Consider the following 71,304-nt stretch of genomic DNA (forward strand, 5'->3'; position numbering starts at 1 on the left):
TGTGTGTATGTGATCCTGTCTTTGAAATCCAGGCTAAAGTCTCATAATCTAAATATGATATGAGGAGCATTAAAGTTTGATTTTACTTTAATGTCAATTTGACATGGACATACTTAATATAATATTTAAAATATAAAATGTTTTTCAAGTTATGTTGGATGATTTTATGTAAATCACAAATGAAAATAAGAAAAAATCACAAAAAAATGACTTTAGCTGGGTTTTCGCAGGGTCATTTAGGAAGGTCATTTATAACTTACCCATGAGATTCAGATAAAATACATAATTTCATCCCACTATATATGTCCGCTTCCTAAAAAGTATTTCACATTAATTACTAACAGTAAAGTATGCATTTGATTGTTTTCGTTAATCTGACCAAATCTTAATCCAGAGCAAAAGCTGCTCATCAGATTACAAAAATTTATACCAGGCTTTTCGGAGGCTAATCGGTCATGTGGTGGCCCATTTGTTTCCTTCTTAAGAAAATTGCTTCATAATTCTGGCATAGTTGAGAGAAAACATGTGAAGCAAATGGACTTTGTGCTATAATCAATAGAAATATCCCAAGCTTGTGTATTTCCTGGAAGGCTTCACTTGTATTTATCACTTGTAAACTAGCCTAGGTCCTTTCTGTAAATTTGGCATTCAATTTTTACAGATGCCTTAAACAAAGATTGCTTTTGTTAGAAATTATAAGCAGTATTTTACAGCAATTGATACATCACCAACTGTTTTTACCCCATCTATGAGTGATGAGCTGACAGGCAGTAAAGAGATTTTTTAGGAACCTGTCATGTGACACCACACCGAATGAGCAGCATACAAATACTCAGTTTGTGATCAGTAAACATGAGTGACAGCAACATCAAATTTATGCATTTGGCAGATGCAACTTTCGGTGCAGTCAATCCATACACTTGTTTATCAGCATGTGATCTCATTCTGATGGACCTGACTTGACACATAGGGACTTGGTTCTGCATGTGACAATCAGGGTGGTGCAACCTGTAAGTGCTGTCATCTTGTCAACACATTTAGACTTTAGACTAAACATTTTTGATTTGGGCTGTTCAATTTGAGAAATAGATTTGAAAATACATTTTCAAATGAGTTCCCTTAAGAGCAAATGCAAAAACAACAGATTTAGATGTCACATAGATTGGAAAGGGAAATGATTTGCTGTACCATGACTAATACAACATCTGTTCATGTAAGTGATGAACAATAATTAACAGCTTTTGTTTACAATTTATCTGTCACCTGATCTGAGAATAACATCTGTTAAAATCAGATTTATCACAGCAAATACTGTATGTAGCATATATGATCTCACATCCATTGACATCCTTCATCCATTGCCCTTGATAGTGCAATATATCATTATTAATCATTAAAAAATTAAGAAAATACAATACAATAGTTTATTTTTCATGCTTGTCCACTTACCTAACAGGGAGCCGATCAGAATGAAAGCTTGAATGGTAATGGTGAAATGTTTGTATGCTGTCTCCTGCGCGTGCAGGATCTCCTCCAGTCGTGTCACCTCTTTATCCTGAGCATCACCCCACGGACCCACGGCGGGTGACGCGTTTAGGAAACCCAGGTTCGAGGCATTCAAATGTGCGCTTCCGTTTTCAGAGAGAGAAACCCAGCTCTCGTTGTCTGCCTCCATCATCTTTCATTTCTAAGGCACCGCTGGAAATCTCCGGTTTGGCGCTATCGCGGCGCGCGAGTTATGGGTAAATGAAGAGCCCGTGCGTTAAGATGGTGCGTCGATCATTATTAACACTCGACTTTCTCGAGTTTCCCCCAGTTGCTCATAATTACTAAAAGCGCGAAACGATGAGGGAAAGCGCAAAACGCAGAGCTACCCGTATGTCCCAAATGTGATATTGCAGGGTTTTTATATTTCCATCGCGTTTTCTTCTTGGAACCAAACACTTGGCTTTCCAAAATCGTGTAAAAATATCATAAACGATAAGAAAATAGTCGTTTTCAGAGCGTGGATCACGTCGCAAGAGGCATGTCATTGATGCTGATGGAGCGATATGACAACGACTGGTGCTTTAACGATATCGAGCAATACTCGCGCGCCAATGTTCAAACTTATCCATAGTGCTGCGAAACGAAATACGTATATAAACAAACATGATATAAAAATTACGCGTCATTTATTCAATATTACAAAAGAAATCGGTTACTACAAGATGATCCTGCATGCCAATACTGTGCAAAGACAGTGCTCGAGAGTATAATAGAGAAATGATCGACATACCCGTATGAAACCATTTTCTGTCGATGATTATAGTCAAATTCGCTTGCATAAAGAATACAGAATTGAACAGACAAGGCTATCTGACTGAAATTTTGGTAAACGTTGCATTCTCATCATCGTGTCAATGTGTGTCGACCTCAGGCACCTGACTGGGTTTTAGCGACTAGCCTATGGCTTCATTGTTAGGGGCAATTTCTATAAATGAAAGGTGGGCGCTTAAAATAAGACGTCACTGGGAGATTTTGAAGCATTGATTTGTAATGAGTCTTTTCTTTGGGTTGCAAGATTTTCTAAGGTTCATTGAGTCATACCATTTTGTTGTTTTTGATCATTTTTGCATTAAATATAAAATAAATCTGGATTAATTTAAACTATCAGCTGGGTTTTTGAGCCAAGGCTGTTTTGAAAAGAATCCAGCGCGTAAAATGGGTCTGTTAAGGTTAAAGCCCACATGAAATTAAAATTAAACTTTTCTCCTTTTAGTATTTATACGTTAGGCTTAAGAATACATTTAAACTGGTGTCCAAAACACTGACAAAATTCTTATGCAGAAGATACAAGCATGCAAAATGTGTGCTAAAAAAGTCTAGAATTTTTATGACATCACCCTACAATCCAGCTTCTCATAAAATTTTCTGTCCAATCAAACGCTCTTTAGATGCTGAAGCAACCCACCCTTTAAGTTTTGTTACAGTATGTCTTTGCTGGACTGTAACATAAATGAAACACTATTGGTTGTTTTAAAAAAGTGGGAGGATCTTCTCGATAGTTCTGTTCTGAGTTTTTGGCTTTGTTCGAAACCGCCTACTTTTATACTATATAGTACGCAAAAAGCAGCAGGTGAGGCAAATAGTATGTCCAAATTTATATTCGTAGGTGAATTGAAAGCCGTGTGATACCCAGGAGAGGAGTTATCCAACAAAGAAGAAGAACAATGGGTGTGTTTTATTCAAAATTGCCTGAAAGCAGTAATGTGGCTCTATTCAAATGTAAATACATATTAAACAGCTGTCCCTTGTGTTTAAATTGCGCTTGTTTAAAGTCATTCCAGTTAACGACTTGTTTAGACGTCGAATGTAACGTGATGTATCAACATGGCGGATATAGTATGTCCGAATTCATTCATACCATCCATATTTATGCTATAGTGCACATTCCAAGGCATTTCAGTGGGACTTTAAAGGAAAATCTTTTTTTTCCCAATAATTTAAAATGTTCTTACCTTAACTTAGACAAATGAATACATACCTATCTTTTTTCAATGTGTGCACTTTTAATCATCTAAGTTGAGGTAAGTTGAGGTAAGAACATAGTAAAATATTTAAAAATGTTGGGAGTTTTCCTTTAATAACTCAATGCATGCACTATAAAACTGCTGTTGAAGCCAATTTAATACAGTTTTCAAATCTGTGATGTTCTCGTTTTAAGGAGCATTTCACTGGTAGAAACATTAATCTATATTGAAAGTGCATCATATTTGTAGTCGAAATGTAACATACATTTAGAATTTGGTGCCTATTTGATTGAGAAAAGGGGTGTTTGTAGTCTCATTCCCTCAACAAAGATATTGGACTTCCTGCTTTCAATAATGCAAAATGATTATTTTTACATCATTGAAAGAAGGAAGTGCAACACTGAAATCTGTATTGACCATTCAAAATTGGCATGACCATTCAAAAACATGACTGGGGTTCTAACTATACATAGCTTAATGCAAATGGGTGAAGTGTCCCTTTAAATAAAACACCTTGTATGGCCAACTGTTAAGATGGATATATTGTTTACACTAAATCCACACTTTTAAATATTCTTTACATTCTCTGCTTTACATTATGTCTACTAAGAATGCGTAACACGTGCAAACCTTAAAAACAGCAATGGTTGCTACACCCAGCAGTCTTGCATTCAATAAGCCTTGCTTTTGTTTGCTTCTTTTCTTATGGAGCGATCTCTATGGTAAGAGGAGAATTTAGACAACCCATGAGGAATCTCTACAGTTTGTGTGAGTTCAGTGTTAACACACCACATAAGGCACAATTTTACACAGACATTCATAGGATAAAAATGTTCAAGCACAATGTTACAGTACAATAGAGTATCTGCAAAACAGTAGGTCGTAGTAAGCATTTTAATTTTTTAGTAAGCATTTTCGATTGTAGCATTGGCCTGACTCTAATATTAATATTTGTAAAAATAACTTGGACTACTCTTATTGTTGGCTCCTTTAATAAAATGTTAAATGCTCTCTCATTTCTAAGTCTGAATAAATGTAAATGTAGAACTAATCTGTTTAAGTTAGGCTTCATTGTATGTGACATAATTGTCAAGCTTTTTGGCAAGCTTCTGCTTAATCTTTAGTCTGCTTTAAATTCAGAATAAAATCTGATTTTTCATTGGAAACTGCATACGCTCACAGCTATAGCATATTCTGCTGTTTACCAAGAGTCTTTCCTCACAATAATACATTCTGGCAAGTGAACGTCATTGGCCAGTGGGAATAGAGTTCATACATTTGAAGACAGACCTCTGTTGCTTACATAAAGCTATAGTCTCTGTAAAAATACAACCAACCATCACATATTTTTCCCATTTTAACACTTTATCTTTGTTGTACAGGACATATTGCCTTATTAATTTTCTTAGGATAAACAAATACGGTGGAATTCATTGGGTACGTCAACTGTGTGAGTACAATCATTTTACGTGGTTAGTCTGTGTTATACTGTGGGGATTGTAAAAGACAAACCAAGACTTTATAAATCTCACCATTTCTACTCCAAACAACCAACAAACCCTTTACAAACAACTGCCTTCTTTAAAGGGATTCGTTTTTGAAAACCTGTTAAGGCCAACCCTTTGAATTTTCTCCCATCAAGAGTAAAAGCCTAGATTTAGGTAGGTAGTTTTCTTCATCTACACGAGTGTGCTTGAATGAATGAATGCAATAATCAATTATCGGGATTGACACTGCAGGTTTTTTAACAGTCCCTATATAAATAATAAATATATTCCAGTTAATCAACAGGAACCTTTAAGAGCCTCCTCTAACAGTACAGGTTAACAGCAATGGTTCTTGATATGTGTTGAATGGAGTGCTTTAGTAACACTGAGGGTATGCTGAAAGAGGATCTCAGCCTTCATGTAGAAGAGATGTGCTGATGAATCAAAAGGACACCAGTAACAACACATTTTTACTCTTAAGATTGAAGAGGTTCTCAAGACTGCTGTGAAAAAAAACAAGGCTGTGCAATAAAAAAGACTTTGAGTGAGAGAATGCAAGGACTGGAAGGAAGATTTTTTTATTAACAAATGTATAAATGCAAATTTTGTTTAATATACATATAGACATTTATATAGGCTATATATACATAGTATGTTGGCAGTATGTGTGATATCCCTAGGTAACACACATATTCATTGGTTGCTTGACTATTTGAAAAATTGCCATACATTGTATGAAAAACAAACATATCAGTGGGATTAGAAGCAAATCACACTTAATCAGACAGTGGCTTGATCTTAATGGCTTGATTAACTAGAAACATATGGGTAACTAGAAATCTATTAATAGAACAAGCATGCAGATCTTGAATCCTTCCTCCAGTTTCATGTAGATCACATTTTAAAGCATTGATTTGTAGTTGCAATCAGCAGCACCCAAGTGTTTTTTGAAAAAAGTCAAAATCTTTGACCATGCATCCAACTGCGCCTCTGAATGGGCCTTGGGCTCCCCACCAAAATAAACCACTTGGCCTGCTGCGGCATGATAGTTTGCGAGACAAAATGGCATATAGGGCACCTCAATAAAGTGACCTGCCTTTTCATACGCCACCAGCTCGTAGTTATTTTTCCCATGCGCTTTGAGTCTATCGCATGCTAATCTTGCATAATAGGCACTTTTCCAATTTCTGTCAGCTTCTGACATTATAAACATGAAGCTACCCGTAGCACGCTCAATTGGTATAACACATGGGAGGTTTTCTTTAGACATGGGGTCATGCATAACATCCCCAACATCGGAAATGCCTGATGGTGTCATTTTTATTTTACCAGTATCCCAAAGCAGGGGTGGAAGGCAAATGTCTTTGTAGTGGATAGGCAGCAGTGTATTTGCATTACATCCATTGATACAAACCGTTGCCGATATGCCAGACAGGAAAGATGCCATTGACAAAGCAAGATCCCCACTTTTTGAGATAGAAATTAGGCCTATTTTTTGACCTTTGACCTATGAATAAAGGTAAGAAATGCTGGAAATGACTGATGTAGAATACTGATATTCAAAATTACATTTGTGATACTTTTGAGAGATTTTGTGCAACTGCTTAAAATGCTACAATAACAAGGAAGGGATGTGTGTGTATACTGACCTCAGGCTGCTGTCGCAGAAATGTTATACTCTCTTCAAAAAACTCCAAATCAATTTTTTCTGCCTTTTTGGGTAAATCCTGGTAACCGTGAGAGGCCAAGGCTAACACAGCAAACCCTCGCTTTGCCAGCAGAGCTGCCCTCAACTCAAAAGGACCTCCTCTTAATACATATGTATCCAAAATCCCAGGAAATGGTCCTGTTCCTGAATAAAAAATACACTCGGCATAAAGACCTTTTTTTTTTGCTTTGACAAATTTCAATCTAAGTCTGACCTAAAATCTATTAGGAGTATTATATTGCACCCTTCCCTTTTCACCACAGAGGGGTGCTGTAAGACACAGAATATGTCATGTCTGTTTATAAATATAAAAATAAATGTGGTGCATTTAACTGACCAGGTGGCATGAAAAGAACTCCTCTAATTCTGCCTTCGGTTAAAGGAACTCTCCGGACACCTTCAGCCATGCAGTGTCTCTCATTTGTCGCTTTAGCAATGACTTTATCATTGCTTAACACCTCAATGTCAACAAGAGCAGGACGCGTCACATCTGTTTTTGCAAACTTGCGGATTTGCTCATCAGCTTTCAGTGACCAGAATAAGCCCATTGGTTCAATACCGGTGAAGCTGCCACCAAGCGATGGGTGGCGGCTAAGGTCAACTTGACCACTGTCGTCTGCTTTGTAGGTGGCCGAAGCCTTGAAGACAAGACCATTATCATCCGTTATCTGTGAGCGCAGATCCACACGTTGTTGGGGATTTAAACCACTTACGGTCACGTGCACTGGGTCTTCAAATGAGCATTTGTAACTGGGCGACAAACCAATGTTGACCCCTGTGGTATATTGCATTTTTGCGAGAGTTTTTCTTGCGAATGGTCGAAACACGAACTTGACCACCAATAACATTTCAGCTGCTGGATGGACAATGACCAGGATGACGATGGTGCCCTCTAGAGTTCGGAGGATACGGAAGTTTGGATAGTTATTTATTTTTTTACATTTTTTTTTGTCTAAAACAGACAAGTATGATACCTAAACGAAGATGAAAAATATTACACCTAATAAAATATTATTGACAGTTCAAATTAAATAAAAGTATTTAATAAAAATTTATAATAGGCTATAACAATAGTATCAAGTATCATCATGTGAAGGAAAATGCAGTTGTTCAAGTATCCGTTGACATAGCTGAAACAGGACCATCTGTGTTGTATTGCACAGCCTCTTACAAGTTTTTTCTGAATAAAATCTGATGTAATATGCTTACATATTATTCATTGGAAACTGCATACACTCACAGCTATAGCATATTCTGCTGTTTACCAAGAGTCTTTCCTCACAATAATACATTCTGGCAAGTGAACGTCATTGGCCAGTGGGAATAGAGTTCATACATTTAAAGACAGACCTCTGTAGCTTACATAAAGCTATAGTCTCTGTAAAAATAAAAACCTTCACATATTTTTACAATTTAAATACTTTATCTTTGTTGTACAGGACATATTGCCTTATTAATTTTTTAGGATAAACAAATACGATGCAATTCATTGGGTACTTCAACTGTGTGATTACTATCATCAAAATATCTTCTTTATTATTTATCAGAATACTTCCATAATATTAATTTTCCTACTATGGAAGTCAATGGTTACAATTAGCTGTGTGCTTGCCATCATTTCTCAAAATATCTTCTTTTGTGTTCATCAGAAAAAAAAGAATGCATACAGGTTTAGAACAACAGGAGGATGAGAAATTTATGACACAATTTTCATTTTTGGGCGAACTATCCCTTTAATATGCGCTTTTGAATTATGCTTAGTCATTCAAAATGATACATTAGAAATAGGTTAAGATTAATTATAATCCAGTGCTCAAGAAATAAAAATAATCATGTTTAAAGACACAAAAGATAAAATATTTAAACTTTATTCGGAGGTGCTCATCATGAATATCTCAAAACAGCATTTCTCCATATGCAAACAATAAAGCATTTCAAGCACTGTATTATTTTCAGTAACAAAATTATCTATTTAAAGATGATTTTTTAAAATATAAGCAGTGAAAAATAATCTATCCTATATAAATACAAATGTGAAAGACTGTGGTGACTGTAAAAGATGAACCAAGACTTTATAAATCCCGCTATTTCTATTCCAAACAACCAACAAACCCATTACGAACAACCACCTTCTTTAAAGGGATTTGTATTTGAAAACCTGTTAAGGCCAACCCTTTGAATTCCCTGCCATCAAGAGTAAAAGCCCAGATTTAGGTAGGCAGTTTTCTTCATCTACACGAGTGTGCTTGAATGAGTGAATGCAATAATCAATTTTTGGGATTGACACTGCAGGTTTTTTAACAGTCCCTATATAAATAATAAATATATTCCAGTTAATCAACAGGAACCTTTAAGAGCCTCCTCTAACAGTACAGGTTAACAGCAATGGTTCTTGATATGTGTTGAATGGAGTGCTTTAGTAACACTGAGGGTATGCTGAAAGAGGATCTCAGCCTTCATGTAGAAGAGATGTGCTGATGAATCAAAAGGACACCAGTAACAACACATTTTTACTCTTAAGATTGAAGAGGTCCTCAAGACTGCTGTGAAAAAAACAAGGCTGTGCAATAAAAAAGACCTTGAGTGAGAGAATGCAAGGACTGGAAGGAAGATTTTTATTTTATTAACAAATACTTTGTATGAAAAACAAACATATCAGTGGGATTAGAAGCAAATCACACTTAATCAAACAGTGGCTTGATCTTAATGGCTTGATTAACTAGAAACATATGGGTAACTAGAAGTCTATTAATATAACGAGGATGCAGTTCTTGAATCCTTCCTCCAGTTTCATGTAGATCACATTTTAAAGCATTGATTTGTAGTTGTAATCAGCAGCACCCAAGTGTTTTTTGAAAAAAGTCAAAATCTTTGACCATGCATCCAACTGCGCCTCTGAATGGGCCTTGGGCTCCCCACCAAAATAAACCACTTGGCCTGCTGCGGCATGATAGTTTGCGAGACAAAATGGCATATAGGGCACCTCAATAAAGTGACCTGCCTTTTCATATGCCACCAGCTCGTAGTTATTTTTCCCATGCGCTTTGAGTCTATCGCATGCTAATCTTGCATAATAGGCACTTTGCCAATTTCTGTCAGCTTCTGACATTATAAACATAAAGCTACCCGTAGCACGCTCAATGGGTATAACACATGGGTGGTTTTCTTCAGACATGGGGTCATTCATAACATCCCCAATATCTAACATGCCTGATGGTGTAAAATTTATTCTACCAGTGTCCCAAAGCAGGGGTGGAAGGCAAATGTCTTTGTAGTGGATAGGCACCAGTGTATTTGCATTACATCCATTGATCCAAACTGTAGCCGATATGCCAGACAGGAAAGATGCCATTGACAAAGCGAGATCTCCACTTTTTGAGATAGAAATTAGGCCTATTTTTTGGCCTTTGACCTATGAATAAAGGTAAGAAATGCTGGAAATGACTGATGTAGATTACCAATATTCAAAATTACATTTGTGATACTTTTGAGAGATTTTGCTGTGTTTTGTGCAACTGCTTAAAATGCTTTAATAACAAGGAAGGGATGTGTGTGTATACTGACCTCAGGCTGCTGTCGCAGAAATGTTATACCCTCTTCAAAATACTCCAAATCAAATTTTTCGGCTTTTTTGGGTAAATCTTGATAACCCTGAAAGGCCAAGGCTAACACAGCAAACCCTTGCTTTGCCAGCAGAGCTGCCCTCAACTCAAAAGGACCTCCTCTGAATACATATGTATCCAAAATCCCAGGAAATGGTCCTGTTCCTGAATAACAAATACACTTAGCATTAAGACCTTTTTTTTGTGCTTTAACAAATTTCAATCTGAGTCTGACCTAAAATCTATTAGGAGTATTAGACGGCATCTGTCCATTTTCACCACTGAGGGGTGCTGTAAGACACAGAATATGTCATGTCAGTTCATAAATATAAAAATAAAAGTGGGATTTAACTTACCAGGTGGCATGAAAAGAACTCCTCTGATTCTGCCTTCGGTTAAAGGAACTCTCCGGACACCTTCAGCCATGCAGTGTCTCTCATTTGTCGCTTTAGCAATGACTTTATCATTGCTTAACACCTCAATGTCAACAAGAGCAGGACGCGTCACATCTGTTTTTGCAAACTTGCAGATTTGCTCATCAGCTTTCAGTGACCAGAATAAGCCCATTGGTTCAATACCGGTGTAGCTGCCACCAAGCGAGGGGTGTCCGCTAAGGTCAACTTGACCACTGTCGTCTGCTTTGTATGTGGCTGAAGCTTTAAAGACAAAACCATTATCATCCGTAATCTGTGAGCGCAGATCCACGCGTTGTTGCGGATTTAAACCCCTTACGGTCACGTGCACTGGGTCTTCAAATGAGCATTTGTAACTGGGCGACAAACCAATGTTGACCCCTGTGGTATATTGCATTTTTGCAAGAGTTTTTCTTGCGAATGGTCGAAACACGAAGTTGACTGCCGACAACATTTCAGCCGTTGGACAATGACCAGGATGACGATGGTGCCCTCTAGAGTTCGGAGGATACGGAAGTTTGGATAGTTATTTCTTTGAAGTTTGTTTTTCTGTCTAAAACAGACAAGTATGATACCTATACGTATAAGATGAAAAATATTACACCTAAATAACACATTATGGACAATTCAAATTAAATAAAAGTATTTAATAAAAGTATTTAATAAACATTTATAATGTAACAATAGTATCAAGTATCATGTGAAGGAAAATGCCGTTATTCAAGTATCTGTTGACAGCTGAAACAGGACCGTCTGTGTTGTATTGCCCAGCTTCTTAAAAGTTTTTAGACAATACTATAGACAAAAACCTGTCAATTAGAAACGAATAGAACTTGCATAACTCTCAAAACATTTGATACAATTATGAAATATATAGAAGGAATATATATATTTGTATTTATATATGTTTGTTTTTCTATTATATGTATATTTTTTACACAGTTTCCAAATATTATTTTTCTATACCTGCATTTCACTTAAAAACTGAAAGGAATGTGGGTGTTCATATATTTAGCTTTTAGTATAAATAATCTCGCAAGAATTACTATATGATTTATAAAAAATAATAGCACTGCTTATTCCAAGTTACAGCTGATTTCTCATGAACTAGCATATCTCCTAAACTCCGCCCCTTTCTCGTACAGTTCGGCCTGGTCGTCATGGAGACGGTGTGAGAGCGAGGCCACTGGTGGAGCTCTGAGCGCTATGCTTGGGAGGTACTTCGATCTGGCTCCGCTGCTGGCTGCTCTCAAAGCTTCCCCGTAGACGGATGATCAGATCAAGAAGAAGAGCCGTCAAAATCTCCAAAGATATTTATACTGACGACGATTGTTATAATCCTGGTATTTTCATTCATTTAAAGCAGCTCCATGGTAACCCGATACTGACTGTTGAAGAGGAGGGCATTCACTGGTAAGATCTTTTCTTTGCGCTGTGAAGGTTAACGTTAGTTAGCTGAGCTAACAAGGTTAGCCACGCAGAGTGTTTATGATCAGAACCAGTGGTTAGCGTAAATGCTAACATTTACCGATAGCCAAACGATTAATTCTTTACACTAAAATACAGAAACAAGAGTAGTTTGGTGAGTTACGGACTTTAATATTTACGGACACGACTATCCTAGCTCGCTAGTAAATCGCAATCTTATCCAAAGCACTGTTTCGATCACACTGTATCACAAAGTGTATGTATTATTAATAATCCCGATTATTTTAAAAACACGTACACCCCACGCTCCTTAAGATTTAAATTAACGAGTTTTATGTAGAAAACATGATGTGTAATTAAAGTGTCATAACGCGATTACAAAAGTCGCCGGTCGGGCGATGCGGACAAAGCCTGTTGTTAGCTTGCTATTACCTATAAGCTGCCATTTTACTAAGCTGTTAAATATTTTGGTTTTCATTAGTCAACGTATATTTCCGTGTTCGTTAATGTTTTGCTTAGTCGTGTATTTTTAAAATCTGTTAAGCTATTACCTATGTATGTGGGGCGCCGACAAAGATATCAAATATCTGTGTAGGGTTTTGGTTTTTTGCGTCAGCCACCTACTAACTACTTACTATGACAGTGTTACCGTGTTCATGTCGTGTTTTCTTTTGATAATATGTATTTATAATATTCGTTTTATTTTACTGTGATGCAAATAGGCCGAAGCGCATAAAGTGAAAGCAAACACATACGCACTGTGCCGTAAACAGTGTACACATAGCATTGGGGGACTTTAAAAACTAGTTTTCTTAAAGTTCAAACAAATCTTTCTTTTAAGAAGAAAGCCTAACCATTCGCTATAATGGTCCATCTTTTCCTATCCTTTCTTATTTTTGTGTATTTGTATTGTGTTCATACTGTATCCACAGTAGTTTGACGGCAGTACTTACAGTCTGTTCTCTTTGTTGTACTCGAGCTCGGAACAGTTGCACGTGTCGGCGCGTGTGACTTTAAACCCGAGAATACTGGGGCTTATTTCTGATTTATACAAATAACTACAATATCCTTCAACACACATACACACTTAAGTAATCGGGTTATGTCCTGCTCTAAATAGCTGTCAACTTTTGAACTTAAGGTTAAGGTGTATAAACGTTTTGTTTATTTCAGAGTGGGTTGAATGCCTATCGAGTCGGGGAGGTGAAAATGTCATTGCCATTTCTCGTCGTAAAAACAAGATTAGTGTTATCATCTGCCTACGACTAAATTGCGTTATAATGTGTTGGTTATTCTTATTACAATCAGCATACAACTTTATTAACTATTTCAGTCGCAATCTTGGACTATCGGAGCTTTTAACTTTTACATTTATACATTTGCTAGACGTCACTTACTTTATGCATTTGACAGAGAGACTTCCATTCAGGTTCTACATTTTCTCAGTATTTTCTCAGTTCCCGGAATCAAACCCACACCCTTTGAGTTGCTAGTACATTGCTCAACATTTCTTAAAATGTTATTTAAAAGTTCAAATATTGAAATATGGATATTTTGTGCTTATTGTTGGATAATTAAGCTGTTTGTATAGTGTTTACAGAATTAACCTATAAGGGAAATGCAGCTATGGCTTGAACACTTGACATCTTTTAACCACAAACCCCTGTGGACCACCTCTTTCTGTGTGTGTAAAGATGTAGATAAAGAAACGGTGTGAGCATAATACCCTGAACAAGAGACTCTTTCTTAACTGTCTTTGACTCATGCCTGGTTCAGGCTATGCATTTTTTGTATGTTGTGATGTCACTGTGTCAGGTTATGCGATTTTGACTCCTGAGGTCTTGTTGTGTTGTGGATAAAAACTAAACGTTGCATCTCGACGGATAATCGCTTACTGTCCTTAACGGTGTGAATGATGTCATCAAAGAGGCGGAACTAGCAACCAATAATCATGAAAATCAAATCATTAATGAATTATTTGCTATAAAGGTAAGGGTATTGTTGTCGTTAGTCAATATAACAGATGTGGGGAAGCTGTTATCCACGACCAAATAAAAAAAAATTAAACATGCTAGTGTTTCTGTCAGGAAATCGTGAATACGTGCTATATGATATAAAACAATCGAGTATTTCATTCTGACACCCACTGTCGTTTACAAATCACCCTACGACAAATGGATCATTCTAAAATTAAGACAAAATCGTATGGTTTAAAGTGAACCGAGCATAAGCGTCACCGTTCCCAGATATAAATTTTCCTCAAACCTGTTTTCCTCTCTTTCTCTTTAGATGTGCTGAACGGTTTTGCATTTGCCTGTTTCTTGCCTTTTCGTTAGAACCCAAAGGCATCTTTGGTATGATAAAATGGAACATGATGGCAGGAACCACGTTGACGCATTTCTTTTGGCGTCTGGCCTGGTTATGGCAGTATTTCCTACTTCAAAAGAATTGACTGGTGTGACAAGATTATGGCTTTATTTGTTTTTCCATAAGATTCCGTTTAAATCCTAAATAAATCTGGTTAAACCCTTTGAAGTTATTTGGTACTCATGGTTAACTACCTCGAACAAATCTTTAATTCATTTCAATAAAAAAGAAAAACTTTCCAGCAGCTGTGTTATTGCTGGTAATTTATGTAGCATAACAGCCCTGTATTCTTGCTGTGGTCCTGCCATCTGTACAACACCTAAGTGATCAGTCACTTTACCAAATGCAGCCTTATTTGCTGCTCTCCCATTCTGGGATTCTGTTGGCACTGAGCAGTTTGTTGCAGAATGTTCTTCTGCGGCAGTCTGTTTAGTACATGAGGCAGCAGGAGGGCTCCTCTTTGCCAGTGTGATGTACGTCACACTCCTTGTGCTTTGGTGCCAACCTGGTGCTTCTCTGTAGTGAGGAAAGGTGTGGTGATGGCAGATTGGCATCACATAGGGGCCATGGATGTATAAGCAGCATCCTGCTTGTTCTGGGGACCTGAGTGCCCTGTGACTGGGTGTCTTAAAGCTTGTTCTGCTTTCTTCACCTCTTGTCATATCGTCGCTGCCCAATGAATCTCACGTATGTCCAAAATGGTTACTTTTCAGGAAGTGACAAAAACACTGTATTTCAAAAGCAGTTGAATGTAGCGTTGTCATACTTGGTACAGCATTTTTACATGTAACCATATTCTTGCCAGTGTAATGATATAATCCACATTTGACCAAAATTTAGTTTAAATGGACATACGTGCATATTTTACAGTAACGGTGGTCGATACGCGTTCTTCCGATCATTTATTAGAATGGCCAAGTCGCGTTTCATATTGACAGATGAATACGCTCAGTTTATTAAATAGCCTACGTCTTAGTTTATTAAATACACTTAGTTTATTTAATATTAATTATAAATGTATTAAATGTCTCATGCAAACTATGAAGGGACAATGAATCAATACACTGACATGGTAATGCTAGACAGATACTTTGTTTGCACAGTCCTACTGTAATTTTGTCACTCAGACGTACGTCTGGCGTCAGGGGGGAAACGTTTACCTCGATGAAGGAAAGTCATTGTCTCACGAGGCTATGTTTATTCGTCTATCCAGTGCTGAGCTTCGATGATACTTTACGAGACCGGCGAGATGCTTCCACAGGGCGGGAGATACGCGGCGTGATTGACAGCTTTGACACCAAATGGATATACGTGAAAATCAGATGACATGATTTCACAACTTTTCATTGGCCATTTAGATATGTGAAGCATACTGTATACAGAAATGAACCTGGACATTCAATCCGTCGAAAAATCTCAAAATCGGCAAAATGGGCATACGTGGTTTTCATCAGACAGTGACGATAAATAACTTAGGCTTGGCCAACACACACATGTATGTCTTCTGGAGGAATGTTGACAACTGGCTAGTTCTTACTTAGCAGAGCCATCTTGCACCTGCTTTCAGTTGTATAATGATCGTGGCGTCGTTTTTTCTCTTGAGTGCAACCTAATCTGATTCTGACTCTCAGTTGTGTCAGTTTGCTGATAGTTTTTATACAAAATGTAAACAACAAGCCATATGCCACATAGATACTTTACAGCTACAGCATCTGTACTTTGTTTGTCATTAAAAGCCAGCGTGTGAAATCTAGCGTGACTGCAGTTTAGTTTCTCTGTTCTCATATCTTCTGTTTGTTTTCGGTAAAAACCCTGTTGAAAATAAAAGGATTATTTGCATGAAACATCCATTGCATTGTTGGCTTTTACTGCACTGGAACTTCGGACTGATTGTAAGAATTACAGGATTTACAGTAACAGTACAGTTAAATGTGTTAACAACACCTACGCTTTTAGCTCAAAGTAGGGCTGGGCGATAATTCGATAACGATAATTTTACCGATATAAACTTTTTCGATAAAACGATAAGGACAGTTCGATAAGTGATCGATAATGTTTAAGCACTGTGCGTAATGTTGAGCGAGCACTTCCGGATGCGGCACGCGCTCTTGGTTTACGATCACAGTGACAGTCAGACTTGAAGGAGTGGAAGATGAGGCAAGTTATTAATTTATTAGTAGAGACCTATGATTTTCGCGATGCGGATAACAAGGACGGAATCACGGAATCCAAATGCGCGGAAACATTTTCTTGTGTGTAATGTTGGACGCGCAAACAGGGTTCGTCAAACACAGCAGACACAGGTGCGTGCAGTATACTGTACTTTCATTCAGCGTCCGCCTTGCGCACGCACACGTCCTCACAGCTTTAAAAGTATATTTACAGGACATTCACAAATTCAGGAAACTGAGGAAAAACAGCAGATCCACCACTGCAGTGAATATAGTGTTTGGGTATGTGCACTCCCACAGCAACGTGACACTCTTGACATCCATTTATCAGCGTCTATAGCTCGTATATGTATAACACACGCGTGATCACTGAACTAAGTTTTCTTTCTTGTTTAAGTGAACATAAACAGCTGTTACTCAGTATATTGAAACTTAAAGCAGTCTGTCTTGGGTCTTAAAGTGACAGTAGTCTGCTGCTTTTGTGTCAGAAATGTGTTGATTTCATAACAAATAGATTTACATTTAATACAGATGCATTAAAACAAGATTTTAGTTTTTGTATTTGTCATGTTCTGAATAAAAAGTAGTTTAAAACCATTATTAACTGTCTGGTTTTTACAATTTTCATTCAGGAGCAAAAATCTGCCTTTAAATTTGACAGGAGTAAAGATTTGTTATTTATCATGATAATTATCGATATCGACTGATATGTAAAACATTTTCTCGATAATTTTTTGGGTCATATCGCCCAGCCCTAGCTCAAAGCATTATTAAATAAACCAAACTATTTAATAAACATGTTGGCACAGGGTGGTGTTTTAATTCGGTGGAAATCTACAGAGCTTTCTATGGAACAACTTATTAACACGCCTTGTTTTAGCTACTCCTCCAGTTTTGGATTTAATATACTTTTTAAAGGGAGAGTTCACTGAAAAATTTACATTTTGTCATCGTTTACTTACCCTCAAACCGGTATAAATTTCTTTGTTTTGCTGAACACAAATAAAGATATTTAAAAAAATTTTAATAGCAAAACAGATCTGGGGCAGCATTGAAGTGGTCAAGGGTGCCCCAGATCTGGTTGCTTACAAACGTTTTTAAAAAATATCTTCCTTTGTATTTAGCAGAACATCAAAATGTATAGAAATTTGGAACAACTTAAGAGTAAGTAAACGCTGACAGATAATATAAATAAATAAATAATACATGTGTGCTTTGTGTCACCAGGTTCAGCCGGCGTGGACTCTTGCTGCACAAGCAAGGCTAAAAGATGTGCAATGGAATGGTAGCGTGTGAGACAAGAGCCTCGCTCGCTCACAGGGTGGCCGGCACATCCCTGCTGCTCCTCCTCCTCCTCAGTATGCTCCCTGCAGGTCAAGCTTCAGGTAAGATTATTCACAGAAATCTCCTCTGTATCTTCAGCCTCCACTCTTACAGTCTTTCAGCACTGATATGTTCTCATATTCTTCACAGTGGTTGGTAAAGTGCTCACAGCTTCATTGATTTTGTTTAATATAATATCCTGAGTGTGAAATCTCTAATGTAGGCTGTCTTTTGTGTTGGGCATTGGTCTGTCAGTTTGTTGTATTGAAGTGTTTCTGCACAATTTTGAGTCACGGATGGTTTACAGGGTCAGTGTTATTTAGAAGAAGCCTTGATTTTTAAAACACAAAACAGAAGGTTTGGGTGCAGGAACAATGTCTATTGTTTCCACTATTCTGATTGCTCTGATAGCAGATGCGACTGTTAGACTTAAGCAATCGGATGCATGAAATGAGCATCGTTTCTTTGTTTTCAGTGGAGCATCTGGGAGGTGCTTTAGGTGGGGGATGGTCTCTCGCTCTCTCTCTCTCTTGCTCTCTCTTTCTCCACAGGGTTATGTGTTAGGCAGTTGCCCCTGTATATGACAGTCTCATCTAACATAGCTCTGTATCCTACACTACATAATGGATTTGAGATGGACACCCACAAGTTTTCAACCACAGAACGCATGGCCTTGTAACTTGAAGGCTCGACAAGCCATTGTCTAACTGCGTGTCACTAAAACCACACCGCTATCTCTTAATAACACATGAACACAGCCCAACCAAGTGTCATTCGTGCGTATATATTGAGTAAACCATTAAATGCATAGCGTTTGGGGAGTAAATGATATAGGAATGTTGGCATTCAGTGAAAGTGCTGATACCATGTGGCTACATTTCCATATTGATTCGATTGCACCGCAAGGTCAAACCAGGCACTGAAATGTCCCGAGCGATGCCTGTGGTAAAGGCATGATGTGTGTGTATGCATGGGCGTACATCTGCGCATACACGTGTTTGGCATGAATCTAGTACATCGGCTAAACGCCACACGTTCGTCCTTCTCACAGCCTGAGCAGCAGACAGAAGGGATGATTTTTCAAGGTCGATAGATGAAAGTCTGTGGATGATATTGTGTCATAATGTTGGCTGTATATTCTGTTTACCCCTTTCCCGTTTTTTTTTTTCTGCGTCGTGACCCTCAAAGATGAAGCATGTACTATTTAATAATTTCAAAATTTCAAAGGAAGTCTCACCTTAACTAGCCATAACAACAACAGCTGTTAGTTAAAGTGATGTGTTATGGGTGCTAAAGTTTAAAAGATTGTGGCTGATAGCGGTGCACTTCACTTTCGAACAAGTAGTTTGTGAAGGACCTGGGATTCTTTACCATGGTACCCTGTGTTGGTCAGACAGGTCATGAATCTCTATGCATAAACTGCCATACTTTGGCTATTAAGATGCAAATGAGCTGATCTCTGAACTAGGGATCAACCGATATGGATTTTTTTGTGCCGATACCGATTTTTTTTTTCCCCATCAACCTTAGCCGATGACCGATACAGGCTGCCGATTTTCTTGAGCCGATATTTGTAGCAGATACTGCTTTTGCTCACTGAATTTACATAATAAAAATTACACAATGATGATGCCAAATGTTACAATGACGAGGAACTCGTCAGCAAAGGATAGTGATTTCTACCACTTTACTACTACAAATATATATATAGATGAGAAATAAAAACCCACTTTGTCCAGCTATGATCAGCTGTTAGGCCGAGCTTCGATGTTGTCATGGAAAGGTTGGTTGTTTTTAGTCACATGACCTGCAATCGCTTGCGGCTTCCAACACTCCGGAAAAAACTGTCGGCGAACACAGCAGCCACATATCGCCGATGCGATACACATAAAATTAGCAAAAATCGGCTGGCCGATATATATCGGTCTATCACTACTCTGCACTAAATGACAGTGTTGTGGTTGGATAGTGAAGATTAACTCTTTCACCGCCAGCGTTTTTAAAAAAAGTTGCCAGCCAGCGCCAGCGTTTTTCATGATTTTCACCAAAGTTTAATGCCTTCCAGAAAATGTTTTTCTTTGAATATATAAACATACAATATACCAAATGAAAGAACAGACCCTCTGCTTTCAAACAAAAAAAAAATTTCTTCCTACCTTCAGTGGTTCTTTTGTAATCAGCTTTTGAATATGGGTAGGTTTCTGCAAAAACACCTCATTTTGAGTAAAAAGCAGAGATAATTCCATTTTTGTGACGGACTTTTCATAGAGATCCCATTCAGAGCGATCTTTAAAACGGACATGCAGCTGCTTGCCATAGGGCAATACTTCCGGGTTTAAAAAGTTGCGGTATTATATTATATTATATTATTGCGGATAATAGCGGTATTGCGGAAAGACGGAAAATCTCGTCATTGGCGGGGAAGCGTTTTCTCTTAATTGACGAGATATCTCGTCAATGGCGGGGAAAGAGTTAAGGGGCTGTACTATCCCCTTCTGACATCACAAGGGGACCCAAATTTCAATGACATATTTTTTTACATGCTTGCAGAAAATGGTTTACCAAAACTAAGTAACTGGGTTTGTCTTTTTCACATTTTCTAGGTTGATAGAAGCACTGGGGACCCAATTATAGCACTAAACATGGGAAAAGTCCGATTTTCATGATGTGTCCCCTTTAAGCAAACTCGCATAAAAGCATAAAATACTCGCTATAATCATTTTTTTCCCTAAAATGATTTTAGAGCACAAAGCACCGAGATGTACAAATGCACCAGATAGTTTTTCTTAAATGATGTAGTTTAAGATTGTAGTTTAAGTTGCTTTATGAATTGACTATTGCATAAGCTTATCAATCTAATGCAAACAAAAGGAAGTAGCACAGGAAAGCAGCAGAAAGCCTTGCAGTGCTCACAGGCTAGGGCTGGGCGATATGACCCAAAAAATTGTCGAGAAAATGTTTTCCATATCAGTCGATATCGATAATTATCATGATAAATAACAAATCTTTACTCCTGTCAAATTTAAAGGCAGATTTTTGCTCCTGAATGAAAATTGTAAAAACCAGACAGTTAATAATGGTTTTAAACTACTTTTTATTCAGAACATGACAAATACAAAAACTAAAATCTTGTTTTAATGCATCTGTATTAAATGTAAATCTATTTGTTATGAAATCAACACATTTCTGACACAAAAGCAGCAGACTACTGTCACTTTAAGACCCAAGACAGACTGCTTTAAGTTTCAATATACTGAGTAACAGCTGTTTATGTTCACTTAAACAAGAAAGAAAACTTAGTTCAGTGATCACGCGTGTGTTATACATATAACGAGCTATACACGCTGATAAATGGATGTCAAGAGTGTCACGTTGCTGTGGGAGCGCACATACCCAAACACTATATTCACTGCAGTGGTGGATCTGCTGCTTTTCCTCAGTTTCCTGAATTTGTGAATGTCCTGTAAATATACTTTTAAAGCTGTGCGGACGTGTGCGTGCGCAAGGCGGACGCTGAATGAAAGTACAGTATACTGCACGCACCTGTGTCTGCTGTGTTTGACGAACCCTGTTTGCGCGTCCAACATTACACACAAGAAAATGTTTCCGCGCATTTGGATTCCGTGATTCCGTCCGCGTTATCCGCATCGCGAAAATCATAGGTCTCTACTAATAAATGAATAACTTGCCTCATCTTCCACTCCTTCAAGTCTGACTGTCACTGTGATTGTAAACCAAGAGCGCGTGCCGCATCCGGAAGTGCTCGCGCAACATTACGCACAGTGCTTAAACATTATCGATCACTTATCGAACTGTCCTTATCGTTTTATCGAAAAAGTTTATATCGGTAAAATTATCGTTATCGAATTATCGCCCAGCCCTATCACAGGCCAATGAAAGTGCAGGCTTTTTCAGTCTGTGAGAACGACAAAAAGCTCCCTGAAGGCACACGCTGAAGTCACTCTGTTTTTAGCACTAACTTTGTGATATCCAGGAATTTCTCACGTTATTCACATCTTACTCCGAAATACTACTTCCATATGGTTTTATGTTAGCTATAGTGTTACTTCTCACCTAAACACGGCAAGCAGGCAATTGCGAATTGAAAATAATTGAACGGATGAGGTGGTGACATCTAACAAACAGCTCGTAAAATGCTAATCCGATGATTTCTTCTGTTTTGAATCATGTTTACAGAATTAAGGATGTTTTAAACTCGAGAAAACGTGGTTCAATGTTAAGGGATTCTTGTACATGGTAGTACATTTGTTAAAATTTTTAAAGGTATCATTTAATACACAGATGTAAAATAAAACAGAAGCAGCATTCTGCTCCAGGATGTGGTTTGTGTGGGATCAAGAATGCAATAAATTCCCCAATAAGTGTGATGAATTCAATGCGGTATGTAAATGTCTGTTCTGTTGTATTGTGATACTTCTTGTTCTCCAAAACTTTAGGTAGGCAATACATGTGTAAATGCCTGCTTCCCCTCTTCAAGTGAGAAGTGAATGTTTTTCCCTCAAGGTTTCGAGTTATAGTCATGTAGGCTTTGGTAAAGTTGTCTGCTGTAATAAGGTGCCAGTGTCTCTCTGGATTGAAACACAACTGTGGGCCACGTGAACATGGCCAGGTGAAGCACTACAAGTTAGGGCAACAAACTGCCTGACAGCTATCGATTGCCTCAACAGCTGCAACCACATATGTGATGAGAACTTGAGTGGAGGAGGCTGATGCTTGTTCTGTTGTGAGCACTTACTCTACTGTGGTTTTAATCTGATTTCCTTTCTACCATAAGTATTCAGCAATTTAGAAACCGTTATAGATGATTCCTTTACACTGATGTTATCAGACCTGGAGTGCATTGCAGTTTTTTGGGTGAAGCTTAACTTTGTGCTTAACCTTATAGTTCTCGTACCAAAATATGAATCATACAAAACATAAATCCATAAAGCACCAAAGTGTAATCCAAATGAAGGGAAATAAGTGAGAACAAAACAAGTATGCATAGTGTCCAATATATCAAGTTAATATATTGCCTAATGCTGCGTTCAGACCAGCCACTGTCGAGGCGTGAAGCGAGATTGATATCAATGTTACGTCAATGTGAAGACATGTTGACGCGCGTCTGGAGGTCTCACAGTGCGAATGAGGTGTTTAGCGCGGTAGACCCGATTCCGCCTCATTCGCACGTCTAGTTCACGGCAATGAAGCTAGTTGAAAAATTTAACATTTTAATGCCGCGTTAACCAATCAGGAGCTTGCTCTAGTAGTGACGTGATTACAGAAAGCGAGCGGAGTCACAGAAGCCCTCCCATGACGCAAATTTCCACGTGAATGTCACAATGACTAGAATTTTACGAGCGAATGAAGCGAGTAAACTCAAAATGTTCAAGCGTCAAATGCGGCTGGTGTAAAACTAAGTCTTATAAGTTGCAGTGTACAATACAACTTCATAATTAAATTGATCTGCTTTTAAATGGTAACAGTGTGCTTGCAAAATTACTAACATCCTTAGTTTAGCAAACATCTGCAATATGCCAAATCTTTTATGTTTGTGTGGGAGCTGGCTCATGGGATGTCTTTGCTACACTACAGCTAGGAATGACATAAATCATTCTTGTTTATTTGGCCAAGTCAGTTTGGTCAAACATCTTGTTTTCATTGTGATAAAACAGTTATATGTGTTCTTTACTTGATGTGTACTTGCAGTCCTGTAACCTTTATTAATACACGCTTGAAATGCATATAGGGTTATTTTCTGATTTGCAAGAGTGCTCATGGGCACCATTCTTAGTGGTTTACTGAAACCAAAATACAGCTAGCTTAGCATGTAGCATGTTTGGTTTTTTACATATTTACCCAGGCACACCCCTCCACACCCTTGTATTTGTGCTCAAACACAGATGGCAATCTATTAAGAGTTTAAAGATTCATGTCTAGTCAATCATTACTAGGAAAGGGCTGTAATGGGAAATAGGATATTTTCTTGAAATTGCTTTTTATAATGAGAATCCAATATTAACCAATTTTTTTATGTCTTCCCTTTTTCTTTCTATAATCTATATTTTTTGCTCTCATATGTCAGTGTTTGCTAATTTACTCACTCTCATGTTGTCACAAACCTGTATAAATTTCTTTGTTCTGATGAACACAAAGGAAGATATTTTAAGAAATGTTTGTAACCAAACTGATCAGAAGCCCTATTGACTTCCATAGTATTCCTTTTTTGCTGCTATGGGTGTCATTGGGGCTTTTGATTGGACTTTTTTATTTTTGGGCGAACTATCCCTTTAAATATGCTACAGTCTGTATTTCCAATATTCATTACACATGAGGGAAATCACACAATTGCATAATTTAGCACAGTGGGACTTATAAAAGCTTTATTAAAATCTATTCTCGTTGCATTTAATGACAATATTCTAGCCTCACTGGTTCTTCTCATGGTGATGCAAGCTGTGTCCCATTTCAAGGGCTGCAACCTTATGAGCATTCGACCTTAAAAGATGAGCACTCGGTCTTTCAAGGTGGAAGCCTCAGAAGTTCGCGAAGAGAACTGAAATGAGACGGTCTAACCTTCGGAGGATCCATAATTAGCATCACCTGCTGCACGCGCCCGCCTGCACGTTTCTGACTTATTAAAATAAATATGACATCAGAAAAATTATTATTTTATTTTATAAATATGGCACGTTGATGTATATTAAACTATTCAACAGTTTACCAAATTAATCAACCTCATAAATAAACGCAACATAAAAAGAATATTATTAACACAAAACATAACTTATAATACTAAAACAGTGACAAGAAAAAATGTTTTCTGATAAATACACTTTTATTTAATAAAGGTTTTAATTGTTCATTTTAGAATATCCACCCATTATATGCAGCCGTTGCAGACGCGCAATGACTCTTGGGATATCCTCGGCTGTTAAGGATCCATTCGTTCTATCCTTCACATCGCGGAGAAATGAGGACGCATTTTGAGGCTTCATTCTCAGCATCCTTTGAAATGGGACGGCCTTACTGGCCTCAAGTCGCGCTGCTGTGACGCAATCGGTCTTAAAATACGTCCTTAGAAGGTCGCAGCCTTTGAATTGGGACACAGCTGCAGTTACAAAATGTACACCTTTCGTTATATAAGCCAGCTTTTCATAGACAAACAAAGGAAATGATAAGTAAAAATAAGTAAATCATTTACAAAGTCCTTTTAAGGAAGTAAAAATGTAAGTGACTAACAGACGGGCAGTTCCTTATATTTGACCTTTTATGTCACACTTTAAATCAATGACAATTTCACACATTTGGAATATCCACATTCTTGCTTAAAACTGAATTTTTATGTCTACTGTTCCTTTAAGAACTGAAGGCTTGTTTTAGTTTAAGGCTAGTGTGAATAAGTGTCTATATTTGTTATTTGATTTGCATGTTAAGAACCAATCTCATGGTTTCACATGATGTGACTGTATTCAACCAATAACATAAGAATTTAAAAGCGAAACTATTCACATAAACATTTGAAATGCAGTACTCCACCCTTTCTTTTCTTTAAGGATTGCAGACAATTCCCAAGTTTAAAACTGTCCCTGCTTCTGAACAAACTGCACCATCGGTCCACATGGACCACATTTGGTGGCAATTCACTGTCGACCCTCTAATGGCGCTTTTCCATTGCATAGTACCCCACGGTTTAGTTTAGTTTGGGTCGGGTCAGCTTACTTTTGGAAGCTTTTCCATTGGGTGCAGTACGTAGTACCCGATACTTTTTTTCGTACCACCTCGGTTGGGGTTCCAAGCGACCCGAGCTGATACCAAACGTGACGCGAAAACACTGTAGGTCACTGATTGGTCTGAGAGAATCGTCACGTCATCGCTATAATGTAAATATTAGCTTTAGCTTACTGCTAGCTTGCGCTGTCTCAAGCAAACATGTTGTTATCTGTGTTCTGCTATAAGTTTCCAAACACCCTTTTAGCGATTAAAAACATCCGCAGGTTGAGAATCCGGGACACCATAACAGTTTTTTCCAGACTTGCAGTTTGTGGTGGCACATTCGCGACGTGCACGTCCGCATTATATATGCTTAAATGCAACTTGAATGAGGCTCAGCGGAGTGCTGTCGACTGACGCCACGGGTCGGGTGTTTGAACAGAAACTGTCATGTGAGACGGAGGTAGTTATAAACGCGATGTGCAAACGTCTATTTGTGGTGGCCAATTTTAATTTTGTGGCAGACTGAGAAATAAATGAATGTATGGGAATGTACAACAACGCTCTCACGTGTATGATGTCACAGCAGTAGGCAGCGTAAATATAACGACACGCCTATAATCCCTCCCACTCCGAAGTGATACTAAACTCGATGGAAAAGCTAACCACACCAAAGTGAGGTGAGCTGACCCGACCTAAACTAAACTAAACCGTGGGGTACTATGCAATGGAAAAGCGCCATAAGTGTCTGATCACACAGCACTGCCTTTATTTGACTGAATTCAGAAAAGAGCAAAGTGCTGCTTTTTTATGTTGCTAGGCAACCACCAAGTCAGCTGTTCTGTCAGTCAAGCATTAAGCGTGAGCGCTCTTTAAACTTTGGTTTACTGTCATATTAGCAGAAACTTTAAAAGAGGGCGCTTGCTCTGACCTTGATTTAGGGTGAGAGGTGCACAAACACGCAAGAGACAGTAGGCCCTTTCACACATATATACAGTCTTTACTTGTAATTTATTGGTAAATTGCCGTTAACAGGTCATGTGTGAACAGAACCTTTCTGGTAAATCAGTGCTGCCAATTTACCAGTCTGAGAGGTTGTAATTTACCGGTAAACGCTATGTGTGAACAAAAAATATAGATTACCGGCATATAGAACGGACAGCGTCAGACAGCCCTGACAGCTTCAGGCCAATCATAACGTTTTGATACAGATGACGCATTTACCCCCACACTGTTTACAACGTTTCCACACACCTGAGGTTAACGTCCACATTTTTTTACCTAAGTTGTTTATAACGGCTAACCATCTATTTGCCGAATTGCAGACGTCCTTAGCACACCCTCGGTGAAGCCTAAAGCCCGATTTATAGTCGTGCGTAGGTTCTACACCGTAGGACCTACGCACGACTATAACGAGCCCTTAATGTGCAGACAGTACTTTTGTTTAAGACGCAGTTTCGGTTTGACGTCGCCTAATGCAATGTTGTTTGGTCACAAGAAACTATGCGACCGTCAGCGTTTGCCACAGATGTGAAAACAACAAAATACAAGCCGTATTTACCGGTATTTTGGTACGGATGATGTATTTTGGTACGGTGAATGATATCTTACTGGTAAAAAGACAGGAATCTTCACTGCGTGTGTGAACAGCACATTTTTGTAATTACTGGTAAATTTATTTTGACAAATTCATAGTTATTTACACAAATTACTGTGTGAAAGAGGCTAATGAGTGAGCAGTTATTCCAAGCCACTGTAAACTTCTGTCACCACAATGAAAGGCCGGCCTCTACACACATTCGATTGGACAATGGAAAAAACGTGAATACCGACTTGACTTTTTTCAACTTTAGGCGCTCAGAGCATTCCTGCAAAAACACGTGGTGCGCCAGGCGGCAAAATTTAATGTGTCCGGCGTGCATAAACAGTAGGGCTCGATTAATCGTTTTTTTTCCATGGTCGATTCAAAATCGATTCTCACAGGCCACAAAAAAGATTTTTTTTTTTCAATTTTATTTCCGCAAACTTTGAACGTAAGATTAACGTTAATCTAATTACTAGTCTTCTCCACTAGATGTCACCCTTTTTTTTGCCTTGTGCGATGTTACCAAGGAGCGAGAGGTGAGCCTGTCATTCATTCATTCAGTCTATATTCTAATATATTATAATATAATATAATATTCTATATAATCTATATTCATTTAAGTTTAATCGAGAATCGAGTATAATAATTGAGTCGAGAATCGGAACTGAAAATCGGACCGAGAATCGAAATTGAATTGATTTGATAGCTTGTGAATTGAATTGATACCCAGCCCTAAAAAACAGTGCACAAAATGCTCACTGCCCATAGAAAACAATTTAAATAAGGCGCCTGCCACTGGCAGAAAGGCGTTCTGTGTGATCCGCCCCTAACTCTCCAACTCCCGTTTAAACAGATGCCCTTTTCTCGCTCAAATTGCTAGTAGCCATTAGCCAGCACAATGGATGTCAGCACCTCTGAGCGCAGCTGCTGTGCGGCATCAGAAGGCCAAGGTTTCATGCGGCCCACTGGCAGCAGTTTTTCCTCTGACTGCTGGTGTTCACCACAGACTCCAGTCTGTCATTAGCTGTGGACAGAGCGCATTCCTGGAGTGGGTGAGCCACTGAACCCAAACACAAGAGCACTGTGTCTAAAGCCATCCGCTGATAGCAGGGGCACAGGGTGTACATCTCTGTCTGTCTCTCTCCCCATCTTTTCCTCCTTTTCTTTTTTAAACAGTTTAAACTAGCTACTCGTGCCTCACAGCTGTCCTAATAGAATCCGAAAGAGGGTGAACGACCCAGACCAGTACAAACATCCATCTGCCTCTGTCTTATATGACAAAAGCAAGAGGAACAATAGATGCTTCCCTCTTGTCTTCTGCCAGTTTTCCCTCCCAGCTGATTTTTGTTTGCAGAGGAGAGCTGCTCATCAGTCAGCTGCCGACCTCGGGCTGTTAAAAGACATAATAAAGGACACGTGGAGCTTAGTATAATGCTTTTGTTCCGGTCCTCAGAAGACAGGGCACATTTAGGGACTCTCTGCTGAGCGTGTGTGACGGCTCTGAGGGTGTGATGGGTTCATGCCCTGAAACAATGGACATTCTAAAAACGAATACAAAATGTTTATTAGGGCTGCCAATAATGGGGATATATTTTTTGGTATGGCTAATAATATTACTCTTTGCTGCACTCTTGAAAATAAAGGTTCCTAAATGTTTTCGTCCGGCTATGGTTCTACAAAACCCCATTTACATAGCATGTTTATCTCAGAAAAGTCCTATACAATTCCCAGTGTGCCTTCTGTGTGAACATGGATACGTCCTGATTCTGGGATCGCTAGCAACTAGGGTTGTTGACTAGGGCTGTGACGGTTGTCATAACCAACGCACAACTGTGGTGGTGAAGTGCGACCCGCTGTGATGAAGTGCGACCTGCGGTGGTAAAGTGTGGCCAGCTGACTACAGATTTGCAAGAGGAGGCAACTGATATCAGTGATGACACGGTGGCTTGGGGTGGGACAATGAGGCAAGACTTTCTCTCTTGGTCACTCAAGGTTGCGAAAAAGTATCAGTCTGCGTTACCAGTACACCATCAGAACACGTTTTTAGTCCGAGTGAAACATTAGAACCCCAAAATATTCTCACTTGAACCGAGTGTTGTTTTACAGATGGAAGTGTTACAGCAGCATGCACATATAGGTGCCGATTCCACTCAATTGCTTCACATTTTGCGTCTAAAACCTTGCGTAAAAGGTGACGCTTTTCTTTTTTTTTTGTTAAAGTGTGTGGCGCTCTAGAGCGTCTGTTGTTGCTAATTACCTCAAGCTTTGCTTGACATTGTGACGGGCACCGTTTGTTAAGAAACGTATATCTGGACCTCATTTACATTTTTATATTTCAATATCAGGGCTTTGAACCAGATTTTTTTCCGATTGGTTCATTCCGAACAGAAACAGTATTTTAACGTTTCCGATTTTCGGTTCAACACTAAATTCGACGTTCCTGAACCGGTTAGAAGAAAAAATAAAGTTCCTGAACCAGTTAATAACGTTCCATGTCAGCTGTGGGACATACAAATAAGTAGGCTGATCATTAGGACATTACATTTTAATTATTAGTCTCTATCTTGTCATCAAACATTAAAAAAGCTACATTATGTAAGCGGCATAACTGTAATTCTGACATGCCTACATTTGTTGAGACCTAAACACGCGCGCACACACAGACGGAGGACGAATTCCAAACGGCGCTTCTGGGAAGAAGATTCAGCATAAACAGTCGCTCCACATAAAGTGAAAATTGCATGTGTGTTTTTTTCGGTGCTTTAATGGACTACAGTATGAGACACAGTAGCACAACTCTCTCTCAAGTTTAAACATCAAGAGTTCTGATCTGTGAAGGGCATAGGGATAATCACGTTTGATTGGAGTTGGACCGGACACATTCAACCGCATGTGCGTCTGTTCGTACAAAAAATTGCTCACTTTAGCGCCTTTTGCAGTTAAATTGTTTAAAATCACTTAAGTGTTAACATTTGCAAGCCTTTGAAACACGTGCAAATGATCGACTTTCACCCTATTTAAATTTGCGTATTAATCCGCGAATCGCATGGGAGCCAAACCGTTGGTCGTGATCTGTAGGGATCATGGATCAACTGTGATCGGTTACCCTACTAATTAGTATTAAAAAAAAACATCTTGAGAAACTTGGTAGCCTACAATATTTACCTCTTATGATTGAGCATTAGAGACTTGGGCTTGAGTGAGCTACTTGCTGGTGGCAAGCTTCTCATTTCTCTGAGGCATCTTGATAATAATCATGGTCGAAATGTGAGACCAGTGACGATATACACTCCTTCTAGTAACATTGGTGTAACATTTATGGAATGCGTCCTGTGTGAACAAAAGGCAGAAACATTGCCTTAAGGGCTGTGTCATAGTGAGGACTATCACATATAGGATAACATAGTGAAGTTATCGTTTAGCTTTTTGACACTGGGGTTTTAAATGGAGATCAACATTCATTGACGAAAATTGGAACAAAGCAGATCTCTCGAGAGAAATCACGGATAAATAAGCAATTTTTTTAGATTTTAATTGTTTGTTTTATATTAAAAAAGGAGTATACTGTCAGAATTCAAATGTGCTTATATTTGGTAAATGGAAGTAAGTAAAGTATTTTTATATTAAGACTGATGTGGTCACTAATATATATGAAGCATTCCCCAGACATGTCAATGGTAATGTTGAGCGTGAGCCATGGCGACGTGCTAAGCGATCATGCTCCTACATGTTGAGTTTCAGTGATCATGTGGGAGATGTGGGTTGAGTTATGCATGTGTCATGTTTTTTTATTTGCCTTATTGCAAAATCTGTATGTTTTTGCAGTGACACTTCATGGTGGAATATAACGTTTTTTATATAATTATATAACAACATACTGGTATACAAAAACATATGGGAAGGTAAATAATGACAGAATTTTTACTTTTGCATGAACTATTCAGTTTACCAAGTCAATTTATAGTTTAAAGTACATTAGACATTTAAATAATCATAGATTAATTCAGGATAGATCAGTCATTTTTTCAAGGAAAGTCTTCTAAGTCTCTTGTCAGGGCTCGTTTTTCTGTAGGAGTCAGGTTTGTCTGTTTCTCCTGTTCTGTGTTATTATACGTTTGCGTGTGGAAACCTGCATCCTCCCCTCTCCTGTGTCCCCGCAGGAACGCCACCCTTCTACCGAACTTCTCTTTCCTAGCATGGCTTCCTGCTCGGCTGTGAAGGGCCACGAGCGCACTTTATCTCTCGCACTCAGCTTTTCCCGTCATGCAACGCCCCCGCAGAGTTTCCCTTTAACTCTCTGAATCTGCTTTAAAACACATGTGGGAACTGCAAACACACACATATACTTACAAACATCGACATGACCCTCCCTCCTGTCAGGAGCAGGATTCATCTAAACTGTGTTATGTACACAGAAACATGAAACTAGTAACATGCGGCCTCCTCTTCTCATGCAGCGTTGTGTTACAAGTAGGAAACCGCACACTGTTATTAGCCCCTCAAGAGCCATTCAAGACATGTTGTGTCACAGACAGGTTTCACATCTCTGCAGCTGCGTTGTGCTTGTTTCAACGAAGAACTTGCTGCGCAATAAATGCGCTGGTTTAACATAGCTGGATTTCTCGGGCGGTTTGTGAAATGGCCTTTACTGGTAACTGTACTGTTGTAAGTTCAAGAACAAAACATCTATTATGAATGAATCACTGCATGAGGTTAACATCTAGGAGCAATGTTCCCACATGCCCCTTCCTCTAGGGCTGGGCGGTATATGACCAATTATGCCAACATATTAGAGCAGAATGGAAAAGCACTGTTCAACAAGGAAGTAAATGAATTAATGATGATAATCACAATAAAAAACTGACAAGCATCTCAATGAATGGACAAGGCTAGTGTACGTTTGCATCTCGTGTGTGTGTGTATTTGTGTGAGGGAGAAAAAAGGGTGAGACTGATTTGAGGGAGAGTGTTCAAAATTTGTTTTTATATTTCTGCGCTTTAGTATATGTGATTTACTAACTTTCATTTGAATGTTTATATCAGGCTTATTTGGCACTGCTTTATGTTGAATTGATAAGTACTGTATGTTTACAACAAGTCTGGAAGTTCAGCAAATCATTCAGTGTACTGTACTAGTGTGACTGAAGTAGTTGGGTCACAATTAGATTATTTCCCTAAAATGTTCAGCCCTAATTGTATGTTTTGGTTTGTGCACATCTAGTTTCTAATCAAAAGAGGAAATAGTCATAAGGTATTTTTATTTCATTACGTATTTAACTGACTAGTTCACAATACGAATTACTGCAGGGTTATTTATAATAAGGGGTGTAATGGTTCAAATTACTCACGGTTTGGTGTGTATCACAGTTTTAGGGTCACGGTTTTGGAACGTTTCGGTACACTTTTTTAACGTTTTTAACCTCTGCCAAAATCAACATTTTCATGTAAGAGCACTTGTATTATTATACTTCATGTAGCCTACCAACTTTACAGTAACTTCAAAATGCACATAAATTAGCTTAGAACACTGGGTTACTTTTTATATTTTATTCCACTATCTTCTAGTTTTTTCGCAAGAAGATCAGTTTGTTAACATTTAAACACGAAGGCAATGTGTGCTGTTTTTGTCTCACCTGTGATTGCGTGCTATCAACAACACCCTGGTGATGACGGTGTAATAAGCGACTCGTCATATTAGATGTATTGCCTTGAGCATACAGCAGTCACAAATTACAGTTTTGTCCACGTTTTCTTGAGCATTGCTGCTACAGTAGACTTAAATGAAGCTGGCAGTGCCTCTATTAGCGTCTTTTCTCCTTAGCTTGCCGCGCCAAACGGTCCGCGCCACACAAACGCACACACCAACACGTGAGGAGGAACTGTGAGGTTGGCAACAGATTTGCATACAATGGGCCCTATCCTGCACCCAGCGCAATTGACTTTGTCAGTGACGCATGTATCATTCGTATTTTGCACCGGCGCACAGCGGGTTTTTCCCTCCACAGACGCACGTCGGCAAACTAGGGAATGAACTTGCGCTCCCTGGGCGGTTCAGCGCAAAAAAGGAGGCATGTTGCGGCGCAAACCATCCCTGATGCTATTTTGCAGTTTAAAAAAACAATTGCGCCACTGACCAAAAAAAACTAGTCTAAAGTCAGTGGCGCGTTGCGCGTGGTTCGTGGTTCATTAAGCTATTTTAAGGGCGCATGATTGACCATAATGTACAGCGTGCACAACACGCGCACACTTTGCTTATCTAATCTACACAGATGCAACAGTTATTTTTGCAAATCATAAATTGTTACAATAAAAAATATTAACACATGAGATAAGGGAAATCATTGTGGTGAGCATTGTGGTGATAGTTTTTATTTATTGTGTGGCTGCGTTAAAAAATTCTCATGCAAATAACGATTAAAATATTTTCATAAGTTTTTGTGTGGCTGTATTACGTTTATTTTATGTAAATAATAATTCAAATGTTTTCATAAGAAACCTTAATGTATATGAACTGGATTTGTAAGTGTTCTTTGGGGCTGGACCTTGCTTGCGTTTCTTGGGTCCGATTTCAAAGCCCCCTAAACCGCCTTCAACACTTTCAGCGGTGAGGGTGGACGCAGCGATGTCCTCTGCTGGCATCTGTGTAGAGGCAGATCCACCTCCCGTTACATGGCGTGCCCGATTTATGCTGGCAAGCTTGGGATACCCCCATCTCCTGACATCATTGTAGAGCTTGGCGCAACGTCCTGGGGATGCCAGCTGATGAGACAATTGTGGCTATTTCCTCCCACTCCTGTTTAACGGACGCTGATTTGGGCGAGTTTCTTCCATCCCCATACAAAACAACTTCTCTGTCTTTGACTGCTCTTACAAGAACGATGGTCTCCTCGGCTGTGAACCGCACCTGGCGTGCGCCTGGTAAATCCTTTATAATAATAGCAACCCGCCATGGAACTTGCTCCCTTGCGTTTAAAGGGAATGTTGGATAGCGTTCTGATTGGTTTATTTGACGTTACGCCCAAACCACACCTATGAATAATGAACCTACTTCAGACCAACCCCTTATTGATTTGCGCCTGGCGCAAGAGTTATTTCTCCCGCCGGAAAAATAGCAACAGGGCCCAAGATCCGCCCACAAAGTCACTTGCGCATTGCGCGTCGCACTTGCGTTTCAGATGGTTAAAATAGGGCCCTATGAGTTGATTGGACAGGTAATCTCACGTAAACACACACAGAGCTTATTCAGAACCATACATTAGCAGTTTTATGCGTTGTTTTTTCACCAAACTATATTAGAAGTGCGTGGTCGATTTAAACATGGTGCACCGTGGTGCACGTGCGTCCCAAACCGTGGGAGGATGACGGGGCAATTCGATTCTTTACCGAGAACCAAGGGCGTAGGAACCAGGGGGACGGAGGGGACGTGTCCCCTCCAATATTGGAGACTGTCGCATTTGCCCCCTCCCCATTTTGAAATCTTTAACTCGCATGCTTTTATTTTGAAAGCGCAACACAGTGTCTTGTCACCGGCCCGCCCCACCCCCTCTATTGCTAGTGGGGTCTGACGCTGGTGACAGGTCGTCAGAGGTTAAGATGAAAAGACAACAGCAGCTCAGTTTAAGTGATTTTTCATGGGGAAGAAGAAAGAAATCTGAGTTGGTAATAATTTTGTACAGGAGGATAATTATATTTTCTGTCTAACATTAGTCCGTGGATTAAAGTTCTCCGTCGCACGACGGATTAACGTCAATTGCAAAATTCTTAAATGAAGTAACATTTGTTAAAATAAAACATTTTAATTACTGACTAATAACGTTTTATTGCCATTAGATTGAAATTATTGATTCTAAACTTAAGAACCAGATAAAAAATGCTCATTTACAAGAAAAAATGTCAGACGCACTTAAGACCGGAGTATTGTCAATTTTTTACATGTACGTGAGGGTCTGCATAAAGTGTGTGTCGCAGTTTTCTTCATCAGAATATTTTAGAAACCCTGTGTAAAAGCTTTGTGAAAAGCTCTGCATGCACCTACAGGATAATGTAGTATGTAGCCATGATGTGCATGCAACGAAAGTCTGTTTACATGTGCGAGCCAAATAAACTATCCTTGCAAGGCTGTGTGCCTTTGACTATACTGTGGGCTTTAGAAAGTTTTGCATATGAGCTTCTCACATATTGTTATACACGTAAGGAATAATTGATGACGGGCTGTTGAATTATTAGAAAATGGTAATGCGGCATGACGCGAAGCGGACGATGCATAATTTTCAAATAATTCAAAGGACCGGAGTCAACTATTCCGCTTATACTACAGTTACCACAATCATTACTCTGCTGGTTATTTTAAGACATTTGACAGCTTAGGTGTGCGTTTTACAGAAAAATAATCATCAACCGTGGAACATTTCTTAACCAATCTGAATAAAGCATTTAACAGGCCTGTGGTATAATCTGTTATAACATACTGTATGATGTGCGTAAACATTATATGTTTATACAATGGTCATACCATACATGGCCATATATGTGGTCATACCGCGGTTCACCCCACCCTGATTTCTGTATGTTACATTTCTGAACCATTTTCTAACAGCTTGCTTTAGGGATTAGAATTAGGAGCAACTGTGAAAACAATAAAAACATCAGGCCATGTAATAATAATGAGATCCTAAACAAAAACATATTTGCAAGGGAGTGTCTTAGAGGATTGTTCGAGACGGCACGTTCTAATCCACGCCTGAGCCATTGAGATTCGGTTTTACTGACCAGCTGCCCGCTGCCAGTAATGTGATCCGCTTTAAACCCGAGCCATTTGTAATAATGGATAATTAAAATTTTTGGTGGGCAGATGGAGGTTGAAGGCCATTCAGGACCACAAGTACATTTGGGTGTTGTTGGGATCTCACTTTAAATGTTGCAATGGGTCTCATTTATTAAGCAGGACTTGTTTTATCCTGATAATTGGGTGCTTTTTTTAGTAGGTCAAGGATCTGGTTGGTGTTTTGATGAATAGGTTTGCGCAACATGATCTGCTAAGTAACCTAACTGATCTAGTTTCTTATGAAACCTCTGCCAGCCAAACAGGTTAACTGGCATTTTAACCTATGATATGTGCTGCCTAGATACATACCACATTGATAGAGCAAGATTTATTTTTGGTTGTTTTGTTCCTTGATACCTAACCTGTCCCACGTGGCATTCCTAGGGCAGGACTATTGTTTGCGTACAATCTGTTCTGAAGGTCCTGCCCATATTGTCCTGAATTCTCTTGGCAGCCATCGTCAATGTACAATCTTCTGCAGTTCTTTTCAAGCTTTTCCTTAATAGATGCTACCTGAATGACTCATGAAATATAAGAATGAGGAAGAAAAATTCAGTTCGTGCAGACCTAAGGCACAACGAGGAAGTCAAGTTGATGTATTTTTAATGTGCAGGAGTGATAACATTGCGCTATTTTGTGATACTGTGTATCAAGGTATATGTCTTTATCAGTACTCGTGTTTCCCATGGATCGAACCCATGACCTTTGCCCAGCTACCACAGTGGTCTACCAATTGAGCTTCAGGAACACATGTTTTGAACGGAAGAACATGCAGACAAAGAAAAACAACTACTTACAGATGTTCCCTAATGATGTTCTGCATCTGTGATTCACAGCATCAGTGAGTCACTGGCGTCAGATGGGAAGAGAGGAGAGATCTATGCCGACTCCATAATCTGATGATCTCTGCTTAACAGCACATTAAAAGCTCAGATTAGAAGAGAGCGATAGAGGGGTCTCTCCAGACAGGCCTTGTTTGTTTTTTTGTTTTTTTATCTGCTGGATAAATGTAATGTGGGGATAGACATGTTTACATGGTTTAAATAATCTATTGTGTGAATGAAGCTTCAGCTCAGGGGCCGTTGGGAAGTGGGTTTTTTTATTCGCCTTTGAATCCGAGAAGGAAAACAAGAGGGAAATGGAAACCATTGGCTTTATGATTTTAAGCTTGAGGGCAGAAAGTGTCACAGGGATGGAGATTATATGTGCTGTGTTTTTGTGAACTCGAGGAGAAATATAATACCGGACAGTCGTACGAGAGGAGGATTTACTCGTAACCCCTCTCTCTCTTCCTGAAACATAACAAAATCTTAGGTCACTGGAGCTGTTGGTGGGACCCGAGTCTGTTTAAGATCAAAATATTGTTCGTTTGGATGAACGCATCTTTCTGAACTCTGGTATGAATCAGCGACCCACTAAAAACTGTCTGGTATGTGGTTTGTGTGAACTCTTGGTTTGTTTGCCCAGACTGCAGTCATACGAATAACACATGGGCATGGAACTTTATTCTGATCACTTATTATATCACGATATCCCCTTATTGCTGCTTGTGTAAGAATATATTGCCTTTGGAGAAGAAGAAACTTGCGTTTTTGGAATCGACCCTGGGTTTGGACTAAGCATAGTGAAACCACAGGCTTTGATATCCATTTGCCTTTATACTGAGATCCAAGATCGGTATCAAATGACTTGGAGTCACTTCGGAGTTCATAAGGCCTTTGAGTTGTTTTTTACTTTCTGTCTGTGGTTATTATCGGTATTAAATAACTGTTGGCTAAATGTCAAAGCAGTAACCAGCCACAGGGGCAATTTTAACTGTGGTTAGGTGAATGACGCATGCATATTATGGATTTAAATCTCCATAACTGAGTCTCGATGCATAGCCTACAACAGTGGTTCCCAAACTTTTTCAGCGTGTGGCCCCCCTTGTGTATGCTGCATTCCTTTGCGGCTCCCCAAAGAAAATTTGTGACAAAAAACTGTTCTAAAACTCAACATTTTAATAAAAAAACATTACATTATACAAAAAAGTAGTGCTTTTGGTTAGTTACCTTTATTTTTTTTAGGTTTAATTACACAGAATTCATGATAAATTAATGTATTTCATAAAATGTCATAAAACTGGGGCCCCCCGGGCACCATCTTGCGGCCCCCCTGGGGGCCCCAACCCCCAGTTTGAAAACCACTGGCCTACAATGCAATACATTAAAGATACATATGAAGAAGTTACCGATGCAATTCACCTCATTACAATGCAATTAATAAATTAATTAATTAAACTCTGTTTATATTTTAGCTACATTTTATTTCGTTTTAGCTACAGCCTTGACTTTCTCGCTGCTGCTTCCTGCTTCAAATCCACTTGGCTCATTTAGAGTCCATATAATTTAAACTCCATTTTGTGTTTTCACTACTTTCGCCAACTGTACTCCCGCAAAACAACAAGGTAATCAAAGCTTTTAGGCTATAAAAGCAATTGTTTAATTAAAACAATACAAGAAAATGGCATCTACTACCAGTAAATGCTTTGGATCCACCCACATTTTATTTTTTTGCTTCCGAAACCCATGGATTTGTAACTAGTTGGTGGAGTATAGCTCCATGTTATGCCATGTTATGCTTTATGTGACTTTCGTGACACACGCGTCTTGGTTTCTGTAGTGTTGCAATACGTCAGCAAGTGATACGTCAGCAGGACGTTTAGAGAGGAGAAAGCAATCTTAAAATATTGGTCACTTTCTAAATAATAAAAGTTTAGGGCATTTACTAATAATTATAAATAAATAAATCAGTTTTTACCAATGCAAAATATGTTAGAAACGATGCATCGTGATGTAAATGCTAATTTGTATCCGATGCAGTTTTTAAACCGATGCATCCCATTTTAAACTTTTTATGCAGATGCACCAAGCGAATCTTTCCATCCCTAATGCATATATCACATAAAGCAATATATAGTTTGCTATATTGTACTAGTTTTTTAATTATATTATTACTTGTATCACTAATTGATATAATTTATCTTTCCTTTTGATAATCTTTTAACGTTGCTAACCTTTTTGCTCGACAGGCTGTCCCAGACCCCCAGTTGTTTCACATGGCCATGGGAACCTTACAGAAACTAACCGTGGCTCCTTCCCTGTCGGCACACTGCTACAGTACAGCTGCGATCCAGGATACACGCTGGATGGCTACAGCATTATCACCTGCACTGTCTCAGGCCAATGGTCCTCCGAGCCACCTCGCTGTGTCAAAAACGATGGTACGTTTGGTTCTGTTTAATTTGAGTTTTAAAAGTCTGACATCATGCACCGCTGTCTGGTCCAACCGATCTCAAATGCCATAAGGAAATAACAAAAAATCTTGCTTATATACACTTGTTGTATCATAATGCAAAACTACCAAAAACCCTCAATCCTAATTTTTATCTCCATAACAAAATCCGAGATGACCAGACATGGACTCATAGACCAGGATTTTTTATGAATTATTAATATATTGCTATCGGTGATTCTATGAGCCTGGAGGCTGCTGTGTACACTGTGAGTTTATCCACCTGACAGTGAACAATAAATACAATAATTATTCAAAAACAACTAATATTATGCTGATAAAAATATGCTGATTTAACTGGTTTATTTATTCTGCTACTATATATTATTACAAAAATGAGATTACAGTACATAAACTGCTTATTAGTTAATGTTTATAATAGTTTGTGATGTGTTTGCGCGTAACGTTACTTTTGTTATGTTTTAAATGTTTTTCTTTAAATAAGCAAATAATTTTTATAAGCTTATGTCTTATCTACTGCATAATAATATTTCCATAAAACGAAAACAATACTGATCTGAATACATGTAATAGTAATTTAATATGTTTATTATGGTTTGTTTAAATAACAATGTGTTGAATGAGAAGGATAAAGTTACTGCTGCTGTCGGATCGGGTGAAGCTTGATGTGACACCATAAAAACCAAACAAGTCGATTAAAAATTGGCGTTTAAAAAAAAACCTCACACCAGAGGGACAGTTGTGGCATTTTAAACCATCACCTGAAAAGGTTAAAAACAAGAAGTCTCTGTATATTCCATGTATTAAACACTCGACTGACTGTATCACTGTAAAGATACTGGCATGTCTCTGTGCTTTTATATTTGCACATTGAAGACCCGTCACCCCCGAGGAACAACATGAAACGATTGAATATATCTTCATGTGATGTATCAGGACACTTCTTAATTTCATCCTCACACTCGCTCATACATAAAATTATAACCGTAATCATCATAGAAAACACTGGTTCTGGTTCATTGACAGAACGAGCCGGAAGTCGCGCCCATAATTCGCGCAAAGCGACATAGGGTGTAGGAATAGTGTGGATGCAATTTTTGCTTAAATGTGTGATATGAAGACATAAACAGCTGTTTAAAAAATATCCTCCATTGAAAAGAGTGGATGTTTGGACCCGGAAACAGTATTCCTTCCGTCATGAGTGACTTAACAAGCGGATAAGCTTCTATCCGAGGAGATTAATGTTGCATGTTATGTTGGAATTACTGTAATTATAAGATTGGGCTCGTAAAACCCATTATGGTCTGTTTGGTTAAATATTTTGCTGTAATCGACAGCACCACATACGGCTCTGTTATGGCTTTATAAACGTTACCATAGCAACACACTTCAGGACACGGGAAAAGCTCCAAGCAGGACCTTTTCTCAAGCAGGGTTGCCATCCTATAATTAAAGTGATTCCGATTTGACGAAACCCCAGCATCGGTTGCTTTCACCATCGAACTGTTTCTGCTTTTTTGTATGTGTATTGCAAATAACAACCTATTTCTCAACAGTTTGTCAACCGCCCATTGAACCAGAGAACGGAGGATACAAATGCCACCCCTCACCCTGCCACAGACTAACCCAGGGCACAGTGATAGAGTACTTTTGCGACGAGGGTTACGTCTTCAAAGGAGGGTACCAGTTCAGAACCTGCGAGAACGGAGAGTGGAAGTCATCCATGCAGATTAGCTGTCACCCCGTACAAGGTACGTCACACAGCAACAAGAGGTTGATCCACAAACTCTTCCATCGTAAGAGATATTTAATTTGTTATATTTTACTGTATCCTTAGGGGAGGAACCGCACTCCACTTTGCCCATGCCAGCTCTGTCTATCGTGGCCTCCACCGCCAGCTCTGTGGCCCTCATACTTCTGCTGGTGGTGCTGTTTGTGTTACTGCAACCAAAACTTAAGTCCTTCCATCACAACCGGTGAGACACTGTCTTAAATGACCAAGAGCATCTTATTTCAACCTTATCTTTAGTGTTTACTAATCAGCACTGCTTCGTGTATTAACAGTGTATTAAATTTATTAGCACACAAATACAAATATGGTTGGACAAATATGACCTCTCTTACAAAACTGATGTTCCAGTAATTCCCAGTTGCGTAACCGACTCAATGTGATATAAGCCATAAGCCTCAGGTCAAGATTTGACCTCTCTCTCTTTCTCTTTCTCTCTCTCTGTCTGTCTTCCAAAGCAGCCGCGAGCAGGGTGTGTCAGGACAGCCTACCTCCATCATGGTGGAGGGCGTTCAGGTCGCGCTGCCTTCTTACGAAGAAGCCGTGTACGGCGCAGGTGGCAATTCCGTGCCGCCCACCGAGTCCCGCGTTCAGATCGTACTGTCGGAGGGTCCACAGGCAGACGGTTCGAGCGAACTCCTCGAACAGGCTCAGGCGGGTTATGTTTTCCCCTCCTCTTCGACCGCTGCGTCCTCGTGTCACGCAGAGACGGTATTGGTTCACCAGGTGCCCTCCTCTTCCTCGTCCTCTTCTTCCTGGGCTGCTGAGCAGCCCGGTGCAGCTGCATGTCTGAATCGCAGGCAGAGCAACGAGAGCAGCGATCAGCACAGCTTACTTTCAGTCACTTCTGCTGAAGACTACGGCGATGGTAAGTCAACTCCGAATCCAGATTTAAAAGTAAAACCTGTCATATTGTCATTTCTGTGCCTATGCCTAGACCTAATGTCATCTTGTTTTTTATCTACAGATATTCCATTGCTAAAGTAGGCCTGAGTCTGCGTGCGACACCCCCACCCTCCTTCTCTCTATCAATGCTGACCAGGATTTTAACCCCTAAAGCTTCTCGCCAAACACTTACCCCGTAACGATTCTTCAACACAGCAGTACAACAAGATGTCCGTCAGCCAACAAACCTTTGCGTGACCTGGAATCTGGCGGCTCTGTTCACCGGATGAACCCCTAACCAGATGACCCGTTAAAAGGATGCGCTGTGCTCAGTTATCACACCTTTTCTCGCAGGTGTCCTAATAATCGCGTGGACCTCTGCGCCGTCAATGACTGTGATCTCCTGCCAAGAGAAGGGTTCAGCTAGGATTTGCTAAGCCACGGCCCTTTCTCTTCGATGCTGCATGTTCTGTGCAATTTCTTTTTTTGGTTTTGTTGTACGCGCGTTCACACTGGAGCACGGCACAACCGAAGCATGATGCATAGCACCATTTCCCACGCTTGATCCAAGAGCTCGTCCCTTGTGCGAGTCGCAGGGTTGAACTGACTTACATTGTACTGTATTCGAATACATGCTTGCCTTTTTATTTGTCAAGAAGTATCCGTGCTGTGCTGTGCTCTGCGCGCGTATGTGCGTGTTTTTTTGATGCCTGTGTGACTGTGGTTGTTGTGATTTAAAGAGGGCTGAAGTGTCATCCGGGCTTCTTTTTTCCAAATAGGAAACATTTTCAATACCTCCATTTTCTATTTGAAATATTATTTAACTAGAATGGATGTTCTTTGTCTACATCTCTGTTTGTCCAACACGAGAGATATATATATATAGTTTGTGAAGTGGCTGTGAGGTCATGCTCCCAAAATATCTTCTCGAAAAGAGAAATAACCTGAACATATTTCTTCTTTCTTTTAAACCATGCGCTCTACCCTTTTATATGTATCTGTTGCACGCACAAGAAAACTTTATTTTTTTAATCACTTGTATGTTCTTTTTCAAGAGGACTTGATGGGTGTGGACTAAGATCATTAACTGGGCTGTACCTTAGTAATAATTTGTTTTATTCACCCCGCCCCATGTAAAAGACTTATTTGTCACAACTGCAAATACTACATTTGAATGCTTTGCATTTTAGTTACTATGGCTAAGATTAACCAATGTTAAACCTTTGTCTATCAAAGATAGAAGCATTGTTTATTACATTTCCTTATGAAATAATCTTAATCATCTGGTACTAAGAAACCTAATAACCTGTCGGATCTGAAAGGTGTTGCATTGATTAAATGCACGGTATAGTCAATCTGCAAAGATTTGGATCACATTCAACCATTATGCGCAAATCTCCCAGTAATATAAGTCATGCAGCTCCAGAAAATGTCTTCTTCTTCGCTCATAGTGTGTTCATAGAAATAGGACATCTAAAAACCAATGAACATTTCTTTTGAGTTGCTTTTCTTTACTTGTGATTTACATCTTTTCCCAGTGGAAACAGCCACCTCATGTGTATATCCCCTGTTTTTGACGTGACACTCAAATGTTTGTCATCATGTGTTCAAATCCATATATATAAATATATTTTTATGTGTCTGACTTTGGAGAGAGAGAGAGAGAGAGAGAGAGAGGGCAATTTGTCTTTCTGCACATCCTCAGTTTTGTTCTTCTGTAAATTGATCTACATTTGTCATGCAAGCTGAAGGCAAAATATTACTGCTGCCTTAAATACTCGTACATTTCATACATTTCTCACTTTGTAATTGCGTTTTTTCGGTTTCATTGGCGTTATGGTAATTTGTCTTCAGAGTCTTTACGGCCTTACTTTTTGTTTTCTATGCATAAACATTGTCTTGATTGATTTTCAGAGGTGTTACTCAGTTGTAGGATGAGCTTAAGATAGTCCACTCGGTGAACGTGAAATAAGTTTTTATTTCCTTTCTTAAACCAGATTCAGTCAAAGGATGTTTTTTTTTTAAGAAAGCAAGTTAAGGATATCCAGGATGTGTGTGAAACACTGTTGTACGGTGTTTTTTTGCATTAAAACTATAAAAGTTGACTCATCCACCCTCCCATTACACTTGCTTTTCCTCTGTACATTGCTGTGGGTGTGAAGATAGTATTTTAATATTTGTATAAAGTTTAATTTAATTCTACAGTGTGTATATAACTATTTCTAATTAAAGCTTTCATTTGAAGTGCACAAGTTGTGTATTTATTTTGGTGATTGCTGTGTTGTGGTTCACTATTATATTAGGTATATTATGTCAATGCACATAATGTTTTAATCATGGATTTCAGTATTGAGGATATCGGACGCACACAAGTAGTTACAATTATTTACTATGTCGACATCTAGCGGTGTCTTACGGTAATCGTGTGTGTGTGCGTGTAATTTCGTGTACAATTAAAATGTATATTGATTCATAAACTAGGAAATTATCTCTAGCCAGTCATAAATATTATTTAAAATAAGTAGAATTGAACAGTAACCTTGAAAATAATCTCAGTCTCTTAATGTCAAGTGAACATTTTCCCACTTGAAGGCTTACCCACATTTAAAAGCGTATTATAGTAATTAGTACACTTTGTTGCTAAATAGTATATACTACAGTGTGCTGTACTTTAGTGTTAACTATAGCAAAATGATCATCTGTAGTTAATACTTATGTAAACTTTAATATTTACTCTAGTACTCTATACTAAATAATTTGTGCACTGTATATCCCTATTGGTTGGAGTGTTGTGTTGAGCTGATCTCAGATCAGCCTGAGCCTTCTCTCGCGGCTTTATCTACTTGCCCGACTCCATTTTGTGCGAGGGACCTGCTTGCATAGACGTGCTTTATTCACCGGAGAAACATTTTTACATTGGTATGTATTTTTGAGGGATACATCATTCATAAAATCAAAATGTAGCTTTATAAAATTCTAGTGTGTTTGATGGAGTAATTTTATCTTGAATTTGCGTGTTTTTATGATGGGCCTTTGACGCTGATGCTAAATTTAGTCGACGGTTGTTGCAGATTAACATAAAGAGTCCATATTAATCACATTTTTCATGTTCAAAAATGTATTATGGTGTTATATTGAAGAGATTTTAACGTTTATTTTAGAGAGGATGAGCGGTTCACGTATTTTTATCGGTCGGTTAAACCCCTCCGCTCGCGAGAAGGACGTCGAGCGCTTCTTCAAGGGTTACGGGAAAATCAGAGACATTGACCTGAAACGAGGCTTTGGCTTTGTGGTAAGTGTAAAACAATGTTTTTCTGAGTCTATTAGATAATGAAAATACTGTTAATAATTTGTGATAACAAGATGTATAGAGTGCCGCAGGGATTACGTATTTTTGTAGGCCAACCCGGAAGTTGGCGGGACACTGTTACCTCGCTGGTTCCTCATTCATTTTTACCCTTAGACTCTTGGATTATCGCAAAAAAATAAGATCTGGGTTTAACAAACGTTTAACACACTTAGACGTTTTGTCCAACGAGAGAATTTTCGCAGGTCAACACAACGTTCATGAATTTTGAAGTCTATATGCGTTTACTAAAATGTAAAAGCTAACATTAGCCTAAGTGAACTAACATTACACAACGATCTCTCGACATCTCCACCAATTATCTAACGTTACAGCTCTTTCAAACTTTATTAAAAAACATTTAAAAACGTGTTTTCTGATAAGAAAATACTAATTTGTTTGGAATTGTGCTATCCCCATGTTGCGTTGTTTTTATTATCTTTATGCGTGATGACGTTTAAAGTGTGTACTCCCGTGTAGCAGCTTGTTAGCAACCGCCCTTTTAAAGAAACGTGAAAGCTTAAAAAAAGTCACGAGTGGAGATATAACGTTACTGATGTTTTATGTCGTAGAATAAGACGTGAAATTTTTTGGGCTTATGGTCTTATTTAAAAAATAAAAATAAAAAATCCATTAACTTTGGTACAATGGAACCGGAAGTGCTAAAATGCTAACGTTAACACCTTTTTAATCAATCATATTCAACAATTTTTTTACATTAGCCAGGGGACAACAGAAAAAAAAGAAAAATCAAAAACATGGAAATGCTTACATACATTAATACATTTAACAGCTTTCTTGTTTATCAGATTCTAAATAGATTTTAGGTTTTGCTTAACTTCTAATAGCAAAATTTGAAATAATGGTTTATAATCAGCATATTTACATTTATGTACACACAACTTTGCCAACAAAAGTAACAAATTAACCAAATAATATTCCTTATGTAATGAAATGTGGTAAGAGAAAAGAAACAAATAAATAAAATATTTTCAAAACCCAGTTAAAAGCTGGGCAAAATATGATCTCAAACAAAAGAGTACAAATCTAACCATTCATTAAAAAAAATTTGAACTCCAAATCAAATGAAAAATGTCTTTGTATTCTTACCACAAAAAGTACAAAACATGTCAATATCACAATTAAATTAGTTTACAAGGAAATATTTACTGGGGTAATATTTAAAAATGAGTTTAAAAGAGATTTCTTTTACTTTATTTGTTATAATATAATAAGTTATAATAGGAGGTCTAGATCAGTGGTTCTCAAACTGGGGTCCGGGGCCCCCAGGGGGGGCCGCGAGACGGTGCCAGGGGGGCCCCAGTTTTATGACATTTATAAAATACATTAATTTATCATAAATTTTGTGTAATTAAACAAAAAAATAAGTCTACTAACCAACATCACTACTTTGTATAATTTAATGTTCTGTTTAATTAAAATTTTACATTTTAGAACTGTTTGTCATAAATTTTCTTTGGGGGGGTCGCGAGGGAATGCACCATATACAAGGGGGGCCGCAAGCACACAAAGTTTGAGAACCACTGGTCTAGATACAACACCCCTTAACTAAAATGCTAACTCGCTTTTGGGTTTCCCTACAAAAATACGTCATCCCTGCAGCACTCTATTATGCAGTTTTTTTTAATGCATGCATTACCTCAAGTACTATCAGGTGTGCTGAAAACCTAAGGTTTGATATCAGTTCAGTAAGATCAGATCGAAAGAGATGCTTTCGAATAGTTCGCTGTACTGTGATGTCATATGCCGATCTGTCTGTGCAGCTCAGCATGAACTCGGACACACCTCTAGCAGTATGTTTGGACATTTTTGAGCCTATGCCTTTGATGCCCAAAATGCTGTCTAGATGAGATGTTCTGAATTTAGGACACAACCACAATAATGTGCCTGTTTATAGGAATTTGATGATCCAAGGGACGCAGAAGATGCCGTTTATGACCTTGATGGGAAAGAGCTTTGCAATGAGAGGTATATTTTAAAGCTCTTTTCGCAATACATGTTAACATTTTGCATTGGGATCGTTATCAAAATGTCCATAGTGGGAGGAAATTAAATGTGCTCATACACATTTATAACGATTTTTGATGTTTGCAGGGTGACCATCGAACATGCCCGTGTCCGTCTACGCGGGGGCAGAGGTCGCGGCGGCAATGGTGGTGGTGGCGGCGGGGGCGGCGGTGGTGGTGGTGGTGGTGGAGGACGTTTCCCCAGTTCTTCCCGGTATGGCCGTGGCTCCCAGGACAGCCGAAGGTAAGACCCAATTTATGTTAAATACACATTCCTTCCTTTTTAATAGAGCACGTGTAACTCAATGTTTTCATGCACAGTATGTAAATATAAATCTCAGACACAATGTTAATTGTGATAAAAGGTGGGATAATTAATGTATGAATAACTTGACTCTACAGCATTACATAAAACATTTAAAAAGCTTTTTAACCAAATTAATGTATTTAAAGCGCTGGGTAATGCAAAACATGGTCGATACATATCCATCTGTGAAATTCAGGCTTGTCTCCAAATCTGATTATCTAAGTATATATTAAAGAGTCAATGGGACTTCCAATAACTCCTGCTTTCTCGTCCTCTAGGAACCCTCCACCAATGCGCACTGAGAACCGCCTTATCGTGGAGAATTTATCATCTAGAGTCAGTTGGCAGGTGAGTGTTTTTCTGTCAAATTTGGTAAGACTGAGGTTTATTCCCAAGTATTGCAAATGAGGCATGAGGAAAAGACATGAGGATTCCTTCTTAGATAGCTAAAATATGTATAAAAAATAGCTTTACTAACAATTTAAATATAAATCAATGACAAAAGGTCACACCAAGCATTCTGAGATTACTTTCAAAATTAAGGTCATATAATACATTATGCAAATGAACTAGAGTCAAGGAAACACTAAGGTTAAGCACTTTGCCTCTGTTTTAACCAATTGTTCACCCCTTTATTTACCAGCCTGACTGTTGTGTCGTATGGAAGAGTTCGCTAATGGTGGAGTTAACTCCTCTCTGGTTAAGCCACTTCCCCTGTGCCCCACGCCTAGTTGACCTCCGCTGATCGCATGAATGCTGTCCTCTCGCTCTAGAAGCGACGGATGCCGCTACAAAGCACGATTTGTGACGGTGCCGAGCCGAAAGAGAGAGAGAGACAGAGAGAGAATGAGAGAGAACGAAACTGATAGAGGGCCAGAGACAGACAGAGAGAGAGAAAGAAAAAGAGAGCGAATCTCGATCAATCGAGGGGTTCGATAATTTGAGAGGCTTCGATCGGTATACTCGCACACCCTGCTCTCTGGTGGTTCCACACACGTGGCAGAGGATTAAATCTCCAGGTTTTGGCCTCGATGGGTACGTTCCCAGGTATTAGTCTATTCTCTTCCTCCCTGTTCACACTCAGTGCCCTTGGGGGAAGGTAAAAAAAAGATAAAATATGATCGTGGAGGGAAGCTCCACCACACACATCCTATATACACTTGTTGTTACCTTGGTAAGACTGCATCTTTCTAATGTAAAAGCATATACATTTAAAGGTATTCTTTTACTAAATGTGGGCCCCTTTTTTACGAGCTTTTCCACAAATTGCTTCTGAAAGATTTGTGAACCGAGGGGATCCAAGAATGTCACAGCGCCGCGAGCCAAATTTATCATGGTCCTGATTGTAATGCGCCACCACAGGGGCACACTTGGCAGATTAGACACAGAAGTCTTTGTTTTGCATGTTTTTTACATTTCAGAACCCAAAGTTAGCCAGTCTTGCAAAGCTTTTTTTAGCTATATTAAAGTGCCCCATGCCTCTCCAAACATTTGTTTACTAATGCAGCATGCTACCAAACCAGAAAGCTTTGTCTGGTTAAAAGTTAATCAGTGTGACAGAGTCGTTTAGTTAACCTTCAATTCAATGTTAATTTTCACTGTCTCATTAGCTCATACACGTGGACCAGGCCCACACGTGAGCTGAGAGGTTCTTGGACCCCAACTTTTAAAGTTAACTTTGTAGCACGTGTAAAAACAATGATGAAAGTTACTTTGTTAACTCCAAAGTTTTGCTGTGCTGTGTGTAGGATTTGAAGGATTTCATGAGACAGGCTGGAGAAGTTACTTTTGCAGATGCCCATCGACCAAAGCTTAATGAGGGGTAAGCCAGTGGTGTATGTCCCAAAACTGGGTTTGGGCATTTTGCTTTTTTTACTCCATTATGGTGACGTGCATGATCTATAACACTCATGTTGTAATGTTTAAATCAGAGGTACTGTATGTACAGTCATTTTAATTGTATTTTGGTTTTCATATTGAAAAATGAGATCAAATAATAATTGGTGGGCACCCTACAGTGTCAAATCCTTCCTGTTTTCAGACCTCTGGTTTAAATAGTAATGGGGATTAATGTTAAAAACACATAAGATATTAAAGGATTAGTCCATTTAAAAAAAAAATCCTGATAATTTACTCACCAATGTCATCCAAAATGTTGATTTCTTTCTTTGTTCAGTCAAGAAGAAATTGTTTTTTTTGAGGAAAACATTCCAGGATTTCTCATTTTAATGGACCCCAACACGTAACAGTTTTAATGCAGTTTAAAATTGCAGTTTCAAAGGACTCTAAACGATCTCAAATGAGGCATAAGGGTCTTATCTAGCGAAACGATTGTCATTTTTGACAAAAAAAAAAATGCACTTTTAAACCACAACTTCTTGTCTATCTCCGGTCCTGTGACGCCCCAGCACGATCTCACACAAATGTGTCACGTCAAGAGGTCACGGATGACGTATCGAAACTACGCCCCAGTGTTTACAAGTGTGGAGAAAGAGGACCGTTCCGACGTTGTTTTATGTGGAACGATACCAATTAATTTCTTTGTGTTAGTTTATTGTTTAAAATGGTCCGCAAGTGTGCGTTTCACGTATGTAACACGTGACCTTTCAACGGCATTTCGCAATTATGTGAGGTTGTGCTGGCGCGTCACAGGACCGGAGATGGGTGAGAAGTTGTGGTTAAAAAGTGCATATTTTTATTTTTCTTGTCAAAAATGACAATCGTTTCGCTAGATAAGACCCTTATGCCTCGTTTGGGATCGTTTAGATTCCTTTGAAACTGCAATTTTAAACTGCATTAAAACTGTTACATGTTGGGGTCCATTAAAGTCCATTAAAATGAGAAAAATCCTGAAATGTTTTTCTCAAAAAACATAATTTCTTCTCGACTGAACAAAGGAAGACATCAACATTTTGGATGACATGGTGGTGAGTAAATTATCTGTATTTTTATAAGGACTAATCCTTTAACATTTTTGATTATTTTTTAAGTTAATATTTGATTTGTTTGTGTCATACAAAATTACTGAAAACCACTTACTGAAAAAACACAATAATTAATATTTCATTTCTGCATTAAGGCTGTGTACTAATCCCAATACTTTTATCTTACTCTGTAGTGTGGTTGAGTTTGCTTCACATAGCGATCTAAAAAATGCAATGGAGAAGTTATCTGGGAAGGAGATCAATGGCAGAAAAATCAAGCTTATTGAAGCATCCAGGAAAAAGTAAGGAAATTGTTTGATGATTGTCGCATTAGATATAAACAATTTGAGTTTGACTTAAAAGTACTCTCTTCTGCAGATCCAGGAGTCGCTCCCGTTCAAACAGCTCATCCCGCTCTCGTTCTCGAGGACGCTCCCCTTCACGATCCCGTAGTCGCTCCCGTTCACACACCCCCAAATCGCAGAACCGCTCTAGGAGTCGCTCTCGCAGTCGCTCCCGATCACCGAGCACTTCTCCTGCACGGCCCAAAGAAACCAAGGGCGCATCTCCCGCCGGATCTGCATCGCCGCCCGCCCTGTCCCAGCGCCCCCCACCGTCTCGTTCCCCGTCCACCGACAGTCGCCATTAGACTGTAACGTTCTTTACGCTCAGAGATGCATCTTTGGTCAAGCACTGCAAAAGGTTGGCCAAGTTTGTTGCAGCAATATTGTTGCATCTTTTGTTCGTTAAAGTCGTAAAAGTTGAGGATCAGTTTTTCTCGATGATAGAAGTGAGGTTCATAGTGCAGGGTCTGCTAGTTATTTGACAGATGGTACTTGTCACTTCTGAACTGTACAGCTTTTTGTTTTTGTGTTTTTTTGTGTATTCCTGAAATTCATGTTTGAATGTCTTTTGATGGGTAATTTGTTATTTTTATCACTATTTGAAGAGTGAGGTTTGAGAAATTCTTGTTATTGTATAAACCCATTCATGGATAAGTGAGTAAATGTGATTTTGGGTTGTTTTCAGTGAGCTTGGTCATAACATATTTGTTGATAATTTAATTAGGAATAATTCAATCCATGATTATTGACAGATGGGAAAAAGCCTCGCATTTATGGCTGATTGTAACAGGGGGGAATTTCAGGTGAGAGTCGATCTACCGGCCTGTGTTTTTCAGGTTAGCTTATTGACAGTGTTTTTTGACATTTTTGTTCTTGATCACATGTGAGAATTGTTTTGTAACAAATGATTAAAATGTAATCTGCTCAGAGTCAACAAATTATCTACTTAAATTTCCTCCTCATCGCTGCACGTGTTCAGGCACACATGCGATAACATGTGAAACCAAGCATACATACCGCTTTTCATTTTAATATGCTATGGTTCAAATGAATCACATGTAACTGTTTGCTTTTTTATTTCATTTTTGTATCATGGTACTGATGTGTACACATTTCGATGCATGTTTTTCATTGGAAAACAAGTTCCCTTTCTGTACCGTGATATAAATATTTTTAAACGTTTTGAATGTTTATGATGTTGGTAAGGCACTGCAAATAAAATTTAAATGATAAAACACGAGTTTGTATTGTGTTACTCTAAGTGGTTTATTCCTTGGCAACCTGTACACTATTGCCATATTGTATAGACATAAAAAACAAATAGACAAAAAATATGGGATAGGGATAGTTCACCCTAAAATGAATGTCGTCATTTACATACTTTCAAGTTGTGATAAGAGAATGCTGGGTAACAAAAAAACTAGCACTGTTGAAGACTGGAGTATATAGACCCTTTTACTGTTTGTACAAAATGATGACGTGGCAACGTATGCGCGCGCAGTTTGGCAACGGAAGTATGGCAAGAATCAGCAGTGAAGCAACACAGACCAAGTAAGTTATTTTAGAAAGTTTACACATCAACTTTTTCAACACAGCTCCCAGATCCGTGTACTATAGTGGAGTGGATAGAAGACGTAAGCAGATGGCCAAATATAAAGTGGCCCAGATACATATATACATATATTTTATTAGTGCAACCAAAAGCAACAACCAGACATTATGATGCTGGGTAACAATTTTGACAAACTTTTTGAGTTGCTTACACGTTGGAAGAACCACTGGGGAACAATAACACCACTTACGTTGCCAAACTGCGCGGGCATGCTATTTCATCAAGTGGACTGTAAAAGGGTGACGTCACCTTCGTCGAAAGTGACTGCGGTTACGCCCACTGATTGGCAAAAGAGAGAGCGCAAATTTTTTGTACAATGTGAAATTGGGGGAAAAACGCGTCTAAATTGGGAAAAGCTGTTGTGCGACAGACAGTACTAACATATTTAACAAGAATTCGGAGCTTTACATACTGCCAAGAAACATCGAAAGGAGGAGTAAATGGATCGTCCATGCCGACGTCCACTGACCACAGGTGGGTTTACAAGTTTCTGGATCAAGTGCAACTAAATGTAAGTTTTGCTGATAATTGTCAGTTATTGACATTTTCGCGGCCACCGCTAGAACAGCCATCCATTTTGTTGAATGTTTTGCCACTCAAAGGAGAAGTAAATATGTCAGCCACACAAAATTTTGGATATAAAAATCCTATGAAAATACATGAAATACACATAAATAAATACTCTTTTTCTGTGTAATTGCAAAGTTTTGTCAGTGAGCCTTCAATTAAAAAACATGCATTATGATGAGCCTTTGCGTTCTACAAAGGTGGGATGGTTTAATAGTTTTCTAGCGTTTGCTAATCGGAAATCTGTGTCGCAGAGACGCCAACATTTAATAGCAAATGATATAAGGACAATAAAAAAGTGAAAAAGACATGATGTCTCTGCATTTAACCCCTCCACTGAGTAGTGAACACACACATGCACATGGCAACTATAACTGCAACACCCCAACAATAAATCACTTCCTGCCAGCTGTGGGAATTGAACCACCAACCTCTGGGATACACAAGTCTGAGGCTGCGTCCGAAACCGCATACTGTATAGTAGGTACTGAATAAGATGAAGTACCTACTTACTTGCCGTTAAAACAGTAGGTACTGTATAGTATGAATCCTGGTAGTATGAATGAGATTCGGACGTACTACATCCGCCATGTTGCTACATCACTTGACATACGTCGTCATCACGTCATGTCATTTCAGCGCGAAAACAGCCGCATGCCTCTTCTTCGTTGGATAACTCCTCTCCCGGGGCATCATGGGATAGTGAAGTGTCCATCGTATGCACACTGCAAAATCTTACCGGAAGTTGTAGGTCATCCGGGTACTTTGCGCATACTGTTTTTTGAATACTATGTATTCGGACATACTACTCGCCTCGCCTACTGCTTTTCGCATACTATATAGTATGAAGTAGGCGGTTTCGGACGCAGCAATACTCTCTAACAACTAGGCCACAATGCTTGGACAAAACAAATCTGTGAATCCCGGTTACTTTACGTCCAATCTATGTGAGTTTTCTAAAACCTTTATTTAGGCTTCTTGATGCCATAACGTTGTTGTTTATATTGTATATTTATTATACCACGTATATGGCTGTATACAATGCTGTGTAGAAAGTGTCCTAAATTTGATCCTATGATCATTCCTATAATATTTCTTACAAAAAAGAAATTACAGGTAAGACGGGTGACGTTCTACTCTTGGGCCAACATTTTCCAGACATGTGTGCTGTCCTGCTGTAACAGAATGAGTGTGCCGTTCCCATAAAATTATGACCATTGTATGATCTCACTGTGAGTGCACCATGACCTCACATCATGGTATGAGCTCACTGTGAGTGTACCATGACCTCACATCATGACCATAGTATGAGCTCACTGTAAGTGTATCATGATCTCACATCATGACTATATTATGAGCTCACTGTGAGTGTACCATGACCTCACATCGTGACAATAGCTAATGACCAGCAGCCATATCACCCTTTAGCCCAAGACAACTTGCCCACTGAAGCTAAGCATGGCTGAGCCTGGTCAGTACTTGGATGGGAGACCACCTTGGAAAACCAGGTTGCTGCTGGTAGAGGTGTGAGACCAGCAGGAGGTGCTCACCCTGTGGTCTGTGTGGGTCCTAACACCCCAGTATAGTGACGGGTACACTATACTGTCAAAAAAGCACTGTCCTTCGGATGAGACTTTAAACCGAGGTCCTGACTCTCTGTGGTTGTAAAAATCCCAGGATTTTCTTTGAAAAAGAGTAGGGTTGTGCTCCGGCATCTTGGCCAAACTTACCTGTTGGCCTTCTAATCATGCCCTCATACTAATTGGCTATATCACTCTGGGCCCTATCTTGCACCCAGCGCAATTGACTTTGTCAGTGACGCATGTATCATTCGTATTTTGCACCGGGTTTTTCCCTCCACAGACGCACGTCGGCAAACTAGGGAATGAACTTGCGCTCCCTGGGCGGTTCAGCGCAAAAAAAAGAGGCGTGTTCCGGCGCAAACCATCCCTGATACTATTTTGCAGTTTCAAAAAACAATTGCGCCACTGACCAGAAAAAAAAAGTTTAAAGTCAGTGGCGCGTTGCGCGTTGTTCATTATGCTATTTTAAGGGCGCATGCTTGACCATAATGTATAGCGTGCACAACGCGCATACACTTTGCATCTAATCTACACAGATGCAACAGTTATTTTTGCAAATCATAAATTGTTACACTAAAAAATATTAATACACGAGATAAGGGGAATCATAGTGGTGAGCATTGTGGTAATAGTTTTTATTTATTGTGTGGCTGCGTTAAAAAATTCTGATGCAAATATCGATTAAAATATTTTCATAAGTTTGTTGTGTGGCTGTATTACGTTTATTTTATGTAAATAATAATTAAAATGTTTTCATAAGAAACCTTAATGTATATGAACTTGATTTGTAAGAGTACTTTGGGTTTGGACCTTGCTTGCGTTTCTTGGGTCCGATTTCAAAGCCCCCAAACCCTTTCAGCGGTGAGGGTGGACGCAGCAATGTCCTCTGCTGGCGTCTGTGTAGAGGCAGATCCACCTCCTGTTACACGGCGTGCCCGATTTATGCAGGGAAGCTTGGGATTCCCCCGTCTCCTGACATCATTGTAGCGTTTGGCGCAACGATGCGGATGCCAGCTGATGAGACTGTGGCTATTTCCTCTCACGCCTGTTTAACCTACGCTGATTTGGGCGGGTTTCTCCTATCCCCATACAAAACAACTTCTCTGTCTTTGACTGCTCTTACAAGAACGTGGGTCTCCTGGGCTGTAAACCGCTCCTGGCGTGGTAAATCCGTCATAATAATAGCAACCCGCCATGGAACTTGCGCCCTTGCGTTTAAAGGCAGGCACGTGCAGAGGGGGGGGGGCGGCGGGTGCCCAAGCACCTGCCCCTTTACCCCTGGATGACCAAAGTGCCCTTTTTGTCAAGGCATTTTTTTGTAATTAAATGCCCTTTTGTGAAGGCCTGCCCAATCTAACTATTAGTAAAATTAATAAAAAATAATTTAGCCGCAAATAAAATTAGTCACATGATGACGTATTGACCTTTTATTGGACAATCTCTTTAGGGAAAGCTCACAGCGCTAGCAGCGCCCACACGTGCACGACACGGTGCGCAGTACAGGGAGGATCCCCCTCGAGCCGGCATTGAACCGAAGCGGTATGCTTGTTATATTATTATTATTTTACAAGAACAACGTGAGGAGAGCATGCACAGCTTTTGTTTATTGCTGTCTGTGTGTATTAACATCTCTAGAACGTTAGATGCAAACAGGGCTCTCAAGTCTCAAGCATTTCAGCCTTCACACGCCACACATTGTATTTCTCACGCTGAAAATAAAACATTCTTCCCATATAAAAACAATGGATGAGGCAAAGGCAGGGACGTTCTCTGCCGGAAGTTCATACAGGTAGCTGTCTCGAGTTTTTAGGTGTGCTCAACTTCACGCAGCAATGCAAGAACCGAAATGCACATGACATCAAAGTACCGCGAGAAATATTCGGGAAATCATACGGAGGAGTTTGATTTCAAATCGCTCTCGCGCTGTTCTAATGTCATCCACTTGTCACGCGGAGTTTGTTGGAAGAGCAAGATCCGATGAATACGGTAAAAAAAAACTCTTAATTTTTGTATCACATTGAATTTACGATTCCTGGACTCGCCTTTGATAAAAGACAATGTGAGCTGATGTTGGGTAATATAGCCATACTTGTGCTAAATTATTAACTCAGTCAAAAACTCTCCAGCTTTGCAACCAGTTTTAGTTTACCTGAAAATAAAGAAAGTACTAGAGGCTTCATGAAATGAATGAAAGGAGAGATGAATGTCATTATTTTATTGCCCTGTCATCAAGGCATCAAAGTGTGCAAAAACACAACACAAACACAATTCAAAACTAAAATATGTAGGCTACTCTCTTTGTATACAAATTTTGAACAGGATTAGAATAGAATAGAATTATATTTTAAATATGACAACAAAAACACAAGCCTGTAAACGTAATAATATCTTAATGTCACAATGCAATATATAATATCATATAATTTCAAAACTGCATATACTGTGTTGACACACAAACACAAAATGAAATGTACTGTAAGTCGTTTTGGATAAAATGACGTTACACCCAAACCACACCTATGAATAATGAACCTACTTCAGACCAACCCCTTATTGATTTGCGCCCGGCGCAAAAGTTATTTCTCACGCCGGGAAAATAGCAACAGCGCCCAAGATCCGCCCACAAACTCACTTATGCGTTGCGCTTCGCACTTGCGTTTCAGATCGTTAAAATAGGGCCCTCTGTCTCCTCTCCACTAATAAGCTGGTGTGTGGTGGGCGTTCTGGCGCAATATGGCTGCTGTCGCATCATCCCGGTGGACGCTGCACATTGGTGGTGGTTTAGGAGATTCCCACTTTCATATGTAAAGCACTTTGAGTGCTCCAGAAAAGTGCTATATAAATGTAATTAAATATTATTATTATGATGTGAGGTCATACCACACTCACTGTGCACTCATACTGTGGTCATGATGTGAGGTCATGGTACACTCACAGTGAGCTCATACCAAGAACATTCTGAAATCACATTGAGCTCACATATAGCTCACACTGTGATTATCACGTTATGAGAATGCTGTGATCCTCCAGTATCCACCTTTTCCTAGTGAGATATAGTAAGTAAAATGGCCTTCTTGTGTTGTATTGCCTCCTTTTAACCTGCTCAACATTTTGAAATCACAATGAGCTCACATATAGCTCACACTGTGATTATCATAGTATGAGAATGGTGTGACGTCATCTCCAGTCTCACATGTTGACTGGGTTTGGATTTGAATAGAGCTGTGTGACTGCTTTTGGACATTTTTGAATAAAACGCCCCTCTGTCTTCTTCCTCATTGTATAACTTCTCTCCCAGGGGCTCACGGGATAGCAAAGTGTCCATTAAATGAACACTTCGGGATCTTCCCGGAAGTAGTAGGTCATCCGGGGAACTTTTCACCTACTGTTTTTGGAATACTATGAACTCGGACACACTACTAGGATCACCTACTGCTTTTCGCCTACTGTATAGTATGGAAGTAGGTGGTTTCGGCCCCAGCCATGGACTGTAAAAAATGGTTGATACATATCACATTCTCCTGCAGGTGCATGCCCTACCTACAAGTACAATGTATGCAGGGTTTAAAAAATCCAAAAGAGTATAGACAACAGTAAAAGGCACATTTACATTAATGCGTTTATATTTTAAAACGCATTACTTTTGACACATTTACGCCTTTCATCCAGACTACATCAGCGTTTTGGACCTTTATAGACAGAGTCGTTCGTAACGCTGCAGACCCTGTTTTAGTTTGAGAACCTTTGGGTTGCGCTGCAGTGTAGATGGAGTCTTATGTAAATGGATAGTAACTTGCCTCGCTAGAGTAACTTAACTGTGACTGGTCAGTCCTGGCACTCTGACTTACAAATATTTTTAAATAACAACCTCTGAACTGTACTTGACCTGCCAACCACCATGCTAGTTTACATGTTTTGCAAAATCAAATTAGCCTCTCTAAAACTTTTGTAAAAACCGATGTTTTCACTAGTGAGAACCAGAGTATAGAATATTCAAATATTTTAAGACTTGTTTTGCACATTGTACAAGGGTCATTCTATGAAAATGGTGGCTTTCCTGTCCCAGCCCCATCCACCAGGAAAAACACTTAAAATTGTCAGAAAATGACACAAAATATATGTTTTTTGTTTTAATTGAAGTGTTTTATTATTAATAAAACATATGTAAGACATCTATATTGCAAACCATTTTTATATATATTGTAGAACGCGGTCAGTACCATGAATTTGGCATGTCCCTCAGGTCAGGAGTCGTAGTTTAGTGACATATTTTGAGTTTAAAAAAATATTATTCTCCCCCTTTAAATGTCATAATACAAAGGGAATTAGTACAGTTATTTAGTGGACTACTTAAACAACTAAAATATCAACTAAATATTATAAATTATTTACAGGGAATACCTGTCCCTCAATTTCATGTCACTGGTGTTACAATTTATAAAAACCATCACTTTGAAAAAAATCAACATCCTTGCCAACTTCTTCATGGGTCAAACATTCATTGTAGGCATGGCTGTTTTGAAAAGCACAAGGTGAGTGTGCACTTTCTCCTCATCTTTTAGCAATTTGATAAATAATTTGATAATTTCATGTGAGGACTTAAGATGTGTCACTGGTGTTACTACAGTTTATAGTAAGGGGAAAGTCAATTTTATTAATATCATTTTTCAAATTGCATGATTAAGTGATTTATTTACAATTTAAGAAGTGTGGTCTGAGCTACTGTGGCCACAATCTTAGATATGCCATTGTGTCTGCAGATTTGTCACTGGTGTTATCGTCACTGGTGTTACTGTTGCTGCTGGTAACACCAGTGACATGATGATAACACCAGTGACAATCAATAACACCACTAACTTTTTATCAACATAAGGTTTAATAAAATCCTCAAAAATTATATTAATAAAGACTTGTTAGCATTTCATTACGGTTTTAATATTGTAAACACATAAAATTGCTTTCATTTTGTCATTGGTTTCACTTTGCGTCACTGGTGTTACATTGCGTCACTGGTGTTACCGCATGGCATATTGGTTTTCTGGCATCAGAGTTGCCCAGTTTCATAGAATATGGTTATTGTATCTACTGTTGCTGCATTCATTAGTAAGCATTTTTTAGAGAATCATCATTCAATTTTGATCACTCAACCTCAATTATTTCTACTGTTACAACAAAAAACACAATGGTAGAAATAGAAAAAGGTCACACAATAGAACTTTACGCATGCCTGTTTAAAGTAAATTATTACTAATCGAGACAATTTCTTAATGTTACGTTAACCTTTTATGTCTTTGATTATGTATGCAAATTAAATGGTCAAATTACATTCTGGGAAGCCTGAATTGTCATCTAAAACATAGGTAACACCAGTGACAAAAAAGCAGCACCAGCTTTTTTTATGTAATGTAGTAAAAATATAAGTTGATATTTAAGTTGATTTATAATGTTAAGAGGTTAACTATTATCTGACTATAAGTTTTGGTATAAAAAAAGAATTACATTTTTAAAAAGTTGTCTGTTTAAAAAGCCACCATTTTCATAGAAGGTAATGCAGGCTTTGCACAGAAAAAGTCAGTGGCAACTGTATTCAACCTGAAAGTCAGTGGCAACTGTATTCAACCTGAAAGTCAGTGGCAACTGTATTCAACCTGACAATAAACCTGTGGGCATCACATTTCATTATTGTTTCATCTGTTAATGACTTTGATTTATGGATTGAGAGGCTAAGGGTCGTCAGATAACCCCCTAAAACCAAACAATGTTGACCAGACTTTCATTACAAGTATCTACATAAAACAAATTAATGAATCGTCTACCTATTAGTGTTCTGACTTTGTGTTTTCTCATTATTTTAGTTAGGCTATGCAACACTGCAAGCAAGCCTCAGGAAAAATAATGCAATGTACTTTTGACTGTTGTCTTAATGGAGAAATTAAAAGCATGTGCTATTTGCCCTCACAGGGACTCTTTAAATATCTTATCATACTTTCTTCATGGGTCCCAGTACCCATAGTACCCATGGCCCCAAATTCCTCAAACCCTAACTATGGGGTGCTTTGTGGAATGGGATAAGAGGTCCTATTAGTTTCTTCAGCTGCTCTATTCACAGCTGTGTACACTTTTGTTCTGGTGTAAGAATGGAGAAAATACTTCAGGTACTAGGTTGAAGTTTTGCAATAGACACTAGTTGGTGGTTGGTTTTGTGCTTTAAATTTGTAATCTCTGATTTTTTTCATCTCCGGTGATGACATCTAAACAGCACTGTAATGAGCAAAGCCTGGAACAAATCAAAAATTATATGGAAGAAATAAAGCTGAGGATTGACACAGCGGGAAGGAGAAACAAACAAGATCGGCAAACACAGCTGCATATTTTGACAACTTGTTTCTATTGAAAATAACATTGTACTAATGAAAATGATGGACATCAGAGGGGTATTGCACAAAAGCAAGATAAGGGATTAAGCTGGGATTTTCCAGTTATCCTGGCTGAATTTAGCCCTGACTCGGTTGCATGAAAGGATGCTAAATTAATCTACAAAATGTCAATTCAAAGAACTGTATTAATCCCTGGAGGAAATTGCTTTCCTGTTACAATTATAGAAAAAAAGACAAAAGAAATAAAATAAATACATATAAATATAAGCCCATCAATGATTAAAAAATGAATAAATAAGACATTAAAAATTAATAATACCAAATATAAAAAAGGGTCCTTTACTTCAATAGTGAATTGTTCCAGCACCTACAAAGATGAGTTATACCGCCTAATGGCCACAGGTATAAAGGATCTTCAAAAACGACGTAGCAGTGATCAGTCTCGGAATAAATGTACCTCTCTGGTCGTCCGCAACCCTATGTAGTGGGTGAAAGGGATTGTCCAGAATTGAATTTAGTTTTGACAGTATTCTGCCACAACATGAACAGGGTCCAGCTCCATACCAAGTACAGAGCCAGCCAGCCCTTCTTATTCATTTGTCCAGTTTAGTTTTTGTACACCACCTTCCTACTAATTCCCCAACAGACCACTGCATAAAAAATTATGCGAGACACCACAGACTCATAAAACATGTCAAAAGTGAGTCAAACTTGTATCTGCCTCATGTTAAAATCCCAAACTTCACAGCAGAAATACGTGTTTACAGCCTGGTGTCTGTCTGTTGCTTTGGTTTAGCAAATTTTGCCCTTCATGATTACTGTGAGGGGGTGATTTTTTGTAACTCATCTGTTTGTATTATATTAAGCCTTAAAGTTCTGCATAATTAAGGGCGTGGCCACATGAGTGACGGGTGAACTGCCATTGCTGTCACTACAGTCGAGCTAGGAGGGCGTAGTTTCAGCAACAAGCCACCTCAGTTTCAACCACGTCCTACCTTTTTACTCATTTTCAGTTATCCACAAGTGATGCGTGGTGACGAGCTGGCAAGATGGCAGACTCAACTATCACTCAAAAAAAATTACTTTTACTTTTACCAATTTTTACTTAATTCTTTCATGTTTTGATAACTTAAAATCTATTTAACAATGTGAACTTAATTTAATCTAGTTCATTCAACAAAAAAGTGTTTCTTGTCAGCTTTAATTGAAACCTATTTGTTCGGCCAACATAACATTTTGCATAAAAGTAACAGATTAATAAAACCAATACAGACTTGAATCTCATTGGCTGAGGATTTTGCAGTGTATTATGGGTAATTGTTGTTCTGGCAGATTTGTTGTACCCTCTTGCAGAAGTGATAGGTATGTACTATATAGTACTTGTTCTGATATATTTATTTCAAATGGTTTGGTTTGGAATGTAATATTGCATTTCAAATAAGTTTGTGACGTGTTTGATGAACTGCATTATAAAAATGTTTATATGATGAGTGGTATTGAGCAGCTGTACTTTGATGGATTGATTTGGTGGTATGGACTTATTAAATCCTAATTAAAGGGGGTGGGGTAAATAAAATAGCATTATTCAAATTTTTTGTCATCATTAATTACATTTTTCATGTTAAATTAACTCGATTTTTATTTGTTGACTCTACTAAGGTGTGTTGAGTTTACTTTAACTTCTTTTGTAAAATGAACAAAATTATTGTTTTTTGAGATTACTAAAATAAATTGCGTGGAACCTGTTGACAATTTTTTTTTATTAAACCCAACATTTCATTTTTTTGCAGTGTACTGGATTCTAAAATTCTCTTCACAAACTTATGGGTGACATCACGGACACTACGTTCCTATATTTTACAGTCTATGGTTACAAGACGCTGGTCTTGTCATGTGACCAGGCGGGGTTTTGAATTAGCACCATCACCATTCTTATAAAACTAAACATAGCAAGTTATCTCTGCTAAACCTGATAAGTGCAATGAATCTTTCAGCTAAATAGTGCAAACAACTAATGTTGTTTAGTAATGATAACAGGTTTTTACAAAACATAAAAGAATAAGTAATGATACTCATAAGTTTAATTAGAAACAAAGTCGGTGTTTGCAGTCGGTGTCTGTTCTAAAATAGTATAAAACTGATATTGCAGTGAATCTATTCAAAAGAGATCCCCTCTTTAATATAATGTTTTTATGCAGCAGGGTTCAGATTTTAAAGGCGATAAACTGTATCTGTCCTGAAACACAGGTCAGATCACACAACATTCCTGCAGGTTATAAACCAAAACACAAGACTTAAATACAAATATGTTTAAACAATATAAACAATCTTTATTATGTTGCAGACTATTCAAACATTACTTTTACTATCTTCATAATACTATATGTTACTATATAACATAATAAAGATTGTTTTGTAAATCTTTCAACACAAAGTGGATTGCCTGTTGTATGTAATGACGTCAATTGTTAAAGATTAGAATAAATACTTCAACAACATCTGAAATATGATGCGTCATATCAACATATAATAAAACTATCCATTTATACAATGTACTAGTTAAATATTATTAGGTTTTCTTACTACTGTAGTAAGTGTTTTCCCAGTTAATTGAAATCAATATAGCATGAGGTTTTTAAAAAAGTATTTTGTTCTGGTTTATAACCTGCAGGAATGTTGTGTGATTAGACCCGTGTTTCAGGAACATTTACAGTTTATCGCCTTTAAAATCTGAACCCTGCTGCATAAAAACATTATATTAAAGAGGGGATCTCTTTTGAACAGATTCACTACAATATCAGTTTTATACACGTGCCCTGTAAACACAGATTTTGTTTCTAATTAAACAAAACTATAATTTTTGATTGATGGGGTGGGGTACTGTCAAAAGATGACTGACAGGGGTCATAAATCACTTTTGACAGAAGATGGGTTGCTATACTAATACACACTTTTTTGTCTTTAGAAAGTTCTGTTTTCATACCCATATTGTGTGAAAACAACGATAATGTGGAACAACTTTTTCAAGTAGGTTTTCCCTTTAACTAAGATCACCCTGCAAACAAACGAATAAACCTGTCTGAGATTGATACCAGTTAGCTAAAAAGATAATTGGAAATAAAACTAAGGTAGTTCTTTAAAACCTGAATGTTTTTTACTGAAATCTTAGTGATACAGTGTGACATGCATAATAATTCGCAACACAGTGTAGATAAGAGTAAAAAGATGAGATTAAATGAATTAGATAGATAAAATAAATGAAATAGATAAAATACTGTAGTTAAGTGTTTGCAGTTACTCTTCATGATGAATTTTTATGAGTTTTATTCATTTTTGCATCAGTGATTCTGTGATCGATCCCATGGTCTGTTTAAAGGTAGGGTATCTGATTTGATCCAAAAGCAGTTTTAGTTATTAATGGGGTGGTGATGGCGCAGTGAATAAGACACTTGTCTTTGGTGTGAGAGACCCGGGTTCGAATCCACTGTGACACACCATTGTGTCCCTGAGCAAGACACTTAACCCCTTGTTGCTCCAGAGGCATGTGACCTCTATCAATTGTAAGTCGCTTTAGATAAAAGCGTCAGCTAAATGAATAAGTAAGTTATGCTGGTTAAAAGTCTCCTCACATCCTGATAGCAATCACTATGTTAAGTTGTTTAAATGTATTTGTAGAAATTTATGCCATCTGTGAAAGGTGTAGGACCAAAAAATTTCAACCAGTCATAGATCGCGGAACGAACGTTGCCTTTTTTGTCCCTCATAAATAAGCGTAATTTGAATGCCACCGCGCAGCTTGTTCACACAGACACCATACGTCATCGGCACGTTCACATGCGCTCACCTCCTGTCTGTAAACAGGGAGATTGGCAAACTTTTCTGCTGAATTGACAACCTGCACAGGAGCCACAAAACGAAAGACATTTTTAAAACAACAACAGCAAAAACTGCCTGGATCAGCAAAAAGCAAAAACCCAAAGTAACATTGGTAACTTTACTGCTTTACCACGGGATGCAAACAGCTGCAGGAGGCAAAGGGTCTGAAAAGTTTTTTTTTTTTGTAAGGTAGGTTCGCGATATGTTTGTATTTAGATGGATTCAGTTATTTTACTTTGATGAAACATTGTGTTGCTTATGAAATTTGTGTTAGTTAACGGATTAGCGTAAAGATATAGTTACTACGTCTACAAAACCGAAAGTGTGCTTTAACTAATTCTGAGGTAAACCAGTTGTTTATGTTGTTTTTTTTTTGTTTTTTTTTTTGGTAATGTTAACCACTTTGTACTGCAAAGATTTCTCACTGGTGAATGAGACATGAGATGTGGACGTCTGATCTGTGCGTGTTCATGTATTTTGAAAGAGGCGTGACTTTGGATGGCAATTTGAATGGAGGGTGGGATCGTGATTTCATTGCTAGTCGGCTACCGTTAGCATTTTTCAAAATTAGATACCCTGCTTTTTGGTCAAGCTGGGCCTTTTATTTTGTGCAATACCCCCCTAATGAATATTTTTTTCAATTACAATTTTGTGCATATTCACAAATGTATCCAGTCAGCCGCATCAGTGTAGCCATTTCTATAACATGAGATAATACACAAGGTTACATTTGCACACTGACCAGAAAACCAATGACAACACCTTAGATCATTGATAATTATTGTAATGATGCCAATATAAGGAACAACTTAAAGATTTAATTCTGTCATCATTTACTCATGTTGTTAGAAACCTTTTTTAATTTCTTTGTTTTGCTAAACACAAAGTTATTTGTAATGAAGCAGGAGACAGAAGCACCCTTGACTACCATAGTAGGAAAAAATACTACAATGGAAGTCAATGGTGTTAAAAAACAATATCTTCCTTTGTCTTCAGCAGAAGAAAGAAGGTCATACAGGGTTTAAACAACATGAGGATGTTACAGTAAATGACAACAGAATTTAAATTTTGGGTGAACTATCCTATAATATTGCTTATGTTTTTTTATTATTCAAGACATTTGTTTTTACATTCATCAATCTCTATACATGTATTTATTTTTTAATCCATTAAATATTTTTAATAAAGTAATATTTCCTTTATTAACAATATTACAAAAAATCTGTGATGTTTCATACAGTAAACGCATCATTTAAAACAAGAATTACATCATCTGAATAATCATATCACAACTTTTTACAGTAAAAACCGGATAAAGACATTGCACATACTCTTTATATTACAGTGAATGACTTTGTAAAGCATTGTTAAAAGTTGTGAATGTTCAAGTTAAAGACAGTACATGTTAACAATTAATTTAGCTCTGTACTTTTCCTTCAAGTGTGTAAATAAATCATTACCTATATTAATCAACTTTATTCTATATGAAACATAATCAAGTCTTTTCAATTTCTACACTCAAATACAAACATATAAAAGAGTAAAACACATCTTATTTTAATCACATTTGGTCTGAAATTCCTCAAGTCTTTCAATTTGATATGGCTCCCTCATATAACACTCTGGGGGCTCCCATTCGTTTTTTCAGCTGCTCCTTTCAGAACTGTGTTCACTTGTATTTCTGTGTAGAAAAAGAGAGGAAAACATGTGTTTTAAAAAAATGACAAACTTTACGTTAACTGGATGCTTCTTGCTCTTTTCTGGTATGAAAGTCATGGATGCTTTGGCATTTTGTTGCAATTTAAAATAAAATACAAAATGATCAAATACCTGTATTAGATGGTCTCAGTCTCTTGTGGCACCTGAACAATACTATGAAGAAAAGAGCCTCAACTATCTGGAAAAAAATGTAGAGGGTAGGATAAAGATACAGCTGACCAATGACCTCAGGAGGGAAGGCCACCTTTAAGATTGTGGTACATAGATGGATGTTCTGGCAACCTGTTTCCATAGAAATAGTCCGCCTGCCCCTGAGGATGAAATAGACATAATGCTGTAAAAAATGTGCATTTGAATTTATAACAGACTGGCTTATGACGTATCAGAATTCCCGGCATACATACGATGCATTCATTTTGAACAGAGTCGACAGGATGTATCCACAAATGTATCCAATCAGTGGCATCAATGCAGCTGTAGCCAAAAGTGGAGGAGCTGTCACTCGAAAAACTCTGGTTCCATCCAGCATAGCAGCCACAACGGCGATGATAACATAAAGGATCATCATGAGAGAAATCCCAACCTAAGATCATAAAACAGGAAGTACAGTGTAAGTACACTTTAAACCCAGTGTTGGGTCAAAAAGGGATGTGCCCAGTCTTTGGGTAAAATTAACCCAGTTATATTTGACCCAACAATGGGTTAAAACAACCCAGCATTTTGGTTTAAAACAAGTCCCTTTTTGACCCAATGCTGGATTGAAAATAAGCCAGCATTTTTTTTACGAGTGTACTGAACTAAACATCTGTTTATTATGATAATGTTAACAGGATTTGCTTTAATTTACAAAGGATTCAACTGTATGAAAAATGTGACATATTCATCCTAAAACTCTCAGATTTCCCACCTTGGTAACCATCTTGGAATACTGTGGCACACGGTAGTTTATCAGAATGCCAATACCACAAGGCACCAGAATTAGAATGAGTGATATAATGATGCCAGTGTAAGGAATGGCACTTTGAAGATTTGAGAAACCTTGGCTATACAGGAATAGCATGAGAGGCATCAAAAACAACCCCAGTGCCGTGGAACAGGTTGTCATCACAATACTGAAAAAGAGGAAAGATAAAAAAATGTTGGACATCATGGCAAGACATGACAGCTTGGATCAACAGGAATTATATGTGAGAAATTTTGAGAAAGATAATCTGAATCTGCATTTAGTTTTGTGATGCATTTGCACTGCAGAGTTACACAATCAAACATTTAATAAGATTACATTATTCTAAAGCCTATGTTTAACAATGTAATGGATCACCCTGTAGCCCAAGACATCTTGCCCACTGAAGCTAAGCAGGGCTGAGCCTGGTCAGTACTTGGATGGGAGACCACTTGGGAAAAACCAGGTTGCTGCTGGTAGTGGTGTTAGTGAGACCAGCAGGGGGTGCTCACCCTGTGGTCTGTGTGGGTCCTAACACCCCAGTATAGTGATGGGGACACTATACTGTCAAAAAAGCACCGTCCTTCGGATGAGACGTTAAACCGAGGTCCTGACTCTCTGTGGTCATTAAAAATCCCAGGATGTTCTTCGAAAAGAGTAGGGGTGTGCCCTGGCATCCTGGCCAAACCTGCCCATTGGCCTACTAATCATCCCTCATACTAATTGGCTATATCACTCTATATCCTCTCCACTAATAAGCTGGTGTGTGGTGAGCGTTCTGGTGCAATATGGCTGCCGTCGCATCATCCAGGTGGATGCTGCACATTGGTGGTGGTTGAGGAGATTCCCCGTTCATATGTAAAGTGCTTTGAGTACTGAGAAAAGCGCTATAGAAATGTAAGGAATTAATTAATTAATAGTTACTACAGTCAACTACATACATGTTTGTGCTTTGTGTAAAATATAAAATTAGAAACTGGACAGAAAGGTTTGTGGACAAACTTACTTTACAAAAAAGGCTAATCTGAAAATGTAAAATAGTTTAATAGTTGTAAGTTTAAAAAACATGATGCATTCTTGAAAAATAGCTAACAGGTCTTTACCTTATTTTAACATGTCTTAGCATGTTTAAGAACTGCAAAACGCTAAAATGTTTTATTACGGATATAGAAATTCTGTAAGTCTGATCCCTAAGAAAGGTATTCACTGTAGAAAATCTGCAGCATTTTTTGTCAAATCAACATATTTTATGCTACTTTAACTTAAAAAAATTCAGCTTCAACTAGTTTTTACAATGTTATGTGAACACAGTTCAAAACTTAAAATAGTAGGTTGAAGTGACTTGCAAAACCAAGATGTTTTAACTTGATGCTGCATTTTTTTACCTTCTGCTAAAAAAATTAGACCAGTCTGAATGCATTTGCAAAGTTCGATTGATTTAGCTTAAAAGAGCTTGATTTAAATCAAACTATTGGCCCCATAAAATTGAGTATGCAAATTATCAATAGTGATGCTTTACACAAGTACCACTAATACGTATGTTGGCTTCCTTGAGACAACATAAGAAGTTTATATAGAAATATTTGTCAAACAACAGTTGGCTTTGTCAAGCCAACATAAGAAGTTTAAACAAAATATCATTATATTGGTTTTGTCAAGCCAACAAAATAAATTTAAGTCAAACAACAGTATATTGTCTTTATAATTACATGCACACATTTTTTCCAAAGCACTCAGAATATGCATTTTATCGGTTTGTGTGTTCTCTCGAACTTTTGCTCAACCAGTTGAATACAACAGGAACACAAATACTTGCACTAAGAGTGATACTTGCAAAATATTTAGTGCTTCTTAATATTTCGTCATAATAAAAAAGAAACAGTACAAGACAGTGCCTTTAGTGAGATAAAGATGCATTGGGTATGTGATCATCATGACCTTGGTAAAGTGGTAAAAAAGGCCAGTTACAATTTCTTATACTGTGTCCAAAATAACATATTAAACGGATATAATGCTAAGGTTATGCTAAATGCAATATCGTTTTTATCGGTTATATCGGTTAATGAAAGCAGCGGAAATGGAAAAACCAAAAATGAGCTTGCAAATGTTTGCTCATTTTCTTAGAAAACGTTGATGCTTGTTTTGGTCTATGCCGTCTTTTGGTGGGTTTTGTTTGCAGTCTGATTACCTATTGCAGTACTTTGGCACAAACACTGTTTTTCACAGTTTTACATTCTTGACGTTTTGGGGGCAGTCATTGAAAAAACAAGCAGCAAGTTTCATTATAATTCAGTTTCACTTGCGGTCTCTGCCTTACAAGATCACTGGGCTGTATAATGCATTAAACAACTTTTTGAGATTTACGTATTTGGATCAAATAATATCTGGATTGTCGTTTGACAGTAATGCAGTTGGACATAAAATGGAAGATTAATATGTTAACATTGATTATCATTACACTGTCAGAAAAATTGTAACTGAGGCAATACCCTTTTAAAAAATACACCTTTTGCATCTAAAGAGTTCATATTAGTACCTCAGAAGTACCAACTCTGTACCTAAATGGTATACATATTAGGGCTTTTTTTTAGCAGTAATGCAATGGAGCATTATTTAACCATTTTCTCTGACAGTGTAATAATTCTCAATCTCCAAGAATTTATTAAATGTATGTCCTGTTCTTGGTCCATTTAACAACTTATTCCTAATTTGATTAGATGTAAATGTATGGCACAATATGTTTGCAGCAACTCTCTCTCTCTATGTATAACTTAAGCATTTGTAGTTTAAAGAATTACCTGAGGTTCATGTCTCCCTGGAGCGCCAAAGAAAAGATGTTTGATAGGTTTCCCCCAGGACAGCATCCACAAATTAACACAGTGATGCTTTCTATGGTTTCTAAGCGAAACACTTTGGCCAGACAGAAAGCTGTGAGTGGCATTATTCCATACTGAGCCATGATTGCAATCGCCACCCCTTTGGGTCTGATCAGATGTTTCTTGATCTTTAAGATCTCCATCGTGCAACCAAGAGACAGCATGGTGATGAAAATCATGATTATTAAGCTTAAACGGAGGATCAGGTTCAACTTGTCAATAAATGCAGAGTCTTGTGACATGGTGGTGTTAACATAACTGTCAATACTTGAAAAGTTGAATTCAGTGGTTGAATTGATGGTGATCAGTTTTACAGTGGGATCTGAAAACAACTGTGAGACAGAAAACAGAGAAAGTGAGAATATTAAATAGAAATATTCTTTAAATGTAGGCCAATAAACAATAAAGTAAACAACAACACAGATATACACTTTTTACCGTATGTATCCCACATAAAAGAAATAGTGATTCAGTATTAACCAGTGTAAACTGTAGTAAAATTCTTTTAAGCCTTACCTATATTTAGTAATTATATACTAAAGCAGTTTACTTTTGTTTATATCATATTAAACAGTACTACAGCTAACTACGAAAGTATAATACAGTACCTTTTTTTCACAGTTAAAGTACTATTGAAACTGCAACAGTATGTAATCAGTATATTTACATAAAAAATGTAAAGATCAAACCTACCTTTAAAGTT

General features: G+C 38.3%; 6 protein-coding genes across 7 annotated transcripts in view; 2 read left to right on the top strand and 4 right to left on the bottom strand.

Moving 5' to 3' along the window:
* Window positions 1–2,494, bottom strand: part of gpr176 (G protein-coupled receptor 176) — a 10,563-nt gene extending 8,069 nt beyond the window's left edge. Inside the window, exon 1 of the mRNA XM_065255860.2 lies at window positions 1,450–2,494. Within this exon, the coding sequence (XP_065111932.2) occupies window positions 1,450–1,678 (229 nt within the window). The 5' untranslated portion in view covers window positions 1,679–2,494. The remainder of the gene's footprint in view (window positions 1–1,449) is intronic.
* A 3,060-nt stretch (window positions 2,495–5,554) lies between these two features.
* LOC135738010 (acyl-coenzyme A thioesterase 1-like) lies at window positions 5,555–7,798 on the bottom strand. Its single transcript, XM_065255859.2, has 3 exons — window positions 7,045–7,798; window positions 6,649–6,851; window positions 5,555–6,506 (listed from the first exon to the last, which is right to left on the bottom strand). The coding sequence occupies exons 1-3, from the start codon at window positions 7,553–7,555 to the stop codon at window positions 5,901–5,903; spliced, it is 1,320 nt and encodes a 439-aa protein (XP_065111931.2). The 5' UTR covers window positions 7,556–7,798; the 3' UTR covers window positions 5,555–5,900.
* A 1,507-nt stretch (window positions 7,799–9,305) lies between these two features.
* Window positions 9,306–11,232, bottom strand: LOC135738788 (acyl-coenzyme A thioesterase 1-like). The gene is made up of 3 exons (XM_065256895.2): window positions 10,666–11,232; window positions 10,272–10,474; window positions 9,306–10,119 (listed from the first exon to the last, which is right to left on the bottom strand). The coding sequence occupies exons 1-3, from the start codon at window positions 11,174–11,176 to the stop codon at window positions 9,514–9,516; spliced, it is 1,320 nt and encodes a 439-aa protein (XP_065112967.1). The 5' UTR covers window positions 11,177–11,232; the 3' UTR covers window positions 9,306–9,513.
* Window positions 11,233–11,892: 660 nt separating this feature from the next.
* On the top strand, window positions 11,893–44,122 carry susd6 (sushi domain containing 6). 2 transcript variants are annotated; one of them, XM_065256896.2, is made up of 7 exons: window positions 11,893–12,135; window positions 17,916–18,073; window positions 39,203–39,394; window positions 40,983–41,177; window positions 41,264–41,402; window positions 41,674–42,083; window positions 42,183–44,122. In XM_065256896.2, exons 2-7 carry the CDS (start codon window positions 17,959–17,961, stop codon window positions 42,200–42,202), a joined length of 1,071 nt encoding a protein of 356 aa, XP_065112968.1. In that variant the 5' UTR covers window positions 11,893–12,135; window positions 17,916–17,958; the 3' UTR covers window positions 42,203–44,122. The 2 variants fall into 2 exon arrangements, with proteins under 2 accessions (XP_065112968.1, XP_065112969.1); XM_065256897.2 differs by having other exon boundaries at window positions 11,895–12,135; window positions 41,677–42,083.
* Window positions 44,123–44,904: 782 nt separating this feature from the next.
* srsf5b (serine and arginine rich splicing factor 5b) lies at window positions 44,905–52,285 on the top strand. The gene is made up of 8 exons (XM_065256898.2): window positions 44,905–45,019; window positions 45,262–45,392; window positions 47,365–47,435; window positions 47,562–47,717; window positions 48,059–48,128; window positions 49,529–49,602; window positions 50,899–51,006; window positions 51,083–52,285. The coding sequence occupies exons 2-8, from the start codon at window positions 45,267–45,269 to the stop codon at window positions 51,351–51,353; spliced, it is 876 nt and encodes a 291-aa protein (XP_065112970.1). The 5' UTR covers window positions 44,905–45,019; window positions 45,262–45,266; the 3' UTR covers window positions 51,354–52,285.
* Window positions 52,286–66,091: 13,806 nt separating this feature from the next.
* slc10a1 (solute carrier family 10 member 1) overlaps window positions 66,092–71,304 on the bottom strand; it is a 5,296-nt gene continuing 83 nt past the window's right edge. Inside the window, exons 1-6 of the mRNA XM_065256705.2 lie at window positions 71,295–71,304; window positions 70,524–70,933; window positions 67,690–67,894; window positions 67,187–67,365; window positions 66,894–67,093; window positions 66,092–66,744 (exon numbers count right to left, since the gene is read on the bottom strand). The exon at window positions 71,295–71,304 is cut by the window's right edge and continues 83 nt beyond it. Coding sequence (XP_065112777.1) covers window positions 66,674–66,744; window positions 66,894–67,093; window positions 67,187–67,365; window positions 67,690–67,894; window positions 70,524–70,933; window positions 71,295–71,304 — 1,075 coding nt within the window. The 3' untranslated portion in view covers window positions 66,092–66,673. The remainder of the gene's footprint in view (window positions 66,745–66,893; window positions 67,094–67,186; window positions 67,366–67,689; window positions 67,895–70,523; window positions 70,934–71,294) is intronic.

The sequence above is a fragment of the Paramisgurnus dabryanus genome, chromosome 12 (assembly GCF_030506205.2).
Source record: "Paramisgurnus dabryanus chromosome 12, PD_genome_1.1, whole genome shotgun sequence".
Lineage (NCBI taxonomy): Eukaryota > Metazoa > Chordata > Actinopteri > Cypriniformes > Cobitidae > Paramisgurnus > Paramisgurnus dabryanus.

What these genes read in the sequence shown, in the direction of transcription:
- LOC135738010 (XM_065255859.2), bottom strand. Translation starts at nt 7,555, where the DNA reads ATGTTATTGGTGGTCAAGTTCGTGTTTCGACCATTCGCAAGAAAAACT. An exon ending in AGTTCTTTTCATGCCACCTG is followed by an intron (nt 6,852 to 7,044) that starts GTCAGTTAAATG and finishes TTTTTTATTCAG; the next exon opens with GAACAGGACCATTTCCTGGG. An exon ending in TTCTGCGACAGCAGCCTGAG is followed by an intron (nt 6,507 to 6,648) that starts GTCAGTATACAC and finishes CTTTATTCATAG; the next exon opens with GTCAAAGGTCAAAAAATAGG.
- susd6 (XM_065256896.2), top strand. Translation starts at nt 17,959, where the DNA reads ATGTGCAATGGAATGGTAGCGTGTGAGACAAGAGCCTCGCTCGCTCAC. An exon ending in CCCTGCAGGTCAAGCTTCAG is followed by an intron (nt 18,074 to 39,202) that starts GTAAGATTATTC and finishes TTTGCTCGACAG; the next exon opens with GCTGTCCCAGACCCCCAGTT. An exon ending in TCGCTGTGTCAAAAACGATG is followed by an intron (nt 39,395 to 40,982) that starts GTACGTTTGGTT and finishes ATTTCTCAACAG; the next exon opens with TTTGTCAACCGCCCATTGAA.
- srsf5b (XM_065256898.2), top strand. Translation starts at nt 45,267, where the DNA reads ATGAGCGGTTCACGTATTTTTATCGGTCGGTTAAACCCCTCCGCTCGC. An exon ending in AACGAGGCTTTGGCTTTGTG is followed by an intron (nt 45,393 to 47,364) that starts GTAAGTGTAAAA and finishes GCCTGTTTATAG; the next exon opens with GAATTTGATGATCCAAGGGA. An exon ending in AAAGAGCTTTGCAATGAGAG is followed by an intron (nt 47,436 to 47,561) that starts GTATATTTTAAA and finishes TGATGTTTGCAG; the next exon opens with GGTGACCATCGAACATGCCC.
- LOC135738788 (XM_065256895.2), bottom strand. Translation starts at nt 11,176, where the DNA reads ATGTTGTCGGCAGTCAACTTCGTGTTTCGACCATTCGCAAGAAAAACT. An exon ending in AGTTCTTTTCATGCCACCTG is followed by an intron (nt 10,475 to 10,665) that starts GTAAGTTAAATC and finishes TTTGTTATTCAG; the next exon opens with GAACAGGACCATTTCCTGGG. An exon ending in TTCTGCGACAGCAGCCTGAG is followed by an intron (nt 10,120 to 10,271) that starts GTCAGTATACAC and finishes CTTTATTCATAG; the next exon opens with GTCAAAGGCCAAAAAATAGG.